Source organism: Lagenorhynchus albirostris, chromosome 2, assembly GCF_949774975.1.
Source record: "Lagenorhynchus albirostris chromosome 2, mLagAlb1.1, whole genome shotgun sequence".
NCBI classification, from domain to species: domain Eukaryota; kingdom Metazoa; phylum Chordata; class Mammalia; order Artiodactyla; family Delphinidae; genus Lagenorhynchus; species Lagenorhynchus albirostris.
Genome location: NC_083096.1, coordinates 34,377,864 through 34,430,213, shown reverse-complemented (window position 1 = coordinate 34,430,213; position 52,350 = coordinate 34,377,864). Strand labels below are relative to the sequence as shown.

At 42.1% G+C, this 52,350-nt stretch overlaps 1 protein-coding gene across 2 annotated transcripts; it reads left to right on the top strand.

Moving 5' to 3' along the window:
• The first annotated feature begins 2,104 nt into the window (after positions 1–2,104).
• NUCKS1 (nuclear casein kinase and cyclin dependent kinase substrate 1) lies at positions 2,105–32,602 on the top strand. 2 transcript variants are annotated; one of them, XM_060129674.1, is made up of 7 exons: positions 2,105–2,211; positions 17,533–17,582; positions 19,139–19,244; positions 21,945–22,000; positions 25,127–25,279; positions 26,048–26,194; positions 27,131–32,602. In XM_060129674.1, exons 1-7 carry the CDS (start codon positions 2,195–2,197, stop codon positions 27,328–27,330), a joined length of 729 nt encoding a protein of 242 aa, XP_059985657.1. In that variant the 5' UTR covers positions 2,105–2,194; the 3' UTR covers positions 27,331–32,602. The 2 variants fall into 2 exon arrangements, with proteins under 2 accessions (XP_059985657.1, XP_059985648.1); XM_060129665.1 differs by having other exon boundaries at positions 2,106–2,211; positions 26,045–26,194.
• Positions 32,603–52,350: the final 19,748 nt, after the last annotated feature.

The following is a 52,350-nucleotide window of genomic DNA, read 5'->3' as shown; positions in this document are numbered from 1 at the left end:
TATGCCCCATCAAAAAAAGCAAAATAAATGTTGACAAGATACGGAGAAACTGGAACCCTTGTGCACTGCTGGTGGGAATGTTAAATGGTGCACGTGCTATGGAAAATAGTACGGAGATTCCTCAAAAAATTAAAAATACAATTACTATATGATCTAGCAAATCCACTTCTGAGTATATGCTCCAAAGAATTGAAATCAGGGGCTGGAAGAGAGACTTATACACCACATTCATAGCTGAAATTATTCACAATAGCCAAAATCTGGAAATGACCCAAGTATCCACTGACAGTTGAATGGATAAACCAAATGTGGTATATACATACAATGATATATTATTCAGCCTTTAAAAGGTAGAAAATTTTGATACCTACTACAACATGAATGAACCTGGAGGACATTATGCTGAGTGAAATAAGCCAATCACAAAAGGACAAATACTGTATGATTCCACTTATATGTGGTTCCTTGAGTAGTCAAATTCATGTAGACAGGAAGTAGAATGGTGGGTACCAGGGGCTGAGGAGAGAGGGAACGGGGAATTAGTGTTTAATGAGTAGAGAGTTCAGCTGGGGAAGACGAAAAAGTTCTGGAGATGTGAATGTACTTAATGCCACTGAACTACCCATGTAAAAATGGTGAATTCTATGTTATGCATTCCTTTTTTGCTATCAACAATAGCATTCAGGGGTGAAAGGGTGGAGTGACATGGAAGAGGAGATATTTATATAACTTTTTTAATGCTTTACTGGTGGACTGTGCTATTCTCTTCCCTTAGGGAAGCCAGATTTTACAAGGGGAGACTTTCAGGAGGCAATAGTGATGGGTTGGTTTGTTTGTTTATAGAGTAGCTTCAGTTGGTTATTAACAGGCTGCCTGTGATAGGGATTGAAGTCTATTTTACAATGGTCAGGTAAACCTTGGCCGTTCCCATAGGGATCCTGAGCTCTGCCTCTGAGAGTTTTATGCATCCAACAAATGTTCATGGATTTAAATGGAATGATCTGAGTTACCCTCAGTTATTTGACTTGAGTCTTGAGGCAGCCCCTCCCCCATCCCCACCCAGGGATAAGGGACTGAATTTAACAAATACTTACATTGCACTTACTGTCTGCCAGAGACTGTCCAAAAGCCTTTTCATATATCAACTCATTTAATCCTAATAATCCTATGAATTAAGTACTATTGTTCCCCATTTTACACATGAGAAAACTGAGGCAGGCACAGAGAGGTAAAGCTATACAACTGTTAAGTGGTGGACCTAAGGTTCAAACTGAAAAACCTTCTGGCCCAGCGCTCATGCTCCTAATCATTAGGCCCCGAAGGTCCATGTCTGGGACTTTAATGACCCTGAAGTGATCTCAAGGTCCAGAATGGAGAATGGAAATTGGTGGTTAAATTATTCCTTGCCTGTGATCCTGCCTCCCTACTCCAGCAGCGGTTGGGCTCCTGAGGTCTAATGCTTAAGCAAGGAGAAGGGGCTTGTGGGTTTAAGGTCAAAATTTTTGAACCTATGGAATTTCCCTCCAATTCAGAAGCAGCCCCTTGCTGACGAATCAGCTGCCTATCCCACGGGTTTTGCTATCAGTGGAGTTTCTAGATGATCAAGGCAGGCGAAATGATACATCATTAAGCTAACATTAAATGATATTAAACTCTTAATAAATCTTTTTTCCTAGTCATCCTAAGACGCAAGCCAAGACGAATCTGCAACTCTGGAGTGGAAACCAGGGGGCGGGCCGAGCAGCGACCATTTTTGTTTTGCGGCCGTGCGCTCTCAGAGCACCTTGACTAACAGGACCTCACGGAGGAGGCGGAGCCTATCAGTGAGTGGGGCGGAACCTGGGAGACGTGATGATTCAAACGGACGAATGAGCTCTGCGCATCTGGCATAAGCCGCCAATGACCGGTCGTGTTGGGGCGGAGCCCACAGGCCCTAGTGGCTTTGGTTGTACGGCGGCTTTGGCGCATTTTCGGCTGGTTTGATTCATCCATTTTGAAGAGACAGGGGAGCGGGGGGCTCGTCTGATTAAGGGGCCCTGAACCAAGGAGCGGCGGAGTTTGAGAAGCCAGCAGCTCGGGGTTCGGCGGCAGCGGCCCCCTCGGCCGAAGTTGGGGGGGGTGGGGCGCCGAGCGCGCGGGGTGGGGGGGGTCCTGGTCTTTGGCTTCTCGACTCGGTCCTGTTTCGACAGCGAACATGTCTCGGCCTGTCAGGTCAGTGCGGAGTCCGAGGCCTGGAACGGGTTGGAGGGGGTTGGGGTGAGTGGTGAAGGAGTGGGGGACAGAAGCCTAGAGTCGGCCCTCTCCTGTGCCATGCGCGGCCTCCTCCTTTTCGGGGCCCGCGCGCGCCCTTGAGCGTAGGGGGCCTTGCTGGCCCGCGGGGCTGCGTGGGGGTAGCGGCCGCGCGCCCATGCGCGCGCTCCTCCCCGCCCCGCGCCGCTGCAGGGCTTTGGGCTGCTTTGCTGCCTCCCCCACTCGCCGCACTGGAGCGGGCGGGGTGTTCCCTGAACCTTCGTCGGTCGGAGGGGGAGGGGTGTGAAGTCAGCGCCCCCACCCAGGCCCCACCTCCTCCGGCCCGGCCCCTTGGAGCCGGCCGCGGGGACCAGCGGACTGGGTCTCGGACCCCACCTTAATGGGGGGGGGCGGAGACGCCGTATTGTCCCTTCCCCCCTCGGCTTGCGTGGGGGTGGGGGGGGCCTCAGCCCTTTTTCTCTAGCGGACGGGGGTGTTCCATGCAAAGCAGGAGGGGCAGCTCTGCCGCCGGGCCCCGCCTCCGTCCTCCGGGTCGCTGCAGAGCCCCGCCTCTCGGATCAGGCCGGGCGTGGGCGGGACGCGTTCTTTTTCCTTCCGCAGCCTAGAGAGTTCGGGACTAGGCCCTGGAAAATGACTGCTGTGTCCCCCCCAACTCGGAGTTTTGAGCTGGTTAACCCCCGCTCCCCCGCCTCGAGTTCGCTCTTTGCCTCCGACTAGAAATGTCCTTCGGAAATGTCCCTACTCAGGGAGGTGTGGGTTAACTGCACGACCTAAATCCCGTGTGGTTCTCGTTCTCGCTACCTCTCCTCTTCCTCGGCGTACACGTCTCGGATGTTTTTGTAATCTTATCTTTACCTCGAATAACTTTAATAATAAACGGGCTAGATTCGGTTAATCGTTAGACTTTATTCTGAGAATTTCAACAAGTTTGCTGTTCCCCAGCGGACGGTGGAATCGCCCTTGGCCGTCCTCCCGGCTATCGTATGGAATGTGCCATTTATGGAGGGGTGTGGCTTAATCCAATCTGTTGAGGCCTTACGAAGGAGAGCTGTTGCAAATAAATATTACTTTTAATATAATGTACTTGGCGCTTTCAATGTAAGGAATTGGCTGCTTTGCATAGTGCTTTATGGATAAATAGGTTTAGTTTCTAAATGTTTTAATAGTTGTTGCTTCCCCTTCTTCATTCCAAGTTGTGAGGAACGGAAGTATTTTGAGCTAGAGCTCTAAAGGGAGGTTTGGAACCCCGGAAAGGGTTTTGTGCTACACCGTTCTGTCTGCAGACTAGAACAGCAGTCTCCGGCTGGTGGGGGTATGGGGCTGCATGCTCCTACGCTCGGGGTGGGCGTGAGGAGAGTGCTACCTACCTACCTGACAGCTTTTCTGCCTAATTTAAACCCACATCTCCGATAACTCACCATCGCCACCGGGAAGAGTTTTGCCTACTTTTTGGCACGGAGTCTGAATAGATATTGCAAATTATAGTTTGCATACTTTTTTTGGCATAATAAGTGACCAGTGTATCCCATCAGTTTATGAATAAATGACCAGTGTATCCCATCAGTTTATGTAGAGTATTTTCTTTAGGATCAGGAGAAATAGACAATATCATAATAAAGATTTGTTTCATCTGGATTGGATCTTCTGTCTTCTGGGAGTAAATTACTGTGTGGTGAAGTTGGACTATTACTTTTCTTTACCTTTTAACTGCAGTTCACTAGGTTTTGATGACTTTTAATTTTATTGTTGTAATTTTACTCATTTGCCTGAGTTTGTGCTCCCAAATTTAGACGCTGGAACACGAACAGAACTTTTTTTTCTTGAAAACTTGGATTTTTAATGTCACCGGGTAGGAGTAAATATATTAAGCACGTTCTAATCAGTTTTTTGAAGGCATTGGGATTTGTGCACAACTTTTTTCTTGCTCAGTCTGTTAAAAGTAATTTTAACTGTATATTTGCCCCTAATTGAAGAATGGAGTTAATATATTGTGGGCATTTTTGGGTCACTTTCAAGTTATTAATTTTAAAGCAACTTGGTTTTTGATTATATATTTTAGTGAAGAAGTCTCTTTGTAACTTTTTTGAAAGCCTTTAACATACTCTTGACCAATAATAAAGCAGAAATAATTAAACTTGACTTTGGTGGTTTGTTAAATTCTGCAATAAAAAAAGTTCTGCCTTAGGGAAGTGCTTTTGTAATTGAAGAGTCTGTGTACTTGAGGGAATGTAACAAAAAAAAATAGATGTTGACCTAATATCAGAATGATCAACCTTGTTTAAAAACAAACCAAAAACAAGAAAAGCATGTGTTGGAAAATGTGTCCCTGCAGCTTCTTTTGGGATATGTTTCTGCCCTTAGGCCTGTATATAATTTTGAGGATTTTCTGCTTTTCATTTTTTACTGTGACTATTATTTTCATTTTAATATTAACCTAAGCATTTAAGGAAGATTTAGAAATGTACTAATGGCTGCTTGACACCAGTTTCCAAATGAATGGAATGATGAACTGACCGGCTACAGCAGGGTTTTCCGTAGACGCGTGCAACACATATCTAAGTAGTTTTGTTCACACTGTATTACTTTCACCTTTTACAGTATCTGACTCATATATAAATGAGAGCTGAAATATTTTAGGCCTTGGATTCAAATTTATAGCGTAAAATTGCAGTCTTAGAGCCAGAAAAAAAATTAGGCAAATTCATTTTACGAGTGACTTAATGTGGGGACCTGGACAAGTGAAGTGCCTTGCATCACCTACTAGTAGATGCCAAGATTGGGCCTAGAACCTAGATTCTTAATTTACAGCCCTGCTTATCCTCATCCTCCCCCCTTTCCACATAATCGCTTGTTTCTTCTACCAGATAAGTGTTGATGTTATTTTAGTGTATGGCACTTTTAACTTTTCAAAATGCTTTCATGACTCTTACCCTTGTGAGGTAGGGAAGAAAATGCTGTTACTTTTGAAAGAAAGCTCAGAGATTTACTAACTTGCCCAGCCTAGAAACAGGTTTTTTGAAATTTACCTTCGTATATTCTTCAGAGATGTTCCTCCCTTATTGAAAATGGTCCAAATCACTCAGATCAGTCTGTTTGCTCCTTTAATGTAAGTGTACCTGATGTCTTGTCTTCTTTTGTTTAGTACTTGAGACTGCAAGGAACCTTTAACATTGAAAGTTTAGATGTGAAAGCATAGGCTTTTACAGATTGATATAAAATTTTTTTGGTCATTTTTTATTTATGTTGAGAATCAGCTTCCCCAAGATTCCAGATTGCTTTCTTTTCAAAGAGAATTCGGTTGGAATGTGTGTGGATTTCTAAAAAAAAATTGATATTTTCTCTTACCAGAAAATTAGTTTCAAAAAGCCCTCGGTTAAAGGGAAAAACTTGGAAACCTGAAAATTCAAGGTAGCTTGGAATTAATGATACACAGGAAGACACTTAAGAGTTTAGTATACTAGTAAATGTGGTTTTAGATGAGCCTGGTTCCTTGTATCTGATCTTATTCTCTATGTCCAGGTTGTGTGTGTGTTTGTGTGTGAAAGAAGTGTGATTTTATTAACCTTTGATCTGTACATTTATTATTACTTTCATGTCACTTTCTTCTAAAAAGACATAAACTCTTCTGTAGACTTTACCTTCAAAGATATGTCACATAATAACTTGGAAAGCCTGAATAATGGGGGAGTTAATTTTATAACAACACTTAAGTATTCAACATTTCCCAACATATATGTCTTTAATCTGAAAATTACAAGAAGACAATGTTGGGAATTCCCTGGCGGACCAGTGGTTAGGACTCAGCACTTTCACTGCCGGGGCCCAGGGTTCAATCCCTGGTTGGGAAACTAAGATCCAGTGTGCGGCGAGGCCAAAAAATAAATAAAATGCCAAAAAAAAAAAAAGACTTTAAAGTTTGATTTTTTTTTTTTTGGAGTAATTACCAAATAAACATTTACTAAGAGTAAGTGCAGAGTCAGGTACAGAGGATTTCACTTTATCTTGTTTTATCCTTATTACAACCCTGTAATAGAGGATTTTTTTAAAATTCCCATATAGTAGATGATGAAATAAGCTTAAATAATATGTTACTCAAGGTCACAGAACTGTGAAACAGCCAAGATTTGAACCTAGATTTTCTGAATACAATGCTGGCATTCTTTCTGTGGTAACACTCTTCCCTTCCTAGTGTTTGGCATGAAGATGGTCAAATGCTATTTTATTTTGTAATCTCCAAATAATGGTGAGTGCATTCTGTATGCACTGGTTTTTAAGCTCTATGTAGAAAATACTTGAGGGGAAATATATGGCCAAAATATTTTAAATAGCAGTTTTTTCAACTTACTCTTCAAAACAATTCTCAGAATAAGTTTTAATTAAAAGCATTTTTTTTTTTAACTAGAACTGAGATTAAGTCCAGTTCCTTCAATTTACTACTGATGACTTTTAAGTCTAGGAGCTAAGGCGTAGAAATGACCGTAAAGCTGGATTTAGACTGCATGAGTCTTACCTATTTAACTCTCCTTTAGATTTACATTTATTGTATACATTTGATTCACGTAGAATGTTTTACAGGTTCACAATCCTTAGTTTGAAACCATTGGGGACTATATGTGTTCAGAAGTTCAAATTTTTTCAAAAATTAAAAAAATGGGGGCTTCCCTGGTGGCTCAGTGGTTGAGAGTCCGCCTGCCGATGCAGGGGACACGGTCATGCCCCGGTCCGGGAAGGTCCCATATGCAGCGGAGCGGCTAGGCCCGTGAGCCATGGCCCCTGAGCCTGCGCGTCCGGAGGCTGTGCTCAGAAACGGGAGAGGCCACAACAGTGAGAGGCCCGTGTACCATTAAAAAAAAAAATTTAAAAGATAACAGGGCGCCTATACTGTATATATAATGTACCATCACCAGGTCTGGGGTAGTGCTCCTATAATCAAACACATTAATCTCTGTGGTAAAACCTAGGAATTTTCACACTAAAAGAAAATCCTAAAAAGCCCCTCTTGTTTGCCCCACATATGTTTACCACCATATAAATTATGAAAAGACTTGGTTGTCGGAACTTTTTGAATTTCTAAATTGTAGATAAGAAGACTAGACCTTTAACAGCACAGTTCCTTTCTCAACCTTCAATTTTAGAAAAAATAAAATTACTCGAAACTCAATAGAGCCATCACTTAATGAGCAACACTTTTTGTGCCGATTCTGCCGGATACTCCTCATGTTTTTCAAAATCTTGAACAACTCTGAGCAAGGTATATATTATCCCTTGTTTCATATGTGAGAGGGCTGAGGCTTAAATTAAGTAACTGATCCAGTTCACCTAACCATTAAAAAGGAAGCAGGAATTCAAATAGAAGTTGTGGCCAGTGTGGTCTTTCCAATCAGACACTGCCACGGGGTGTTAACTCTTTCTCGTGGTAGTAGCACATTTGGGGGTTATGGTTCATAGCAGGACTTTGGTGGGGAAAACCAACTTTAAAGTGAGCGGGGTGGGGGCGGGGTGGGTGGAGGAAACGAAAATTTTTTCGAAGGAATAAGAATATGAGAAGGGGTTAATTAAAGGAAAAGACACCTGAACGTAGAGGAAAAAGCACTGAAGTAGTGTGAGGCTTTAAAAGTGGGAGGAAACAGGAACGTTAGATAAGTGGCATTTAAGTGTATACATAATCAGGGACATTTCCCCCTGACCAAAGTAAGTGAATAGATTCCAAAGCCACCTAAAGGACACCACAGAAAATTAATGGGCTCATTTTACGTACATGTATAGATGCAAGAATGCCAAACAGTATTAGCTAACTGAATCCAGTATGTATTAAAAATACATATGATCAAGTAGCATTTGTGCCGGGAATAAAACTTAAAATCTGTCACTGATTCATATTAAAAGACCAAAGGAGAAAAACCATAGCATTTGAAAAGATTCAGCACCTATTATAAAACTCGTCAGTATATTACAATTAGAAGGAAATTAAGATTAATAAATTGGGGTTGATTTAACTTGACAAAAGTTACCAAGATAAGTGGTTGAGTTTTAGTGTTTGAAATCATTGCAATACAACTACTTAATAAGGAGAAAGTAGTTTTGAATAAAGAAAGGGAGATTGATTTTATTTATGTTTTTGATCTGTTTTCCCCAGAAATATAAAAAGGCCACTATTCTGTGTAACTCTGGGACACCATCTGTGTTACATCCACATTATAGTCCATGTGAATAGTGCCCCTCTGGCACTTAGAGACTGCGGTGTTGTGGTCAATAAGAGAAAACATTTGATTTAGTATATGACCACTTTGGTCAAAATGGGGCATCCCTGTGTTTTGTTTAAAAAATATTACTATCTAGGTTCTAGGAAGTGGAACTGATTGTTACAGAATTACATTGCCATATTTTAAAATAGTATCTAAATAGCCATAATTACAGGTCTTTAAAATATTTTTGGTGAAGAGACCACAGGTTGCCAAAGTGTTTCAACTGCCTATAGCATGTTTTCAGGTGCTTCTTAGTGCCTATCTACTTATTGAACTATGCACCTGTTCAGTTACCTGCAAAGCAGGGTGATCTTCAGGGAGATTTCATGTGTCAAGATAAAATGGCCCAGAAGATGAATTACTTGAGAAACTAAAACTTAGCTCCACTGAGAAGTAAAAATCCAGCCGGCTATTCATTGGGCTGGGATAACAGACTATCTTCCACAGATACGCTACAACTGGCAAGATTTATAACAATGCTTCTTTGACTACTGCTTTCCTGCTACGAAAAGATTCTCTAAAATCAGACTGTCAGAAACTTAACGCTATTTGAAATTATATCAATCAGAGTGAAACATCACACTTTTGTCAGGAAAAGCTAACTCCTTCTGACACGGAGAGCTATCTTGATTTAACATTTTTAGAGCTTCAAATGAGGGGTTGCTGGGCACAAAATTCACATCTACCTAAACTTCTTTGCCAAGAAATAGGACCCAAGGTCCACTTCACTGTCTAGACCTGATGTAGACCCCTTTTCACACAGTCTGCTGTGCTTTGAGCCTATCAAGGCACTGCTTCATTTAAGTTTCACCTAAATTGTACCCTTCCCCAAATGCTTTTTAAGTTTTCCTCTGTTTGGTGAGATGCTCCACACTTCTGATGTTCCATCACCTTTATTGTAATGAGTCAGTAAATCTTTTTCAGGCTACAGATTTGTCCCTGGTAGTTGGGTTAAGACAATTGGAAGAGTTCACTGAGAGTCCCAAGACTCTTGCTGCAGACAGGACTACTTGGTAATGTGCTCATCTGAGACCCCTTTAATCTCACCTGCTTGAGGTTTACTCTGTTCCTAATTGCATAGTTTTTGCACTAAACTTACTGTTGGGAAAAACCTAGCCCATTTTATTTACACAATACTTTGTTATACTCAGAAATTTGTGTGTGACTTTTAAATAAAATAGTATACTATATGGAGAGAATATGGTGGAACTGAATGTATTTTGGGAATAAGGAGTGCCATATAAGAGTTCATATTTATTCATCTGGACTGAAATATTAGCAAGTTGATAAATTTAGGAGGGCATTGTGACAACTATCTCAAACATATACCTGGCTCATTATTCAGAACTCCTTTATTCCCCTTTTGTGCAGAAATTTACTTTTTCCATTTGAAAAACTTTAAAGAGCTATTTCCTGTAATGTTCTTGATTTTAAATATTTACTTTAAAATTTTTGCTTTCTTGTATCTTGTGACTGTTTTTGAATTCTGTTTAATTGTAGAAAGCAGAATGATATAAGATGCAGTCAAAGCAATATATCTTAGCCAAAAGGAACGTGAAGCTCAAAATAAGCAACTGTGAGAAATTAACCTGAATTGAGTTTAGGTATTCCGGCTTCTATGAACTAATTTTCTTATATCCTGAGAAAACTTGGCATATGAAGAATCTTGAGGGATAGAAGAATGGAGAGAGGTAAATGTCCTAAGTTTTAAGGACATTTGATAGGCAGAAACTTTAGTATTTAGCCTTGAAGAAAAAAGTGGAAACTGTCGCACAAATTTTAAGGGCTGCTCTATGCAAGAGGGTTTAGATTTAGACCATGGTGATCCCAGGAGCTAGACAAGACAGAATTGGTCAGTGGACTTTAGAGGCAGATTTCACCTCGCTGAGAAGAACTGTCTCATTATCCGGTTTTCTTGGAATTATTTGCCTTGGGAGATCATGAAAGGTTCTCAGTCATGCCCTTCCAGGGACATTTGTTGATAGAATAACACGTTTTGGGTAAGATTGGATTAGATTGTCTAAGGTCCAGTAGCTGTAATACACCTGGTGGTGTATCACCCTTCCCTCTGTCCCCCACGGGCCACCAAACTTTGATAGGTGTTATGAGTGCTTAAGTTTAAAAAAAGTGGTTTTCTTTCTTTTTTTTTTTTTAATATTTATTTATTTATTTATGGCTGTGTTGGGTCTTCGTTTCTGTGCGAGGGCTTTGTCTAGTTGCGGTGAGCGGGGGCCACTCTTCATCGCGGTGCGCGGGCCTCTCACTATCGCGGCCTCTCTAGTTGCCGAGCACGGGCTCCAGACGCGCAGGCTCAGTAGTTGTGGCTCATGGGCCTAGTTGCTCCGCGGTATGTGGGATCTTCCCAGACCAGGGCTCGAACCCGTGTCCCCTGCATTAGCAGGCAGATTCTCAACCACTGCACCACCAGGGAAGCCCCAAAAAAGTGGTTTTCTTAAAACAATGAATTAAAATAGGAAGAGACGTTATACTTTTGTGGCCGTGGATTAATAACAAATCGTGTTTTGTAAAGGTGAAACTAAAAACTACTTTGGAAATCATTTTTTTCTATAGCAGTGGCTCAGACTTTTTTGATGAAGTTCCTATAAGGTATACATTTTGCATTACAATTTGCTACACACAAGAATACAAATACCTGAAACAAGTTTCAGGAACTTGCCAGTTATCTAGGTGTAATTTTCTCTGATATTTTCTATTTGCTTCTTTTTCTTTTAAAATGCTGGTTATAGGGAATTCCCTGGCAGTCCAGTGGTTAGGGTTCAGTGCCCTCATTACCAGGGGCCTGGGTTCGATCCATGGTCAGGAAGTAAGATCCCACGCGAGCCGCAGCCAAGAAAATAAAGTGCTGGTTATACATCAGTAAATTGATTTCAGGACCCAATAGTGGGTTGTGACCAATAGACTGAGAAACATTGTTCTAGATGTTTATCACTTAGGTGATTAGTGAAAAGAGCTATGTTAGCTATTTTGGGTTTCTCAAAACTTAGATTTCAAGTGCACTTTAAGTGCCTAATGAGAAAATTGCTGAATTCTAGAAAATTAGCTAGGTGTTTCTTCTTCCCTGCATTGGTCAGAACAATAGGACTTCTTCAGGGTAAAAATGGAAGATAGCTTGATTGAGCTAAATAATGTAGTAAATTGTCAAAAAGTCTCTCTGATTTGCCTTGAGAAAATGATTTTGTGTTCTTTAATACAAAGCTTAGGGTGTCAATAATTAAATGTGGGTTTCTATTTTAAAGTTCTGCTTCCTCACCTGGAACTTAATTGTTTCTCCATATTTTGATGTGCAGGTTTGTTAAAGAGTAGCACTGAATTTTGTGGTTTTAAGTTGTTTTCTCATGTTTAAGGTTCAAAGGGTTAGATGAGATCATCTCAAAAAATGTGGTAGTTTCCATCTCTGAAATACTGTTGATCCTTGATTCTTTAGAATGTTAGTTTTACATACCTCACATTTCAGGAATATTATTGATTTGGTCTTGGATGGTTGCTGCTGTAAGAAAGAAAAGGCATTTTGGGGGGTAGACTTACCAGTATTTAGTAAAAAGAAGTTGATGATTAAGAGAATGGAAGAAAAAAATCCTATTGCTTGAGTTATCCACATTTGGTGCCAAAAATGGATCTTTTAGTGTTCTTTGTCTAGCTTCCAACTTTACCTTTCATTTTTGCACTTTGATGCAAAAGTAAGGGCTTAATCTCAAAGCCCTCTGGTGATCATCCAGGAATTGGTTCATTTGTGACCAAGGTACCTTCAGGATCTAAATATAGCGATTATATCAGCTTTTAAAGTAAGAGCAGGAACATAATTGAAGTTTTTCTTTTTTTTAAACTTATTTATTTATTTATTTTTGGCTGCGTTGGGTCTTCATTGCTGCGTGCGGGCTTTCAGTGAGTGGGGGCTACTCTTCGTTGTGGTGCGTGTGTGGGCTTCTCATTGCGGTAGCTTCTCTTGTTGCAGAGCACAGGCTCTTAGGTGCACGGGCTTCAGTAGTTGTGGCGCACAGGCTTAGTTGCTCCGTGGCATGTGGGATCTTCCCGGACCAGGGATCAAACCTGTGTCCCCTACATTGGCAGGCAGATTCTCATCCACTGTGCCACCAGGGAAGCCCCTTAATTGAAGTTTTTGTGTTCTTATAGTTTCTATTTTAAACATTTGTTTTCCTTACTGGGTTACAGTTCTCTTTTCTAGTGCAAACTTTTAGACTTACTTAGATGGAACTCCAGTTGATCTGAGTGATAGAAATCGATCTAACTTAAATGGTGGACTTAAAATAGCTACTGTTGCTACTTTCTCTGGCCTAAATGGCAACTGAAAACTTTATCATAAAGTTGGAAATAATATAAAAATAGGGGGGTATTTTGATACTGCATTTTAATGAAATGAGCAACAAACTCTTAAAGACAATCTTTCTAAATAGCACTAGAATCAGTACTCTAAGACATAACGTTTTTATTTTATTTTATTTTTTAAGACAATGGTTTTAAAAGGAGCAGCTTAATCGTGCTGTTCTAATAAATAAGAGTGTTACTTGTGTATTTACATGGGTTCAAGATTGCAGTAGTAGTCTGGGTGGAACAAGTGAGTGCTTACAAGAAATAATGGCTGCTATTTATTGGATAATTGTGTACCTGGCCCTCGAAACAATCTTGAGAGATAGGTATTGTTATTCCTATTTTACAGGTGAGGAAACTGAAGTTCAGTGAGGGCAAGTAACTGGCAGAGCCAGGATTTCAACCCAGTTTTAAAAATGTGTGTTTTTAACTTTTATGCTATATTGAAATTTTGTGTTGTCCTCCCAGTTCCAGTTTTTGATGCTCATTTTACACTGAAGAGTTGGTTTAGCTTTGGCATTTAATTTAAGTAATAAAAATGAGAATGTTTCTTTGTTTTTAGCTAGAGGTAGGACTTCCTATGCCTTTAGACTTAAATATTGACTTCTTAATTTCAACTTTGCATAGGAATAAGTTCATCAAAAATGTATATCAACCCTGAATAAGGTAAATCTCTAAGTAGTGGAAAACAATATGTTTTGAATAAGCATCTTTAGAAAGCAAAAAATGAACCAAACTATTATTATAAATCATTATAATGAGTTTTTGTGAATGACCCTTGTTATCATAGATCTTTTATTTAAATTATTTATTTTTGGCTGTGTTGGGTCTTCGTTTCTGTGTGAGGGCTTTCTCTAGTTGTGGCAAGCGGGGGCCACTCTTCATCGCGGTGCGCGGGCCTCTCACTGTTGTGGCCTCTCTTGTTGCGGAGCACAAGCTCCAGATGCGCAGGATCACTAGTTGTGGCTCATGGGCCTAGTTGCTCCGTGGCATGTGGGATCTTCCCAGACCAGGGCTCGAACCCGTGTCCCCTGCTTTGGCAGGCAGATTCTCAACCAATGCGCCAAGGGAAGCCCCTTTCATTTAAATTATTTTTTCTTTTCCCCTCTTTAGCATTTATAGATGGATTTTTTTTGGACTAGTTACCCTTAAGGCAAGAGTGCTTCTATATTCATATTTTGCTTTACTCAGGTTTTAGTTTTTGTGATAAATAACATTTATTATGTAAGATAATTCTGGCCATTTTCACATAATTGAAAGTTAAAATATTTTGTGTTTCAAGGGAAGCAGTAGTCTTTCAATTTAGTTTTGAAATTTTTTAATTTAATTGCTTATATAATGTCAGTATAGTCTGTGTGACATTTCTGTAGTTTTCCTGTGTTGAAAACTAGGATAGAAAAAAATGTACTAAATAATTGCCTTTTAAATCTTTCTTCTTTTTTTTGGCCGCACTGTGCAGCTTGCAGGATCGTAGTTCCCTAACCAGGGATTAAACCAGGCCACCGCAGTGGAAGCGCCGAGTCCTGACAACTGGACCTCCAGGGAATTCCCCTTTTAAATCTCTTAGATTTTAAATAACAAGTTTTTCAGTTTGGAGAAAACTAAATTTTCTTTTGTCGTTGGCAGTGGGATTAAATGTCTGATAAGTTGAAAACTCCAGTGGTACATGCATCCCCTCTACTGATTCCCTTTCCCACACTAATCCTCTGCAGATGCCAAGTCCAAGTCCATTCACTCATCAAGCCTTCCTTGAATTTGGTGTTCCAGATGAAGGAGAGACAACCCCTGTCCTCAAGATGTTCACATTTAATAGGGAAGACAGACATTTAGTAGTTTATGTAGTATCAATAAGGGAGTAAAGTTGTTGAGAGGTGAGGTTATATCTGATATGAGTGAGAGTGATATGAATAGCATTCTAAGCAAGGGAGCTGCATGACCAAGTGGTAAAAAAACAACCTGATTGGTGGAATTAAGCCTCCTGGGGTTGCTTGCTTGTTAAGTGGCAAGAGATGAGATCTTAAAAATCTTTAAGGAGATTGGATATTATCCTCTAGAGTATTTTCTAAAATTAGGTTTCTAACAGAGCTCTTAAAATTTGGTCCTAAGAGCAAAAAGTTCAGAAAACATTTGAGTGCCTACTTTTTACCTTGTTCTGTACCAGAAATGTGGATATAAGACATGATTGTTACTTTCAAGAAGCTTAGATTAGTGAAGAAAACAAATGGTACAGTGGTACATGTTAAGATGTATGGTGTGCAAAAGGATAGTTGACCATTTACAATTGAAAAAGTCATCTTTTTCATTAAACTTTGATAATTTTATTTAATTTTATAGAGCAGCTTTTTAGATCTGTCAAGCAACTTAGGTCATCAGTTCCAACAGATGAGGAACTGAGGCCCAGAGAAGTAAGTGATTTGCTTGAAATTCTAGAACCCAGGATTCCTACTAACAGATTCTTTATCTTGTACTATATAATTCCTTTTTGGAGTGTTTCTAGTGATAGACTAAGGAAGTGACTATATCATTAGTAAACTGTTAGGAAGTTCTTTATATTGAACCCACACTTAATCTGATCACCAAAGCTAACATGTTTTCCCTTTTGCAGGTTAAAAATCCCAGTTTATTCAGTAGTTCTTCATATGATCCTTTGCCATATGGTTACCCTCCTTTATATAGTCTCGTAGGATGTATCTATTGATATCAGAAATTGATACCGGGAATTGTACCAGTATTTTAGCTGCAATTCCACCAGCTAACCTAAAATTATTTTGCCTGCGATTTCAGAACCTGTACATAATAGTTAGAGATAAAGATTTAAAACTCCCTCTTCTGGATCCTTTCTCCCTAGTTTCATGTCCCCATTTTCCTTGATCCTAAGTAATGCAGAAAATGGTCATCTTTGCACTGTGTTCATAATACTGTTTTTCATGGCATCTGTCATTAAAAATCCCTATTTCCTGGAACATGATAAGCATTTGGTTACTAGCGCCCCCCAAATAGGGTTTTTTTTTTAAGAAAAAATATTTTTATTTTATTCTTTTTTTTAAATTGTGGTAAAATAACATATTTACCATTTTAACCATTTTTAAATGTACAGTTCAGTAGCGTTAAATACATTCACATTTTTGGGCACTCAATTTCCAGAACTCTTCCTCTTGCAAAACTGAAACTGTACATACCATTGACTCCCCATCCTCTACTACCCCACCCCTGGCAACCACCATTTTACTTCCTATCTCTGTGAATTTGATTAGGTAATTCATGTAAGTGGAACTAATAGCAATATTTTTGAAATTAACTTTACTAATAGAATGGTATCTTTAATATATAAACTCAGTTTCTTATAACAAAATATAGTTACAACATATTTTATAGTTTTGCATCTTGACTCATTGAGGCAGTAAAGTCAGAAGATAATTCATTGTTGGTAGACTAAAGAAAAACAGAATACAAAATTCCTTAAGAGCCTTTCTTTTTTCTTTCTTTCTTTCTCTTAAATCAAGGATGTGGCTATACCTTCCTCCACATCTAAGCCCCAAACATGTGTTCAGAATTCACCCCACCCTATCATTTTTTGCATATTATATAGAAGTTCTGCCTGCACTTGAATTCTGACTGTCCTGTTCTTGCATTTAAATGGTGTCTTAATCTATAAAACCAGGATTAGTCCTCGACTTAGGTTTAAGTGTAGTTAGTGGCATGTTTCCCTTATAGTTCTTTCGGTTCACTTGTTCAGTTTCCATTTAGTTACAGTACATCTAAGGCTCTTTTAAGTTCCAGGCTGTTTGGATACTAACATGGAAGCTCTTATATCTCTCTAAGAGAGGAATTTTAAACTTTTAAGTTTAGAATATGAAGTAGGAAAATGGAAATCAAATTTGTTTGAGATATTAAAGATGCCTTACCTAGTAAGAAGTACTTAAAAATCACTGAGTCAAAAAAAAAATCACTGAGTCAAGTAAATACATAAATTTGTATCTTTAATAAATGCTCTTTAGGGAGTTCCATGTAGCCTAGTAGTTAGGATTCCAGGTTTTTCACTGCTGTGGCCCGGGTTCAATCCCTGGTCAGGGAACTAAGATCCTGCAAGCTGCGTGGCATGGCCAGAAAAAAAAAAAAAAGGTCTTTAATAACGAGCATCTTTTGAATGAATCCATTTTTTTCCATCCCTTCCTATGTAAGGCTTAACTTACCATCACCATAGTGACGGTAAGTTAATTAAATATAATTAACTATTATAATTAAAAGTCACTTTGCCGTGAAAAAAACTCAGTACTAACCTTATTTATCAGGTGTACACGTGTGTATATCAGTAAGAATAAAGTAACATTTACAGTTTTGGTTTGTGTGCATATGATATCATCTCTGTATAATGAATATTTATGGTAGTTTGGCTTATTTTGCTGTTTTATGTACTTGTGGGAGGTGGGAGGTTGTTTTGTAGGAAAGGATAGTATTTGGGCTATGCCTCAGATGAGCAATATGAGAATTGTCATTTGAAATACTTTGGGTTTAAGCTATACTTTCCTATAACAAAATGTGACATTTTTTGGCTGAGTTAGGGGCTTGTTGAAAAATAAATTTCAGAGAGCTAGTTCTAATTCTGTTTGTGAAGTAGAAATGTGGGTTCTGATATCTTAGAAAAGTCCTACATTTTTGTGATCTTAATTAGAGTCTCTTCTTTCTACAGAAATAGGAAGGTCGTTGATTATTCACAATTTCAGGAATCTGATGATGCTGGTAAGTTTTGTGATTTCAATAAGTTGTAAATTCGACTGACTAGTGGAAGAATACCCAGTTTGTGTACATTCTTCTTATTCTTTTGAAATAGGTTTCATTTTTTATTTTTAGACTGTTGGTGTATATAAATTATGTCAATCTGTGTCACTCAAACGTTGAACTTGCATGGATTTTAACTTTTCCTTAGTAAATCATTGAAAATAAACACTTGAATAATTTTTTTCTTATCTGGTTTTGGAGTCCAAAGTTTAAATGTGCGATAATTCTGATGCAGTGTTTATTAGTTTAATATATCTCCTGCTATAATCACGGTAAAATTCATACATTTTGATAGGGAGTATGTAAATTTTTTGCATAATAAAGTACGATGAGAGTATTTTGTGAAATACCTTTGATTTGTGAACTAACTCAGAGTGAGTAGTGCATCTTAAATTGTAGCCATAAAAGGTCTTTTCAGAGTATGTCCTTACTCTCATTTTCCAGGTGTGTTTACTATTCTTTTTCCTTTATTTTTTTAAAATCTAATTTTACTTTATAAACATAATATTATGTACCTTGGGAAAACCTAGAAAATGCAGCAATGTATAAAGAAGAATAAAAACATAATCCACCCTCCCAGAGGTAATACTAATATTTATTAAATGCTTACTAAATGTTTGCACTTACTCATTTAATCCTTAGATCATTCCTGTTAAAATGGGATTATACTATTTTTATTTCCATTTTACAGATAAGGAAACTGAGGCAGAAATATTATTCAAAGTCCTTTAGCCAACAGATGGCCATTTTAACTTTTTTGTCCTTTTTTTCCTTTTAAAAATATAGTTAACATCTTGCTATAGAATTTTGAGTTCTGTGCCCCTCCCACCCCACCCCTACTTATCTTTCTTGTGTTACTAAAAGTTTACGTTGGTTAATGGTTGTATGGTATTCCATAATTTATAATTATCCAACCATTTAATAATTGCTGAAGCTTCCGACTATTCTAGATACTCACGATTATATATGATGGTGTAGTAAATAGTTTTGGAATAGTCACTTTTTAAGGTTTTATAGGACTTTTTAAATTGGAGGTATTTTCCTCAAGTGCCAGAGTGTGCTATATATAATACTTTAGTTTAAAAGTAATTTACTTGATAACAGTAATTGTGTTAGGATTGTAGAATTGTGGGTTCTTTACAGTCTAAAATGCTTGTAATATAACCAAATTACTATAATAGTTTCCAAATAAATATGAAGATGTGGAAACATGTAAAAGTCTTTAACAAATTAAAAGGCTAAAAAAAAAAGGCTAGAATATAAAGTAAGATATTTGACTGTGGGTATATTAAAATATACACATGAGGACTAGAGAGTAATATGCAAAAATGGAAATGATTGAGTTAAGGTGGAACTGGAGTAGAAAAGATTTTTTTTTTAATGAAAGAAAATTATTTAGGAAATTCTGCCCTCTCACCTTTTAAATAGCATGAGAGAATTATCAGTAAATAGAGTGGTAATTTTGACATGTAAAAATCATAATATAGTTCATTGAATTTGAAAAATACTTTGTTTAGATGAAGATTATGGAAGAGATTCGGGCCCTCCAGCTAAGAAAATTCGATCATCTCCCCGAGAAGCTAAAAATAAGAGGCGATCTGGAAAGAATTCACAGGAAGATAGGTAAGAGGCATAAGTCTGATTCTTCTTACACTGTCACCACTCAGATGAGGATAGTGTCTGGTCTCTAAATTGGTAGAATCTTCAGTTACTTTGGGAAAGTGCTTATTGTTCACTTAATGTTGTTTTGCATGTTTCATGTTATCTCAGACAGTGCTTCTGAGTCTAGAGGTTAGCCTCTTTAAGGTCATGGAATCCAAGGTGAGCTGCAAGTATGCCAGAATGACTTTGGTGCTACTTCAAACCTCTGAACACAGGCAGAAAGATTGTTTAAGTATATAATTTGTGGCCCAAGGTTAGTATTGGCATTTTCATTGTAGAAATGGCAAAGAATAAGTGGCCTTTCCTATTCAGTCACAAATCATTGGCAGAATCATAAGTAAAGCTTATAGAATGTTGCATTGCCTGCCGGGTTTTACTATCTATAGTCAGTTCTACCTTGTTTAAATAATTTAATGATTTTGGGCTGTTTCCTTTCCCTTAGTTTTATAAATGAATTCAGATGAGTTGTATTTTTAACTGTAATTGCCTCATGAGACGAGGGTATTGTAGCTTTCATCTCTGCTCTTACAGCTATACACATGGATTCACTCTCGTACTCAGTGTAGCATAACTTTAAGACCTCCTTGATGGTGGTGGTGGTGATGATGATAGTTACTGTTTATGATTATTATGTGCCAGTATCTATTATATGCTAATTTATATCCATTATCATTTAATTCTCACAAAACCTTTATTAGGGTAAGTAATATTAACTTAGAGGGGTCAGTGATTTATCCAAGGACCAGCAAATAGACCAGTAGGTTTTGAAACCATGTCTGTTGGACTCCAAAGTCCATTTTTTTAACCATTAGGCTATACCACTTCCAAACAATACTATTAAGTATGAGCAGTTCAAAGAAATGAAATAATAATTCTCACTAGTTCTTCTAAGTTATTTACTTTTGAGCACTAAAACCACTATAATTCCTAGGCAGAAATCTTTCCATTCTGAATTCACAGAACGCTAAGTTTGTAAAAATAATACTAATTAATAAATGTACCTAAGTATTTTCTGTTTGCTTGAATTGCTAACATCTAGTATTTTCTTTCCTGGAGAATTTCAGAAATCTGGAGAAATTTTGAGGAAAAATAAGACAAAATTATACTGTAGGGAGACACATTTTTCATAGTTTCATAATATATCTCTCTAATCCAGTTTTATATAGCAGCCCAACTTAGAACTATCTTTCATTATATTTATTTTATTTCTCCTAGGAATGAGCATCTTCATGGCCTCTTGTAATGTCTCATCAATATAATTGATATCTAGCCTAAATTTTTCCTTGTTGCAGTCATCTGGCTTTATTACTCTCTGCTACGTGTCCAGGAATGGTTGAAATAAATACAGCTTTTGTTGCCATTTGTATTAAGTCCCTTGTACGTTTATTCCCTTAGACCAATATTATGTTGCTTTTTGTGTTGGTCTCTACTTAAACGTTTAGCTTTTACTTGACTTCACTGTAATGGTGCTCAAGGATTAATGGTCTCTATAAACTCAATAATAAAAGAACTAGAGGAAATGATACCGTTCTTCATCATTGTAATAGACTTGTGAATTAAATGCTTACTTTGCATAAGATATTTATATAGAACAGTCATAGGTTTCAGCATTATAGTATATTTGGATCAGATTACTTAGTAAAGAAATGTGTTCGGTTTTTCTTTTTGCTTAGGAATCTTGGGTTCAATAGGTGGTCATTTGAGTGTGGTCTAAATTACAGGAATACCAAAAGAGATTTACAGGATCTGCTGTTTGAGAAAAGAAAGCTATCAACTTTTATGTGACTTTCTTTTTTTGTTTGTCAGGATTTCTCATGGAATCATAAAATTTTAGCGCTGAAGAGTACAAGTGATTTGCCTAAGATCATACAACTAAATAATTCATGACAAAGACAGAACACTAGAACCCAGATTTCCAATTTAAGATTTGTGAAGATATAAAATGTGCGTCTTTGTGACCTAAAAAGTTATTTTATAAAACTTTTCATTGAAGCTCGTTAACTTCTTATTTTACTCTGCAGTGACCTTTAGCTAGCTTTTATTTTCTCCATGATACAAGGCAGGCCTATGTGTTGAGGTTTCTGATGTATAGAAATATTGGATCCTAAATATTAATATTAGGAGGTAATTAATTGATTTGTTTTCATTTTCTTTTAGATAATTTTTTTAGGCATATTGTAATTTATATAACTAAACTCCAGTTTCCTTTAATAATTATAAAGGTGTTTTCTACATCTATATTTGGGGCTATCCATTTACTTGCCTACTTTACCACCATTGATACATTATATAATTTATTTTCAGTATATTCATACTTTGCCTCTGACAACAAAAAATTTTTCTTAGTAAATGTTCTCCTGAACCAGGTCTTATCCATAGGTGAAAAGTTTTTAGCCTGTGTTGAGATACCTTCTTTTTTTCCTTTGGGTCTTCAGAGGGAGCAGTGTTTTCTAAAAGTAGACAAAATTGTTCTTAATCACCAGCATTCCTATGAAGTAGGGAAATAATGCAAGCAAGCAGTTCCACTTCTCAGCATCTGTTTGAATATTTTATGTATAAAAGAGGTTTTCTTCGGCGTTCTTCTCCAGTCAGATACCAGAGATTTACGTTCACTTGGATTTTGATCTAAGATTTTTAATCTTTTCCCCCTTCCGCTTACAGTGAGGACTCAGAAGAAAAAGATGTGAAGACCAAGAAGGATGATTCTCACTCAGCAGGTAGCAAAGAATTTTTAATGTAATAGGTGTAATTCTATTTATATATTTATTTATTGGGCATTTTAATAAGTGGTTTTATTATAGTGCCAGGCTCTGTGGTAAATGCTGCATTACAAACATAATGTGTTTTCATCTTCAAAGAGCTCACAGTGGTTCTCAATCCTGGTGGCTTATTGCAGTTTCCTATGAAGGAGGTTTGTTTTGTTTTTTGTTTTATTTTGTTTGTAGGTTTTGTTTTTAGTTTTTTTTTTTTGCGGTACGCGGGCCTCTCACTGCTGTGGCCTCTCCCGTTGCGGAGCGCAGGCTCAGCGGCCTAGCCGCTCTGCGGCATGTGGGATCTTCCCGGACCGGGGCACGAACCTGTGTCCCCTGCATCGGCAGGCGGACTCTCAACCACTGCGCCACCAGGGAAGCCCTGTTTGTAGGTTTCAAAAAAAAAATTTTATTTATTTGGCTGCGCCAGGTCTTAGTTGCATTGCCGCGTGCAGGATCTTCATTGCAGCGTGTGGGATCTAGTTCCCTGACTAGGGATCAAACCCGGGCCCCCTGGATTGGGAGTGCAGAGTCTTAAGCGCTGGACCACCAGGGAAGTCCCTATGAAGGTTTCTTTGTTTTTTTTGGTTTTTCTAATTAATTAATTTATTTATTTTTGGCTGCATTGGGCCTTCATTGCTGCACGCGGGCTTTCTCTAGTTGTGGCGAGCGGGGGCATCTCTTCGCTGCCGTGTGCGGGCTTCTCACTGCGGTGGCTTCTCCTGTTGCGGAGCACAGTCTGTAGGCACGCAAGCCTCAGTAGTTGTGGCATACAGGCTCAGTAGTTGTGGCACACCGGCTTAGTTGCTCCGCGGCGTGTGGGATTTTCCCGGACCAGGGCTTGAACCCGTGTCCCCTGCATTGGCAGGCGGATTCTTAACCACTGCGCCACCAGGGAAGTCTGATATGAAAGTTTTTATAATGTACTTAATATCCATCCCTTCCCAGGACTTCTCATTCAGTAAGGTCTAGGTGGGATGTTGGGGCTTTGTTTTGTATAAGTATTTACAGATTATTCTCATGCATAGTCAAAATTGAAAACCATTTACATGAACAAATAAAAGATATCAAACTAAATAGAATAATAAGAATAAGGGGGAGTGATGACTCCAGGTTGGAAAGCAAACAACGATTAGTTTCAATCTGACTCTTTTTAGCTGGGAAGTAGACCTTTGAAACAGTAGCCACAGAGAAAGTTTTTTTGTAAGAATTCTAAATTAAAAGAATTAATGAGGGGCTTCTCTGATGGCGCAGTGGTTGGGAGTCCGCCTGCCGATGCAGGGGACACGGGTTTGTGCCCCGGTCCAGGAAGATCCCACATGCCGCGGAGCGGCTGGGCCCGTGAGCCATGGCTGCTGAGCCTGTGCGTCTGGAGCCTGTGCTCCACAACGGGAGAGGCCACAACAGTGAGAGGCCTGCGTACCGCAAAAAAAAAAAAAGAATTAATGAGGAACTGACTAAATTAAATGTTAAATCCTGATTACTCATTGGTATTTATTTTTTAAAATGTAACTCTTAAAAGAATTGAGAGTTTATCCCATCTTGCTCCCAACCATTTTAGTTGTGGTCTATATTCCCCTGCTTTTGCCTTCCTGGATCCCCCTTTAAATGAGACTGCTGGGCTTCCCTGGTGGCGCAGTGCTTGAGAACCTGCCTGCTGATGCAGGGGACACGGGTTCGAGCCCTCGTCTGGGAAGATCCCACATGCCGCAGAGTGGCTGGGCCCGTGAGCCACAACTACTGAGCCTGCGCGTCTGGAGCCTATGCTCCGCAACAAGAGAGGCCGCGACAGTGAGAGGCCCGCGCACCGTGATGAAGAGTGGCCCCCGCTTGCCACAACTGGAGAAAGCCCTCGCACAGAAATGGGGACCCAACACAGCCAAAAATAAATAAATAAACAAACCAATGAACCGACATTTAAAAAAAAAATGAGACTGCTATTTAGCTAATATGTAGAGAGGGTAGACAGAGTTCCACTGGATTCACTCCACTGAGCTATTTTGCGTTCGGTTTTTTCTCAAGTCTGCTAATTGTCTGAAAATAAATTATATTAACCTTTTGCACTAGTGCTGTTGTGATAATGTAACGTACACTTTTATTCATCTGCCTTGTGAATCCTAATTTGAATCTCTTACATTTGTAAGCATTTGAGCAATTCAAGATGAATAACTCTGTACTAGTGTTAAGCTACTGTGAGGTGCGTTTAGTTTTGAGTCTACCAAAGTCAGTTCCGTTCCGTGTGTCTATTTGTCTTCAGGTGAGGTTTTGGGTAGTGAAAGTGATGACTTGAACACTGACCATGGCAAAGCTTATAAGACTCGAGTGTTTCTGGAAGAGTAACAGCTAAACCTTAACAGAATAAGGGAGCCTCAGAGTCCAGGAGAAGGGCTGTAGGTAGAGACTAATAAAAATATAACTTGGTCTAGAGCCAGTAGGCTGGCATCCTGTTGTTCAACCAGATTTATGCACAACCACAACTGTGTGTTGAAAAGAACTTTTAATTAATAAACTATAGTATATGAAAGTAATTTTTTTATAAAATTGTATTGAGATCTAATTGATTTTAATATGTGTTTTAAAGATTTCCCTCAATCTCCTCTAAACTGAAATGGCCACACCTCATTCATTGAAAAGGGATAGTAGTTTGGCATTATTTTAGATTCTGTATGTTTTATATCTTAGAATAAATATCATTGGAAGACAATCTTCCCCTGTTCTACTATTTAAAAATATTTTTCTAACTAGTTTCTAAAAACTGTAGATAGGTTTGAATGTGATTGCGAATTTCAGGGCAAAGCAATGATACAAGTTTAAAGTATGTTATAGGAAACATGTGCTCACATCTTAATTCAGCTTTATTATTACTTAGAACTACATGCCTAAGTTATTTCATATGTGCTAGTGGGTGCACAGTCTTATTCAAGCTCATTCTTTGAATTTTAGCTCTTTTGTGTATTTTGTAGAAATTTTTAGGGATAAAATTTACTCTTTTTGAATGAAATAAAGCTGCAGGTTATATCTCATATCGGCTTTTCTAGTCAGCTGTCAAACCCATAACTCTTTGATCATTGCATTATAACTTGGATATTGCAGAGGACAGTGAAGATGAAAAAGAAGATCATAAAAATGTGCGCCAGCAACGGCAGGCAGCCTCTAAAGCAGCCTCTAAACAGAGGGAGATGCTCATGGAAGATGTGGGCAGTGAAGAAGAACAAGAAGAAGAGGATGAGGTGCCATTCCAGGAGAGTACGTAAAGCTGCCTTGTTACTTTGGTCATGGTTGTAGTTTGTGACCTCGATTACTTCCACGTTTTTGTGGATGCTCAGTGTTAAAATCAGTCGCTTAAATTAGATACTAACTATTAAAAGAGATGACTGTTTTGATATCTATGTATATTTTAAAAGGTTCAGAGATTCTCATGATCGTTATGTCCATCATTTCTAGTCAAATACTGAATGAACAGTTGTTAGACTAACAGTTACATGGTGGGTGTTGTGATTAAGATTTGTATTTTGGCTTGGTGGAGAAGGGTGTAGACCTCTCCTTGCAAAAAAAGGTGTTAACTAAATTTAGATGTTTCACAGGTTACTCAGATTAATTAATTACATGTATATCTGCTTTGTATGTAGTTTTCTTACTTCATTTGTTTATACTTGGGCCAAATACACCAAATCAGTTGTTTCATTTCCCTAGTCTCATCAGGACTATATAGGAGTGATGGAACTACCAAAAGTTACTTGATGGCTTCAGTTTTTATCCAGATTAAGTCTTATCTTTTCCTGTTTTCAACGTACTCTTCAAACAAGTCAGTCATGTAACCCTCATGGTGCGTGCTAAACCATTTTACAGGTGGGGCCAGTGACAGCTCCAACCAGATTGGTAGTATCTGCAAATAGAATCCAAGCGTGTTTGACTTCCAAATCCATTCTCCATTCTTAGCACTCTCTCCCTTTGTTCACTTGGAAGGCTGTATACATTAAGTTGGACGTTGAAATTCTTCTTTCCTCTCAGAAGATTCCGGCAGTGATGAGGATTTCCTAATGGAAGATGATGATGATAGTGACTATGGCAGTTCAAAAAAGAAAAACAAAAAGATGGTTAAGAAGTCCAAACCTGAGAGAAAAGAAAAGAAAATGCCCAAACCCAGGCTAAAGGCCACAGGTGAGCTCTGCAGAAGTCAGATTAAATTACTGCTTTAAAAAATGTGAAGAACCAATAAACCTCTACAGAAGTTCTTCATTAGGGCTTGGCATTGGCCACGTACTTAACAAAAATAAAAGGATCCTGTGTTCTATACCTGGAAGTATGACTTATTTATTAATAAGGACTCCAGCCCCTCTGAAATTCTGGTGGCTTAGCCCTGTTCTTCAACTACTGCCATACGAGAGGCAAGATTTGGGAATGACCTATTAGTGTCAGGTACAGTGGTAGAAACACCCCACCAGCATAGCTGTTACTGCCCTTTTCCCCCACTGATATCACAATCCTAGCAGCTAGTAAAGACTTGAAATTGTGAAAATACACACCTACAGTAATACATTTAAGTTCTGTGTTCTGATCCCTACACCATCCTCTGTGCTAGCAAAATAAAACCACACTTGACAGCAAAGATTCATTTTCTTTAGGCCCTTGTGGTTTCTACCAGGTATTCTCCTATTTGAAGCTAGTTTGTGATTAAATCAGAAAGCTGGATTTGCTTTTTCTTTATTCTAGCAAATAGAACTTATACTCATCATGTCTTACTGTTAGTAATGATGGAACTGTTAAAAGTTATTTGATGGCTTTAGTTTCTGTTCAGGTTAAGTTGCATCCCCTCTTCTTCACCCAAGTTTTAAACATAAACAATTTTTAGTTTCACAAGCCACTAAGGATGATGTGCAGTTTCTATAGCATCCTGTTTCTCTATTGTAAACATTACTGCTAACATAACATTACAGTGTTGGTTAAAAGGGTTTGGAAACCTGTACCCACCTTCATTTTTAGTAAGTTAGGGTGTTGTCTTTATAGATTTTTTTCTTACAGATTATTTTCTTTAGTAGCTGATTTTGTTAAAGATGCTTTCTTCCCTTCCCCAAATTGGTATTTTTCTTCTTTCAGTGACGCCAAGCCCTGTGAAAGGCAAAGGGAAAGTGGGTCGCCCCACAGCTTCAAAGGCATCAAAGGAAAAGACTCCTTCTCCCAAAGAAGAAGACGAGGAACCAGAAAGCCCTCCTGAAAAGAAAACATCTGCAAGCCCTCCACCTGAGAAATCTGGGGATGAAGGGTCTGAAGATGAAGCCCAGTCTGGGGAGGATTAAAAGTGATGATGGTTTGGGGAGAGATTTTATTAAAAAAAAGAGAAAAAAAAAAGAAAAAAGAAAAAAAGAGGGAAAAAAAAGAAAACCTACTTAAGATAGAATATGGTTTTGGCTATGGCTTGACTCATGGGCTTTCAATGCTTTTTTTTTTTCCTTTTGTTGAAAATAACATTTTCTTTTTCTTTCCTTTTTTTTTTTTTTTTTTTTAAGAAAACCATTGTATGTTTAATTTACCTTTTTTGTCTATGGGTCTCTTTGTCACGACCCCCTCTTTTCCCTCCCCCTCTTTCCCAATGAAAGCCATGTTAAATTAATCACTGGATTGACTGCTTCATCTTTTTATTTTTAATGGAGGGTATGCCACAGTTGTAAAGCAATAAGATTTGAGGTGAACACTATGGAAATTTTGCTTTTTGCTAAATGGTACCAGGTTAAACAGTAATCAGAAAACATAGAAGGTTTTAGTTAAAAATGATTGTTTCTCTACCTGAACTTTTTAAGAAAACAGTTGTCATCTAATACAAGTTTATATTCTATATACAGAAATATGGATGTCTAGAAAAATCATGACTTTAAACTTCCACTGATGGGGTAGGTAGGAGATAAAGATGAATTCAGAATTGTTACTAAAAGTATTCATGTTTTTTTATCCTGGGGCAGCACAGGGAATTGAGGTTACCTGACCTTGTTTGAGGGTGTGGGTTATTTTTTTTTTAATTTCATCACTTGTTATCTCTAAGAGACTCGGAGCCAGTGATCCTTTATCCTGCTACAGTCTTTAAGGAACTTTAAAAAAAAAAAAAACAAGGGCCGCCAAAACTTAAATTTTTCTTGATTTTCTATTTCATTCTCTAATGGTTCATGTTTTAAAATATATATATGTATCTATTCTGTTTCTTGGATAAAATTTTACCAAGGATCAAAAGAAGAAACCCTAGAATTTAAATGGGGAGATCTATATATCACAGTGGATTTCTTCTCAAACTGACAATGTTTAGGTTTTAAGCAAATAAAGTACCAGTTAATGTGAAACTCAATCACAAAGACTTGACATTTTTGCTTTATGAAAACAGAGAATTGAAATTCTTGTATGCCATAAATGTGCATTCAGATCCCATGAACCATGCTCTCTTTTTATCTGGGGATAGAGCGTTTTCCTTTTCATACCCCTGTCTTCCCATTTCTTCATAGAAACATGGTATGAAGTCATCTCTTGGATTCCTGCTAGGACATAGGACACTACTGCACTACTGCATTAGTGGCCCCACCACTAATGTCTACCAGCCCTGCCCTAGGACATGAGTTCTCCTGGCTCTGTTCTTCACTTACATTACATCCTGTGCTTGACGGAAGTGTGTTAAATGCTGCTCCAACACTATTCAGTCAGCAGTTATCTTTTTACTGGTGCCCTTGCTCACTGCTCATGTTGCTTAAAGCAGGAGTTTAAGGGGCTCTGAGGGGCTGGAGAAACCATGTATTCAGGAGGTCTGTGTGTAGTTGATAACAGCCTTGTTACATGCCTTATGAAGGCAGTCACAAGACAGATCTGTAGGTTTGCTCCTCCACATTCTGGTACCATGAGCTAATGGGAACAAGGTTTAGGGGGTCTTAGTGTGCTAATAAGTCGAAAAATTAGTGAAATTTAACCTCTGCCTTTTTATCTAGATTTGCTTCCTCAATATTTACTACGCAGTTTTCTTTTTACCTATTGAGTTACAGCGTAGTTTTCTCTCATACAACCTGGTTCTTACAGATGTTCATAGAACAAAGGTTATTTAAGGAATATTTTTACTCTGATTTTTAAGACAGTGTAAGGAATATCCTTATTCTGTGATTTTTTTTTTTTTTTTTTTTTTTTTTTTTTTTAGGAAAGCTCCCAGTGGCAGAGAGTCATTTCACTGTTGCACTGTGCGTGTTAAAGAATGAATTTGGAGATTTTAGTACTCGGCCAAAAATGTAAAACTTGAACATTAAGTAGCAATTGGATTATTATCTTTCATGAAGGTTAACTTTATAGTTGTGAACTTTGTAATGAGGTGTTAAAGATTATTCTATTTGCTATATGGGTTTGTTCAGGTATTTTAACAAGAAGGTTTGTGTTCACGTACTGAAAAAACCTATCAGTGTTTCCACCATGCACTTCTATTTGTAGGGGTTTATAACTTTGAGTCTTACATTCCTAGTAACATTTGTGCTTTCCTTAGATTATATTTCGTGAAGATTGGGGGCAAGTGTCTTTTAAAACTTTAGCCTTGGTATTTTATGTAACACAGTCTCTGTAATATATTAATCTGCACTAACATCTCTGTGATATATGCACATCCTTTAGGGGTAATCACATCTTCTAGGTTATTTGTGTGTGTTTGGTTGGGCTTTTTGTTTGGGATCCCTTTTTTAAAGATTAATTCACGAGATTGAAAAATGTATTATATATTTCTAATAGACTGGACAAAGGATCTGTGTCCCCAAGAAAGACAGGCTCTGAATGACCTTTGTTTTCTCCACTTTTTGCTAATGATTTAAAACACTCTGGTCTTCCCCTCAAATCATGCATGCCAATAGGACAGTTGTGGTGTCTCAACTGGAAACAGGTGCTCAGTAGTCAGGCTTGATAGTGATGTCAGAACAGGTTACAAGCGATAAGCTGATAGCGACTGGCCATTGGCACCACCCTTGACTAAATGCCCTCTTTCTCTAGTGTGCCTATGGTGAGGTGGCGGTAGCATTCACTGTCTTGCAGTGCTCAGGAAGTGGGACATTCACTTTGAACGTGCTTGTTTGTATTATCTCAATTCTCTATGTTAGCTCTGTTAGGTTTACCTCTGGAACATGGATTTCGGCAGCTATGCTAACTGACACTACGTTCTAGTTCTTAAGATTCTTTTTTTCAGACCTCCCCAACACGCACGCATACGCACACACACACACCACACACACACACACCACACACCCCCAGAAATGGGTAGCTTCCATCTTATTAAATCTATTTGTAGCCTGCTGCTGCTTTTAGCCTTCCCCACCTCAGATTATAATCAATGGAGTGGGCCCAAAGGATACATTTTAATTTCAGTAATGGTATATCTGTCCTGCTTTCTAACACATCTCTCCCTTTCATCTCTCCATGCCCTGTTGAGTCCATGTAGGAATATTAATGGCTGTGTCCTCCTTTATGGAGGTAGTGAGTGAAAAATCTTTAAATCTGGAAGAATAGTAGTTGATTTCCCATGTTGGAGCTTTGATGCTTTTTTTTTTTCTCACAATAACTGGTTTGCTCCAGGTTCAACCCTCAGTTCAATACTTACTCTTGGTACTGGTTCACATAGCATTTTCTTACAGGTAACTAATCAAGAGTGGAATTTGAGGTTACAATCCAGTAGTTTTTGACATTCTTGTGGATATGATCAACTAAACTGAACTTGACACTTTTTCTTTAACGTTTTATTTTTTTTTAATCCATGAACATTCAATAACAAGTGGCTTTTAGAGTAGTGGTTGAGGAAAGGGAATAGTGCTTTTTCCCTTTCCCTAGGAGATGTTTTGAGAGTGTTAGAAAGGCAGGAGCAACAGGGAAAGCTTTATTAAAGGTCATGTGGCCGTTGTGGCTTTTATGAAGAAAGGGAGTTTTGATTTGAGCAGTTCTTTCTGTGCCTGCATCGCCAGGAGCTATGCTGAGGAGAAGAAACTATCACTTTAGGAGTTTGGAAAGGAAGAAACCTGGCCTGTGGTTTTTATGGCATAGAGACAGATACTTAGAAGGAGTGACGCTTTCTGTCACGGGATAGCTCTTGAGGTTGGAGAGTTGTCCTTTTCTCTGTGCATGGAGCTGGATTTATTTGAAAAGGGAGTTAGTTTATTTGAATATTGGGATATCAAACTACCCAGAGCCAAATTTCAATGTGCAACTCATTTTCCCTTTTTCTTGAGATAAGCTTGATACAAAATGAGTCTTTTTGAGTCCCAAATCCCTAAATTACACTTTTTTTCAAAGCCTAATTCACAGTGGTGCTGTGTATTAACCACTATTGGGAAAAATCTTGTAAACCTGCCTGTTGCCATGCCAATGGAGTGACTGAACTGGTGACATCTGTTTGAGCATGCTTTGTGGCTGGTGGAATGCCACCATTGTGCATACACTTTGTACATCAGGGGTGAAGGGAGGGTTTTCTAGATTATGGGGGGAGGGTAAAATTGGGATTTTTTTTGTTGTTCTTTTTTGGTGGGGTGTAGGGGTATAGTACTCAGCTTATGCCCTAAATAACTTGTATAAAAACCCCTGAAGTATTGTGTGGGTGTGTGTGTGAGTGTGTGTTTGTTACATGTCTGGCAGTTAAACCTTTGTCTTCTGGAAATTAGTGAATTCTTTTCTTCTTTTCCTCCAGAATTATTTGTTACAAGATTTGTAAATAAGAGCTCTACTTAGTTTGTTTACCAAGAACATGTTGCAGCAAACCTTCTACACCTGATTCCCTCAAGGTTGAAGGAAAGACTTAAGATTTGCCAGGTTAAGCAGCAGCCAGGTTCTCAGTAATTGTTCACCTTAATTCATCTTTCAGACTCCATTTTGCCAGCTCTAAAATTCCCAGTCTTCCTTAATTGTAGTCCTTAACCTTTTACGTTCTGAGCAGGAAGGGTAAAAGAGAAAAACCTGCTTAAATGTATTTGATCGTCCTTGGGCTGAGACCAGGGCATCCCTTAATACTGCAGTGTTGCTGGGTACATGTGATCAGACACCGAGGGTTGGGCATTCTTGCAATACCTTAACAGTGCTGAAATCTGCAGCATGGTACTAAGGAAGTTAAAGTTTGAATGTAACCACTTTATTTAAAAAAAAAATTTTTTTAATTTAAATGAAAAGGGGTTGAAGTGAACATGATTTTGTTGACCATGTTCGTGAATTATAGATGCAACATGCATTGGTAGACTTGTGTGATGGTCTTTTGTGATACTTAATTTTTACATATCCCAGTCTCTGTGTGTATCTACATAGACAAAGAAAAAAACAAATTCCTGCTTTCTCTTATTGAAGGGTTTCCAGGACTGCGTGTCTGTTCCTGAGCTCTGTTTTAAGTATGTGTATCCTTTGCTTGTATTTTGTATTAAAAAATAAGAAAAAGAACCCTTTATTGTTGAGCATGTTGGCATTGTCCCTTTTATTTTTTTCTCTTTTTGGGACACATGAAGCAAGTTATTCTTTTTCTGTATCTTTTTTTCTTTTGTAAACTTTTTTTTGTTTTGTTTAAAAATGGCTTTATAAAAGGGCTTTTGTAACCCAGATGCGTGCTCTGTGTACTTCTTGTAATACTCTGAAGCAAATACACTGACTTACTATACAGCTGATCACCTTGGTCTGTCAGCTCCCAGTCCAGCCTGACTTTAGGGGGAACCCACCATCTGAATTAATTCTTTAGAAATTAGCAGTGACCGTCACTGGTGCTGGTAACAAAAGTATGCCTTGTCTTAATTAGTACTTCGGAGTAAGGAATGAAGAGAGGCAGTATATTCGTTAACTTGATTAATCAAGGGAGCACTGGGCTTGGTGCATGAGGATCCCTAGTTAGCGTTGCTTCTTGTGTTCATGTCCAGGTTATGAAGTCTTATGGAGGGAAAAATTCTTTAAATAATCACATATAATAAAGGATAGTATTTAGACTCATAAAACAGACATCTGCGTTCAATTTCAAATACCTATAAAAACTACACTATCTTGCAATTTATAGTTAAGTATTATCTCTTAGATGGAGAATATGGTACAAGATACTGTAGCTATTAGGGATTTTATCCTTTTCAACCTTTCCCCTTGTTTACATTCTTGCCTTGTCATCTGAATATTGTAATTAACATACAAACTCACCTTGGCTTTGAAATTGAGTGCTTTTTGCATGCTGTTACCCTTTAGTGACTAGCTAACTTGGCATTTATTTCTTACGTTGTTGTTTGTCCCAGGTCAAAGTTTACTTCAGAAGAACGTTAACCAGCCACTTTTCCTCATAATCTTCAGGTGTTTTATGATTAACATTATCAAATTTCTGTTTCAGTACAATGCTGAAGAAATAGAGTCTGGTTTAAAGGACTTCAAAAACCATCAGGTAGGGCTTCCCTGGTGGCGCAGTGGTTAAGAATCCGCCTGCCAATGCAGGAGACATGGGTTCAAGCCCTGGTACAGGAAGATCCCACATGCTGTGGAGCAGCTAAGCCCATGTACCACAACTACTGAGCCTGCGCTCTAGAGCTCGCGAGCCACAACTACTGAAGCCTGCGTGCCTAGAGCCCGTGCTCCGCAACAAGAGAAGCCACCGCAATGAGAGGCCCGTGCACTGCAACGAAGAGTAGCCCCTGCTCGCTGCAACTAGAGAAAGCCCGCGCTCAGCAACAAAGACCGAACTCAGCCAAAAATAAAGTAAAAAGTAAATAAATTTAAAAAAAGAAAAAAACCATCAGGTAGACAAACAGACTCATAGAGGTTGGGTTTGGTAAAAAACCATTCAGAACTCCCTCACTCGACTCCTATCCATGAGCATTACTCTACAGTAACTTAACACTGTAGCTGTACAGCACTTTGCAGTTTATGAAGCTTTTTTATTTACATAGTACCTTATTCAGTTTTCCCAGCAACTGTGACTGCTCAGGTGTTGTTCCTCCAATCCTGTAGAAAATAAACTGGCTCAGGATGTGATTTGACGTGGCTAGTATGTGGTACAAGGCTTGAATCAGGTCGTTCTTTAAATTGTCACAGCTGTTCTAAAACCAGCTCCCATTATCTTATGTAAATGCGTCCCTTGGGGCTTCCTACTGATAATAAACTTTTGAACATATTGCTGTTGTTTAGTATCACTAAGTAACAGTGATACTTGAACCAGTCCAATGAGTTACATCAAAGATTTAATGGGAAAAATGTCTTTTCAATGAGATACGAAAATTTCTCATTAAATACTTAAATTTACTTGAAAATCCCTGTGGTCCCTGCATACAAAGCTTCAACTTATGTAAAAGCTTTCATTTCTTTTTATTTTTGATTATGTTTTAAGGTAATGGCTATACAGAGGAAAATATGTCATCTTGACTGCACCGCCCTTATCCTTTGCCAGTAGAGGGCGGTATTTGTCCTCCATATACTTAGCTACTGGGACCATTGCTTACCCCATCTCATCTTTAGATACCGACTCCTGGGCTCAGCGACCACAGGTTATCGGGACACTCTACCACCTGCTTGGGTTAGAGATGTTCTGTGATCAGTGTGCCCACTTATCATCCTAGTGTATGCAGCAGCAATATTTTCTGATTTCAAGTGCAAAAATAGGATCTCGATTCGTGCACATCTGTCTGCTTGTGTTGTTCCCTTTTAACAGTTCTAAAAGATGAAAGTGTATGTTGAGATTTCAAAAATGCATCTGTGGACGAAGTGAGAGAGTGGCATTGACAATATATACACTACAAAACGTAAAATAGATAGCTGGAGGGAAGTAGCTGCATAGCACAGGGAGATCAGCTCTGTGTTTTGTGACCACCTAGAGGGGTGGGATAGGGAGGGTGGGAGGGAGACGCAAGAGGGAGGAGATATGGGGATATATGTATACGTATAGCTGATTTCACTTTGTTATAAAGCAGAAACTAACACAACATTGTAAAGCAATTATACTCCAATAAAGATGTTTAAAAAAAAGATGCATCTGTGAACTCTTGGCCCCGTTTGGAAACAGGTGTTGCCTTTTGGAATTGCCCTCCAGCTCAAAAGCCTCATTTCTTGCACAGGCAGCACTGGTAACATGTTCGTGTACAGCAATACTGAGACTTCTTTTCAAGGTAACATGGTACCTTGTGTTCCTTTATCTGGCTGGCATGCTTCTCTTTCCCTCCATTATTTTAGTAGAATGGACAGATACCCATTCGAGATGCTTTGGCTGGGCCACCGTGAGGAGAAATCAGCATTGCTCGTGGGTGTAACCCCTGTTTCAATATTAAAGTCCTGGACAAATATAGTGAAATAAATGCTGTGTTGATCCTGAGGTCAGAGAATGAGAGTGCAGCCAGAGTTTACATCCTAGTAAAGAAAATAATTACTTTAAAATATGATAATATAAAATGTTAAAAGTAATAGTTTGCCTTGATTTAGCTCTAAGTTGGCACCCAGAAGTGATTTGTTTAAAAATCTAACTTTGGGGGCTTCCCTGGTGGCACAGTGGTTAAGAATCCACCTGCCCATGCAAGGGACATGGGTTCGAGCCCTGGCCTGGGAAGATCCCACATGCCTTGGAGCAACTAAGCCCGTGCGCAACAACTACTGAGCCTGCGCTTGAGAGCCATCGAGACACAGCTACTGAGCCTGCGTGCCACAACTACTGAAGCCTGCGTGCCTAGAGCCCGTGCTCCGCAGCAAGAGAAGCCACCGCAGTGAGAAGCCCGCGCACTACAACAGAGTAGCCCCCGCTCGCCTCAACTAGAGAAAGCCCGCGTGCAGCAATGAAGACCCAACACAGCCAAAAATAAATAAGCTAATTAATTTAAAAATAAAATTTAAAATCTATCTTTAAGGAATAAGTAGTAGATCAAGGAAGATCACATATATATTATTATTATTGGTAATGTTTTAGCTATTAAGTTGAATACATATATATAGAGAGATAGGCATACACACACACAAAAACCCTTTTAATAGAATGTGTGAGACCACTTCCTTGGCCAATGTGGAATGTAATGTGTCTAATGGATGATACTTTTTCCACCTTGACTAGGAACAAGAATACATAAGGCTCTCCTGACTACATGAGATTAGGGCGGATGAGTTAGGTAAGGCTCTGAAGGAGGTAGAAAGTCACTGGAACAAGAAAAACGATGGATGGCCTAAAATTTGGGGGAAATAACAATTTGGTAACTCTAGATGATTGGTTATGTGATAAAAATTGATTCTCGGGCTTCCCTGGTGGCGCAGTGGTTGAGAGTCCGCCTGCTGAGGCAGGGGGCGCGGGTTCGTGCCCCGGTCCGGGAAGATCCCACGTGCCGCGGAGCGGCTGGGCCCGTGAGCCATGGCCGCTGAGCCTGCGCGTCCGGAGCCTGTGCTCCGCAGCGGGCGAAGCCACAAGAGTGAGAGGCCCGCGTACAGCAAAAAAAAAAAAAAAAATTGATTCTCATCAATGAACTCAATGTGTATAGTGATATAATTAATAAAAAGTAGATCGTAAAACAGTTGTCTTTACCCAAAAAGTGTATAGAGACAGTCACATACACTGGGTCCTCACTTTGTGACTATAAATTGGTTCTCTAATACAACTTAATGGAATAAGGTACTGATCATTTAAAAAATATGGTTTTACATCTAAAGTAGTTAAGAATGAAATAGCAAAGCTCTTTTCAAAGACACTAAATGTCTTTAGGAGTCATAGAGGACTCAGCTAACATTCTGTTTAGATCTTGGAACATAATCTGGGGCTTCAGTAACCTAACTTCATATCTAATGCATGCCACATCTCAGTTACAAACTCCAAGCTCCTCCTGTTTGGTCTTTTCCTCCTGCCTCTGACCTAATACACCACTATCTCTCTTCTCCTTTTTTTTTATTTTTGTGAATGAACAGTTTCTATGGCATTAGTGTTTCTGAGGTAAATATATTGTTTATACATGAACCAGATAGCCCTAGAAGTGGTTGGGGAACCAGCTGTCCTGTAGAGAGTCACACAGTTGGCCCAAGTACAAGATAAATAGCACTTCCTGTTAAACCTGGACCAATGCAGAACTTAGACTCCAAAGCTCCACTGTAGGGCACTGCTGCTGTGACCTCAGGTATGCAGGATATACACGGTGCCTAGTCAAAGAGAGTGCTTGCTGCCCTAGACCTTGCACAATGGGCCACTCTTGGGTTATCACAAAGCAGGTCACTCATCTTGCTTTCCCTCATTCTCTTCTCATGCCCTCAAGTGAAGTAATAAGACCTAATATTTGGCTCACGGGCCACTCACTCCAAAGTCAACAGCACTGAGCAGTCGCTGAGAAGCAGATGCCCTGCTCTGGGAGATCCAAGTCCGAGCGCGGACACACTCCTAATGCCAGACAGTAGAAAAGGGAGTTCCTACTACATCTGTTGCTTCTAGAGTTCACCTCTGAATTAGCCAGCCATTTTCAATAATGAAAATTATGGTGACTATATTCCGAACCCAGAATTGGGACCTGTGGTATGATGGAGAGTTTTGTCCTACTCCTCATTAGGAAAAAAGTCTAAGATACAGTCTGGATCTCAGAGTATTAGCATTTCTGTGATATTTTTATAGTTTAAGGAACTAAAGCGTGAAATATTTAAAATGGGATTACTCCAGGAAATGCATGTGACCTGTATAAAAAGTGTAACAGGGCTTCCCTGGTGGCGCAGTGGTTGAGAGTCCGTCTGACGATGCAGGGGACGCGGGTCCGTGCCCCGGTCCGGGAAGATCCCACATGCTGCGGAGCGGCTGGGCCCGTGAGCCATGGCCGCTGAGACTGCGCGTCCGGAGCCTGTGCTCCGCAACAGGAGAGGCCACGACAGTGAGAGGCCCGCGTACCGCCAAAAAAAAAAAAAAAAAAAAGTGTAACAGGTGTTAACAGCAGAGTTGAGAATAGCACGTAACACCTACTAAAGCATGAGTTTGTTTTACTGAAGCCCCCCATCGCCTTTCCTCATCTTGAGACCTGCTTTAAGAGAAGCTTTGTGGCTGGTTGTGGATGAAGCAGATCTGTTTAGAGAGTGATCTTGGGCTAGTCACTTACCCACCCAGCCCCCCATCTCTCCACACCCCATGCCTGTTTCTCCTTTTTATAAAATGGGGATAATAAGAGACTGACTTTCCTCTTCTTCAAAGGGACGCTGTGAGCATGAATGAGGCTGTGTGCACGTAACACCTGGAACCTAAGTTGCTGCTGGCTTTGTAGACTAACCGGCCTCAAAAGCAGCAAAGTACCTCTAGGCAAGGTACAGGGCCGGTGAAACCCTTATTCCTGCAGAACTGAAATCCCTTTAGCTTTGTCTTTGAAGTACAAATGAGTTATTTATTAGTGAGAACACTCTTGCAAAAGGGTAAACTTTAACCAGTCCATAATGTAGGGTGGCTTTAGAGGGGAAGGAAGAGTGACAGTAATTCCCAAGTCACCTACTCTAGTGAAAGGGTTTTTTAATAGTGGAGGTACACAGAACTGATTGGCGTTCAAGTGTTTCTTCAGCTTCTCATAGGAAAAAAAATTCCACCCAGTGGTTACAAACTATATTCCTAGTTATGGGACATACATTTCAAATGAGGGAACACTCGTTTTCACTGGAAAACTGATGTTCTCATGATCCTGGAGGCTCACTAGGACGCTTTCTGTGGAGGGCCGGGATCAGGAGACCCTGATGTTTGTTTCTTTTTCTGTTTCATCTTTACAGATGAAGAGCATCTTGCAACCAAACCCCAGGGATGAGCTGCAAGATGGATGCCTCCCTCTTCCCCCACAAATTCTCTTCAGTCTGTGGGGGAAAAAGACCCAATTTCAACAGATAGGGAAGAGGCCTTTATTTTTATATTTTATTTGTTTTAATGTATTTATTTATTTATTTGGCTGCATTGGGTCTTTGTTGCTGTGCGTGGGCTTTCTCTAGTTGAGGTGAGCCAGGGGCTACTCTTCGTGGCAGTGCGCGGGCTCTAGGTGCGAGGACTTCAATAGTTGTTGCATGTGGGCTCAGTAGTTGTGGCTCGAGGGCTCTAGAATGCAGGCTCAGTAGTTGTGGTGCACGGGCTTAGTTGCTCCGCGGCATGTGGGTCTTCCCGGACCAGGGATCGAACCCATGTCTCCTGCATTGGCAGGGGGATTCTTAACCACTGCGCCACCAGGGAAGTCCAGAGACCTTTTTTAAAAAGTTCAATTTGTATAAGTTGAGTAACAGTTGGACTGTACAAATACTGAAATTCTGGTCAGCCTGTTATCCTGTAATACTCTCTTCCATCAGATTTTTAAGAACACCATTTGTGCTTCTTGTGTAGATAAGATAACTCCCAGAAGTTGAAAGTCCCCCTTGTCATGCTATCTTGCCTAAGGAGATAAAACTGGTTATCGGGGCTTTAGTAAAATTTTCACTTTTCTCAACCCAGTTAGCATCTCTGAGCTCTGTTAATGTGCATGACACATGCTTCCTCCTCATTAGGCGTTTTGGATAAGAGTCAGCATTTAAGGTCATGAGAACTGGAATTTTGTTCCCTCTTAAGAGTTTGGTATTAAGAAAACTTAGTTGTACACTGGGATAGCTCTCTCTCTCTCTCCCTCTCTCTCTCTCTCTCTCTCACACACACACACACACACACACACACACACACACACACACACACACACACACACACACACACACATGCACCAGGCTTAGCTTTCACAACATTCTTGTAGAGTCAGAATGCGGGCTGGGGGCAGACAGACAAACAAGGCAGTTTCTCAATAGGAAAGCATCCAGTGGTGAAGCGCCAGCATGAAGAATAAGGAGCCCGCCTTCTTGAGCCCCATTTCTCTAATCACTTGACAGACCAAGTCAGTTCTTGCGTGTGTCAATCAGACTTTCAAAAGAGATTATTTGTTATGGGATGTTTGTTTCTTTTCCTGTTTTCCATATGAAATTCTTAATTGAGAATACACATATTCATTTTCTTATCAGTGTAATAGAGTTAAATGACTAGTAACTAGGACTTCCCTGGTGGTGCAGCGGTTAAGAATCTGCCTGCCAATGCAGGGGACACGGGTTCGAGCCCTGGTCCGGGAAGATCCCACGTGCCGCGTTTGAGCCTGAGCTCTAGAGCCCACAAGCCACAACTACTGAGCCCACGTTCCACTACTGAAGCCCGCGCGCTTAGAGCTTGTGCTCTGCAACAAGAGAAGCCACCGCAATGAGAAGGCCGCGCATTGCCACAAAGAGTGACCCCTCTTGTTTTTAAGTGCTTATGTGTAAAGAATCCTCTTGAGTGTTTATCATCCCTTCTATCATTGAATCCTCACAACAGTCCCATGAGGTCCAGGTAGTATCACTATCCCCAATTTACAGAGGAAGAAACTGAGGTCTAGAGATGGTTAAACAATGTGCTCCAGATCACATCTCCTGACAAACACAACATTCTGCTACTTTTATTTTTCTGCTACTTTATTATTGACTAAGGCCAACGTTGATCAATTGCATTAGGCTATTCCCCAGAATACCCAGCCTGTAGCCCAAATATCAGGGAGCAGTGAAATGACCAAAAATAGATGAACAAGAGTGATATCATGAAGAAAAATAACAACTTTAGACAGAAAGTCAGGGATCCGGATTTGAGTTCTCGTTCTCCACCAACCAGACACTTACTTTCCCAGAGTCCCAGTTTTCTCAGACTGTTAACTATGTCAGTAACATCTACTTCTCAGGGTTGTTATGGGGACCATAAGTGAAACTGCCCAGCAAGAGGCCTCATGGTGGTGTTTCCCCCCGGGGGGGCAGGGCTGTGGAGGGGTGTGGGATGAGAAGCCAGTAATGCTTCACTAGCACGAACAAGAAGCAGCCTCAGCTGCTGAGAACGGGAGAGCCCTTCATGCGTGCTGCAGAGGGGCGCTACATTTCTCTGTGTTTTCTCTTGCAGGTGGGATGATGGTGCAGTCCAGGTGAATGAGGGGATGGGAGGAAGGGCTGGGAACCACCCAGCCAGCTGGTCTCAAGGCTCCTGGCTGCCTGTCCTCTGTGCCTCCCAAGTGCCTTGCTTCAGGCACTGTCTGTTTATTTATACTCGTCTTGTGAGATAGCTGGCAAACAACAGGCTTCTTATGTACATTTTGGTACTTGTGGATGGAGCCAGACAGGGGTCTCTGCTGGAAATGCCCTAACATCCAGGAAGGACACAGGCCAGGCCTGCCTCAGAACAACATTCTCTCGGCTGGTCAGATCTCCTTGGTTAGGCAGTGGGGGTGGTGCATGGTGGAAACATAGAGGAACATCTAATATCCCTGCTCTGACTAGGAAAGAGGACAATAACAGTGTGGGCTGGAGAGGAGGGGGGATGGTTGGGAGGGGTGTGAGTTCCCACTCAGCCCTCCCCCTCCGATGCTGCAGCTCCTATAGAGGAGGAGGGCTGGGGTGGGGAGGCCTGGAGTTTCAGCCATACCTCGGTGGACAGGCTACAACTGCCAGCCTAGCGCAGGCCTGTGGGGTCTCAGTCTTGGGGGAAGCGCTGGTGGTGAGTGGAAAGCGACACGAAACAGGAAGTGGGGAGGTAAAGGCCCCAAGGTAGCAGCATCCTCTAGGAAGTTGTTTATGACTGGCAGGCCCTGCGTCTGCCTGCCTCCTGAATCCATCATGGCGTGCTCCTAATTCAACTAGATTTCAAAGGTATTCCATATATTCTAGGACACCTAGTATTTCTTTTTCTGAGTGTGTGTATGTATAAGAGAGAAACAGGCAGAGCCTCAAGTGTTTGTGTGTTCTGGAGGCTGGGAGGCTGGAAGGCGGGGGCTTCTCATCCCTCTGGAGCCCCTCCTCTCTTGTCAATGTAGCCAAAGGACCCGTTGACTGCGGGGTCCTCCCATTTCCCCGGGCTAATTACATGCCTCTTTATGAAAGGAAATAGTTTCTCCACTGAGCTGGGAAACCCAGGTCTCTGGTGCCCCCTCTTCATGGGTATCATGGGAAGGACAAGAAAGGAAGCAGCTGCTTGCAGTCTTCCCTGCCTTCCCTGGCCTCTCCAGGAGCGCCCAGCCCAGCCCGGAGACACGGACTATCTCCTCCCCGCAGAAGCTCCTGCAACTGCCACTGGGCCTGGCTGTGATGTGACATGGATGCTTTGAGGAAACCCAAGCAAAGGATGTGATTAGGTGGTGGATACAGGCTGTATGTAGAAAGGACCCTAAGGAAGTTGAGTTGTTTATTCACAGCCCCTCAGCTGCTGCCTGGGAGTGAGAGGGAGTGTGGCTGTCCCCACCCCGGCTGTGTACAGCTGCTGGGGAGGCTGCTTCAAGCTTGGCTGGGGGAGGGGGTGCGGGGGAGGGTGGGGAGGGAGGACAACCCAGTGTGGGGGCGGGGGAGGTTGGCTGAGGTCCCAGGACAGGGCTGTAAGATCTTCCTCTCCCCCAGGCCCTCCTGTCAGCACAGTCCCTGGGAGGTGGTTTTAGAAAATAGCCCCTGGTGGGACTCTCTGTGAGAGGGATGCAGAGGCGCAGTTATGGGAGCAGGAAACAGCTGGGCTGCTGCTTCCCTGCAAAGGTTACTCATGAGGCAGATTCCAGGATGTGAGGGTTACGGGCACCTTTCCTCTTTCCACCACTGAAGAGACAGAAAGACAGACGGATGGGCGCAGAGAGACACAGAGAGGAAAGATCCCGAGAGCCACAGTCTCTGCAAGACCTGCAGTGAGATGGAGGAAGCTGCTCAGCTGGGAGAGAGCCGGGCCGTACCGAGCCTCGGGAGAGACCATCTCTCCACCTCTTCTCTGTCACCTTTCTCTGACTGTTTAATCTCAGGGCTACCCCCAAGGTTCCAAGAGCCTCTCCCTCCAATTCTCCTTTTATTTTTATTATTTTATTGTTTCATTTATTTATTTTTGGCTGCATTGGGTCTTCATTGTGGTACACGGGCTTCTCATTGCAGTGGCTTCTCTTGTTGCAGAGCACGGGCTCTAGGCACGTGGGCTTCAGTAGTTGTGGTCACGGGCTCAGTAGTTGTGGCTCACGGGCTCTAGAGCGCAGGCTCAGTAGCATGAGCTTAGTTGCTCTGCAGGATCTTCCCGGACCAGGGCTCGAACCCGTGTCCCCTGCCTTGGCAGGCAGATTCTTAACCACTGCGCCACCAGGGAAGTCCCAATTCTCCTTTTAAAAAATGTCAAAGTTGGAGTTCCCTGGTGGTCCAGTGGTTAAGACTCCACACTTCCATTGCAGGGGCCACGGGTTCGATTCCTGGTCGGCGATGTTGTGTGAGGAAATCGGGAATGGGGAAATCAGGAAGAGGAGTGAAGGTTAACCTGAATTTGTGGCCTTTCAAAGACCATTCAGCAATCTCCTCCATGAAGAAGATCAGCCCACTCATTTATTATGCCTCAACTACATTCAACGCAGAGTGCGATAAAGAGGCAGAGAAAAGACACAGAGGACACGGTAGAGACTGTAAGCCCCTTGAAGGCAGGAGATCTCTCTCTCTCTCCCATATTTGAAATTTTTATTGAGATCATTGCAAATTCACATGCAGTTACAACAATAAGATTCCTTGTACACTTTGCCCAGTTTTCCCCAAAGGTAACATTTTGCAAACCTATAGTGTAATATCACAACCAGGATATTGACCCTGATACAATCCACCAAACTTATCTAGATTTTCCATGTTACTTGTGCCTGTGCTTGCATGTGTGTGTGTGTGTGTTTAGTTTTATACAATCTTATCGCCTGTGTATGTTGAGTCACAATCCAGATTCTGAAGTGACAACATGACAGGGAACAAGGATCCTTTGTGTCCCCCTTTTATAACCCTCCTTCCCCCCCATTCCTGGCAGCCACTATTCTGTGCTCCATTTCTAAAGTTTTATTTCAAAAAATGTTATATAAAAGGAATCACATAGCATGTGTCTTTTTGGTATTTGCTTTTCTCTCAGCATAATTCCCTGAAGATCCATCCAAGTTGTCGTGTGCATCAATAATTCATCCCTTTTTATCCTTTTTATTGGTGAGTAGTAATCCATGGTATGTTGTTACTAGAGTTTATTTAACCATTCACCTCTGGAAGGACACTTGGGTTGTTTCCAGTTTGGGGCTATTACAAATGAGGCTGCTATGGACTTTTGTGACCAGGTTTTATGTGAACATCACGTGGTTTTTCTATCCAGTGACAGCATCGAGTGGGCACACAGTGGATCCTCAGTCGATGCTCCTTGGAGACTGAGGACATTCTGCGATAGCACTTCGTCCAGGAGAGAGTGAGGGAGGACGGGAGGATTATGGTGCATGCGAGGAGTTACCCTCAACAACGAACCAAAAATCAAGGCACCCTTTGAAGAAAGAATTGACCAAAAGACACATGGTCATCATTGGCATTAAGCAGTTGGGACAAGGAGGGCAAGATTCTATATAGAAACAAAAGGCTTCATAAGACTGTGGTGAGGATGAGAACAATTGACAAGCAGCCTATGACAGTGTGAAACGATACACAAGGAAGTCATGGGGATGCTGAGGCAGCTCTAAGAGTGAAGAGAAGAGGGGCTTGGGAAGCAGACCTGATTCATATCCTGCCATCACCATTTTTTAGCTGTGGTGTTCTGGGCAAGGTACTTAAATGTCTCTGAGACTCCACTTCCCAATCAGTAAAATGAAGATAAATATCCTTCTCATAAGAGTAATAGGAGTAGGGCTTTCCTGGTGGCGCAGTGGTTGAGAGCCCTCCTGCCAATGCAGGGGACGCGGGTTCGTGCCCCGGTCCGGGAAGATCCCACATGCCGCGGAGCGGCTGGGCCCGTGAGCCATGGCCACTGAGCCTGCGCGTCCGGAGCCTGTGCTCCACAACCGGAGAGGCCACCACAGTGAGAGGCCCGCGTACCGCCAAAAAAAAAAAAAAAAAAAAAGAGTAATAGGAGTAAAGAAAAACAGGGTATATAAAGTTCTTGACTCACAGCAGCCCCTGAATAAATGTTCATTTCCTTCCTCCCTCCACTCCCTAAAGAGAGGTAAGGGGAAATAGATATTGGAGCGGGGTTAATCGGAGAGACCTCAGGAGTCTGGCTTAAGGGAAGCCTGTTGAGGGGCATAAGAGTAACAGGGAGGATCTGAGCAAAGGTAGGGACGTTGGACCCAGCAGTGGACTGGGTTAGATGAGGCACCTCTCCTCAGCATCAGCGTTGACTCCAAGTAGAACAGGACCCGGCAAATGGTACTTGGCCCAAGGGATCGCCAGTTTCACTACCACTTGGCTGGATACAGCATGCTGGTTGTTTCCACTTTCAAGGTGAGCTTATCCTTGCTTTATTAAAGGCCTGAGATGAACAGTGGGCATCCCTCTTTGGAATGGCTACTGGATAGAATGACTTCCCCGCCAAACCCTTGCAAACTGTCCACTAACCTACCCCTCCCTTCAAATTCCAAACCCCAAGCAGCCAAAGTCCTTGGTGCCTCCAACGCCTTCCAGAAACTGCCTGGCCCCTGCACAGCCCTCCTCCCAGTCCGGCCTTTGATCTGACAAAGATGCTTAACCTTTTGATCCCATCATGGGACTTTCCCCAGGCCTAGGCCACCAGAAAGGGAGAAAGAGAACCGTCCTTTCCTTGTTCCTACTCTTGTTTCTTTTGAACAAGGAAGAGAAGGGGATTACAGGCTCTTGACACCCCGTTCCCTGTTCCCATCCTGCCTCTGGCGCCGCCCAGGACCAGGCTGGGTCCAGAGGTGTGCCGGGAAGAGCCCCCGGCCTTTGAAACCGGTAGTTGGGGGGCAGGGGGTAACAGACCACGGCCCTTCCAATTGCCTTGGTCTTCTCACTCTGCCACTTCTCTCTCCCCTGACCCTTTGGGTCTCCTCAAATGTGGGGGTGGTGGCGGAGACAGGAGAGGGGAGATGGAGGCAGAGCTCCCCTTGGGTGTGGCCGGTCCCAAGGAGCCCTTCCCACCCCGTTCAGGGCCCTCCAGGCCACTCCCGTGGTCACAGCAAAAGTCCGGTCCTGTTCCAAACGTCTTCGCACCATCATTACTGTTTTCGCTGGAGTTATTGATACTTCTCCCTGCCAAACTCAGACCTCCCAAAGTGTCCTTTAAAAACATAAATGAAATCACCTCACTCCTCTGCCTGGCTCCTTCTAGAGTCCTCCTGTTGCCCAAGAATGAAATCCACACAGTCTGGTTTCTGCTCACTTACCCAACCCCATCTCTGCCTCCTTCTCTTCCCCTGGCTCTCTCTCCATTCCTGCACTCATCTGCCTCATAGGCTGGTCCTGCCTCAGGGCCTTTGCATTTGCTCTTCCATTTTCCTAGTCCTTTCCTCTCAGATCTTCCTGGGGTGGGCTCCACCTTAATTTTCCAGATCTAGCTCATATGTCACCTCCTCAGAGGGTCCTCTCTTCCTTGACCTCCCTCCCCATCTCCTCCCCACAGGCCCTCTAACTCATCATCTTGTTTTACTTCCTTCATAGCCATCTGAAGTTATTTAGCTACGAGTCTGTGTGGTTTCCCTCTGGAATGTATACTGCACGATGTAAGGACCTATAGTGTGTCCCCAGCATCTAGAAGGGGCTTAGCCAATATTTTGTTGGATGACAGATGGATCCTCTGAGGTTGTAGCTGGGCTGAGAGAGGCCCATAGTGTGGGCAGAATGCTGGCTGCAGAGACTAGAAAACCAAGTATAAGTTTGCAGCTCAGCTTTGCCATGTATTACCTGTGCGGCCCCAGACACGTTGCTTTACCTCTTTGCATTTAATTTTCCTCATCTGTAAAATAGAAATGCTACCACTTGGCTTCATGAGATTGTGGTGAGGATGAGAGAATTATGTGAAAGCACAAAATAGATATGGAATAAGTCCTGGTTTAAAAATAAATCTAAAAAAATAAAAATAAATCTACATGGTTATCCAAAGAGAGTAGAAGAGAGCCTGGGTACTCTTTCACACGAACCTCTTCACTTCTTTAATCAGCTTGATCATTTTTATTCAAGGAGCCTGGCACACAGGACAACTCTAATGGGAGGCTAAACAGAAAACTACCACCCGCAGGCCGAGTCCAGGGCACTGCCAGTTTTTGTACGGCCCATGAATGATGAACGGTTTTTGCATTCTTAAGTGGTTAAAAAAAAATCAAAAGAAGACTATTTCCTGACACATGAAAATTGTATGAAAGATTCAAATTTCAGGGTCCATAAATAAAGCTTATCGGAACACAGCCATGCCCACTCGTTTATGTGTTGTCTGTGGTTGTTTTTGTGCTACGAGGGCGGAGTGGAGCTGTGACAGAGGCCACCTGATGGTCCCTAAAATATTTACTATTTGACCCTTTAAAGAAAATGTATGAGGACCCCTAGCTGATTTTAAAAAGTGAAAGGGCAGGTCTGAGAGGCTGCCTGGAGACAAGGAGAGGGACAGCATGGCCCCTGGGGACCGCTCCTCTTTCAGGGCTCTCTGTTGCTCGCTGTGGAAAGCCCTGTCTCAGCCCTGGTCATGGAGGCAGCACCAACTTCCCCGAGTCCAGAGAGGCACTGGGGGCAGCCGTGCATCTGCAAGCCTCTGAAGAAGGCCCCCCACGGGGGTGCCCCACGGAGCCCCTTGCCCGGCTGCAGCTCCTCGGACCTCCCTTTGCTTTACTTCTAGAATCTGGCGGGGTGGAGGTTAAGTGGCTTAACTTCTGGGACATCAGCTCTCAAAGACAAAGGTAACCTACCCAAGGGAGGACCCCTAGGCACCCTCTTTCCTCCCAGAAGCTGTTCCACGTCCGCACTGCCGGTCCCCGTAGAGCAGCCTGCAAGAGCTCTGATAGATTCTTCTTAGAAAAAAACAGGAGAGCTAGCTGCTTCGAGGATGTGGAAAGTCTGCTCTTAATGACAGGCCTCTCTCTCCAGGGAGCTTATAATCACCTTGGGAGGCTCCCCCTTCCTGGCAGAGACTCAGGGTTGATGGGGCCTCAAGATCAAGGAGGCTGCTGTGTGGCCTTGGGGGCGGGCTGTGGAGGGAAGTGACGAGTCAAAATGCAAATGCAAAGGCTCAGGCCTCGAAAAAGCTGGGGTGCTGTGGTGAACAGGAAGCCAAGAGCAGGAGGGGTCGGGCCGCTGTCCTAAGGTCAAGGCGGGGGCTCCGTGCAGAGGGTGACACCCTGTCTCTCTCCTGGTCCTTCCTCCACCATCTCTGGGGGGTCGGGAGGGCGGGGCCAGACCCCCCACTGCTCTGCTCCTTCCAAGGAAGAAAAGGTCCATTTTACCAAAGACTTCTCGGGGAGCAGAGACAGAGCGTGTCTGTCTCCCTGCGCTCCGGTCCCAGCACCCAGCAGCCTGTGCGCCTGTGACTCACCTTCCTTAGAAGCAGTCATGGCCAGAGGGCCAGAGGTCAGGCCAGGCTCCAGCTCATATGACTGTGTGGCCCTAGCAAGTCACTTTCTATTTCTCCAAGTTTACGTTTCAGTCCTTTACCTGTCTCCCAAGGTCATCGTGAGAACCAAATGACACGCTGCACATGAAACCACTTTGAAAACCATGAAGCCCAGGAAGGAATGTTCAGGGGAACAAGCTGTGGTCTTTGTGCCCACACCACCCAACAGATAGGGCGATCCTACCGTTACACTAACAGTGAGACAGGGCCCAAGTGGCTGAGTGACTTGGAAATAACCTAAACATAACATGCCCTGAGCAGAGTTAGGGGGGCTGGAGGCCTTGATTAGTGAGGGAGGAGGGCCTGTCCCAGAGCTGGGAGGCCCTGAAGATGCTATCACAGCCTCACATGACAGTCAGGCCCCTGCCCGTGGTCTGATCTCAGTATCTCTCTGGTTGGGCCCAGCCTTCCTGGGGCAGCCGCAGCAGTTAGGCAGAGATGGCGGTCTGCTTCCTGCCAAGGCTGGTGCAATGGCTTCTCCCGGTCCTTCGCTCTCTGCTGCTCATCTGCTCAGGGCTGGGAGGGTGGAGAACAGGTTGTTGGTGTGTGGATTTCATGAGACACCCGCCTTCCCCTCCTTTATTCTGGGAAGGTGTTGGTAAAATTCTAGAGCCCTCACCCGCTACCCTGTGTGACCACTGGGGAGCTCAGCACCAAGGGTGTGGGCCTTGGGTTCTAGTCCGGTTCTGCCACCCTGTAGCCACATCACCCTTGGTAAGGACACACCCTCTCCAGGGCTGTGTCCTCGTCCTATAAAGTGCAGAATTGACGCCTTCCTGTCTGCTGCTCAGAGTGGTGAGGAGCACATGGAAGGTGTCTGTGCAGGTGCTTTGAAAACAGGACTCCTATTGTCATGGAATGAGGGATGGGGAAGATAGGGAAGACTGGCAGGGCGTTGGGGACAGGCCATGGCCCTGAGCCTGGGGTTGGAGGCAAGGGACACTGGTGGGAGGATGGACCAGGGTAGTGATTATTTACTGCTCTGTGACAAGCATGAAACTCAGCACTCTGATTCTCACACAACTCTGTGGGATGGGTACCAACATCCCCATTTACAGGGGGCGACCTAGGCTCAGCAAAGTCATTTGCCCCAAGTTTACCCCTAGTGAGGCCAGCAAGCCCAAGCCTAACTCCAGAGTCCATGATCTGTGTACCCCACCAAGTACCTGGTCCTGGTCCATCATAGGTGCCAGGGCTACTGCCAGCCCCTAAAGTGCTTTCATGCAAATTAGGGAAAGGTAGATGCAGCCATGAGCCTTGGCTAGCTGTGCTTGTGAAGTGAATAGCGTGTATCTATACAACTGCACCTTGTAGCCCTGGGAGGGACTTTGAAATTAATTAAAGAAAAGAAAAACCAAACAAAATCCAGGATATAGATTTTGTGGCTTGTTACCCCTCCATTTCCTGGCCTGGGAGCCCAGCAGATGGGCCCCTCCCACCAATTCCTTCTTTCCTCTGGAGCTCCCGAGTCTGGGGGCTGGTAGCCCTGCCCAGACACCTGAACCAGGCCTGTGCCTCTCTTCCCCACAGGCCTGGGGATAGATTGTGCAAAACTGGCACCATAACCTAAGGCAAGAGGTTAGTTCACAATCTAGTTATTAATTACGCACTGGCTTAGTATCTTGAGCATTGCATCAGGACCGTGAGAATGGCTTTATAGACACTTACATTAGTATCAGCTTCCCTATCCCCCCAGACACACACACAGGTCCGGGTACAGCAGTAAATCCTGCCAAAAGTCACTCCAGCCTCAGCCTATTGCCCACAGCTCCTGGCACATTCAGGCCATCCCTGCCAGAATGGGAAACGCTGCCTAGCCAGCAGGATCCCCAAGAGCAGCCCCCGGAGATGGGGCCAGCTGCAGGTCACCTCACCCTGATGCGTGGGCTGTGCACTGCACTGGACTTGGAGAGCTTGGCGGGGGGTCACTTAAGGAAAGGAGGTTAGAGATTTCACACCTTACCTCAGATGCCCGGGGAAGTCCCTCCTCCAGTCTGACTCCCATCCCTCTTGCTGCAGTTCTAGTGTTTTCCCTCTTGTTTGGCCCTCCTTGTCTCTGGTTGAGTCAAGACTGTGAGAGCACCTACCAGTGGGGATAGCAGTCTCCTCCTTCTATTCCTGCCTTGCAGTGGAAAAGTCAGCCCTACAGGGAGAATGGGAACAAGACCTTGAGGCCTTTTCCCTTGTGCCCTCCTGCCCCTCACATGACCCCTCTATCTTCCCCACTCTGGAGACTGTGGAGTCACAGCTGGCAACTAAATCCCCTTTGAGCTCCTCGGCCTCCTGATCTGGACTTTGTCCACCTGCTGCTGCTGGAACACAGCTGAGTGAGTAAGCGCTGAGCTCTGCCCTCTGCTGCTGGGCAGGCAACCAGGACTTGGATTCACCCAGATGAGGGGCCTCGGGCCCTCCCTTGCTTCAGCTCTGCCACCTTGGGCAAGTGACTTGACCTCAGTTTCCCCATCCATAAAAGGAGGTGGCACCTGCCTACCTTAGAGGTACTTGTAAGAATCAAACCTGCTGATGTCAGTGAAAGTGTTTGTAAATCCTTAAATGTAGCACAGAAGCAAGTAATTATCCCTCACCTTCACCAGCCTGCTGGCCTTAAAAACCCAGCTTGGAACTTCCCTGCTTCCCTGGATTTATCCCAGGGATACATGGGATAAATGAACTCCGATCATGTTTGACCTCTGGAACTGGTTTATGTCCTTGACATTTTTGCACTTGCTGATGTGTCCCACCACTTTCTAGTTCCCAGAGAAGACTAACCTCCGTGAGGTACCTCATATGTCCTTCCCATCTCCTAAATCGCATTTAGGATTCTGTACATAAGACAGCATGTACGGGACGTCGTCCCTGGTGGCACAGTGGATAAGATTTCGTGCTCCCAATGCCAGGGGCCTGGGTTCAATCCCTGGTCAGGGAACTAGATCCCACATGCCTGCCACAACTAAGAGTTCGCATGCCACAACTAAGAGTTCACATGCCGCAACTAAGGAGCCTGACTACCTCATCAAAGACCCTGTGCAACCAAATAAATAAATAAATAAAATAGTTTAAAAAGAAAAAAAAAAAGACAGCATGTACAAACATGGGTTGAGATTCTCCTCTAAATACATTATTTATGCAGTAGCCTTGCATTCTTCCCAACAAGCTTCCTGCATAAGAATTAAGACTGAGATTAAATGACTTGCTCACAGGCATAAAGTTACTATACCTTAGCACTGATTCGTAATTGTTATTTAACAAATGTTTGTTGAATGAGAAATGAATGCCTGGATGCGTAGTAAATAGCACTGGATCTGTCTGATTCCAGAGCCCACATTTTTTCCACTGGAGCGTAGAGCTTCTCAGGGGCTAGCTGGTGCAAGATCTCCGTGGGGGCATGGAGCTGGCAGAGCTCTGTCACATCTGGCTGTCCCTCCCCATTCTCCAACCAAACCCAGCCCAGTAGCCCCTCAGGCAGTCTGAGCTCCGGAGTAGAATCCTGGGTATTCACAGTGACATAATCACCTCCTTGCTCCAGGCATTTTAGAACACAGCCCAGTTAACTAATTGTCTCTCCCGCTAAAGACTTACAGGGGAGTCGTCTGCTTCACTCCTGAACCCTTAAGGGGAAGGAGACAGCATCACCTTTTTGCCTCTGCCTCACTGCCCTGAGCAAGTCCCGTGAAGCGTTCCACCCCCAGTTCCAATCCTTCCTGTTACTTAGGTTTCTAAAACTAAGCCGTCGCGGCTCCAGTTCTATGCTCCTTGACTGGGAGGTTTCTGCTGATGCCCCAGGAAAATCTAAGAGGCTAAAGGACTCAGTTGAGAGGAAAGTGGGACGAGTTTCATTGGTTCTTAGAGCTGGAAAGGGCTATTGTGTTCATCCAGGCTCACGCCTTACCTGGTGCCTGAGAGCCCTGCAAATGTCCCCGCCACGCTTAATCTGTTGAAAGCGGCTTGGGTCCTGCCCCTTTGTGAACTCACCTATGATCTGACT

What these genes read in the sequence shown, in the direction of transcription:
- NUCKS1 (XM_060129665.1), top strand. An exon ending in TCAGGAATCTGATGATGCTG is followed by an intron (nt 17,583 to 19,138) that starts GTAAGTTTTGTG and finishes TACTTTGTTTAG; the next exon opens with ATGAAGATTATGGAAGAGAT. An exon ending in GGATGATTCTCACTCAGCAG is followed by an intron (nt 22,001 to 25,126) that starts GTAGCAAAGAAT and finishes TGGATATTGCAG; the next exon opens with AGGACAGTGAAGATGAAAAA.